The sequence below is a fragment of the Brachyistius frenatus genome, unplaced genomic scaffold (assembly GCF_029030835.1).
Source record: "Brachyistius frenatus isolate BFR_SWC_R1_liver_20210118 unplaced genomic scaffold, ASM2903083v1 Contig_16, whole genome shotgun sequence".
NCBI lineage: Eukaryota > Metazoa > Chordata > Actinopteri > Embiotocidae > Brachyistius > Brachyistius frenatus.
The window spans coordinates 3814642-3875589 of record NW_027210615.1 but is presented as its reverse complement, the minus strand read 5'-3'; the positions used below and the strand labels follow the sequence as shown (position 1 = coordinate 3875589).

At 43.3% G+C, this 60948-nt stretch overlaps 3 protein-coding genes across 5 annotated transcripts in view; 2 read left to right on the top strand and 1 right to left on the bottom strand.

The window, feature by feature from the left end:
* Positions 1 to 1339: 1339 nt before the first annotated feature.
* On the top strand, positions 1340 to 35905 carry LOC138618347 (guanine nucleotide-binding protein G(I)/G(S)/G(T) subunit beta-1). Its single transcript, XM_069694051.1, has 11 exons — positions 1340 to 1758; positions 22315 to 22421; positions 23169 to 23207; positions 23400 to 23506; positions 26844 to 26907; positions 27770 to 27932; positions 29148 to 29214; positions 29653 to 29854; positions 30475 to 30691; positions 33120 to 33235; positions 33617 to 35905. The coding sequence occupies exons 2-10, from the start codon at positions 22365 to 22367 to the stop codon at positions 33224 to 33226; spliced, it is 1023 nt and encodes a 340-aa protein (XP_069550152.1). The 5' UTR covers positions 1340 to 1758; positions 22315 to 22364; the 3' UTR covers positions 33227 to 33235; positions 33617 to 35905.
* A 1281-nt stretch (positions 35906 to 37186) lies between these two features.
* Positions 37187 to 54566, top strand: nadka (NAD kinase a). Of its 3 annotated transcripts, none has more exons than XM_069694089.1 (12): positions 37187 to 37305; positions 39235 to 39414; positions 42929 to 43012; positions 49680 to 49809; positions 50154 to 50262; positions 50361 to 50446; positions 50556 to 50658; positions 50756 to 50898; positions 51327 to 51426; positions 51649 to 51806; positions 53148 to 53230; positions 53727 to 54566. In XM_069694089.1, the coding sequence occupies exons 2-12, from the start codon at positions 39263 to 39265 to the stop codon at positions 53872 to 53874; spliced, it is 1296 nt and encodes a 431-aa protein (XP_069550190.1). In that variant the 5' UTR covers positions 37187 to 37305; positions 39235 to 39262; the 3' UTR covers positions 53875 to 54566. The 3 variants fall into 3 exon arrangements, with proteins under 3 accessions (XP_069550190.1, XP_069550191.1, XP_069550192.1); XM_069694090.1 differs by having other exon boundaries at positions 37187 to 37313; XM_069694091.1 differs by lacking the exons at positions 37187 to 37305; positions 39235 to 39414; positions 42929 to 43012 and adding an exon at positions 47317 to 47673.
* A 2685-nt stretch (positions 54567 to 57251) lies between these two features.
* LOC138618371 (uncharacterized) overlaps positions 57252 to 60948 on the bottom strand; it is a 7645-nt gene continuing 3948 nt past the window's right edge. Inside the window, exons 5-9 of the mRNA XM_069694096.1 lie at positions 60117 to 60293; positions 59132 to 59248; positions 58892 to 58978; positions 57818 to 57965; positions 57252 to 57635 (exon numbers count right to left, since the gene is read on the bottom strand). Of these exons, the coding sequence (XP_069550197.1) occupies positions 57616 to 57635; positions 57818 to 57965; positions 58892 to 58978; positions 59132 to 59248; positions 60117 to 60293 (549 nt within the window). The 3' untranslated portion in view covers positions 57252 to 57615. The remainder of the gene's footprint in view (positions 57636 to 57817; positions 57966 to 58891; positions 58979 to 59131; positions 59249 to 60116; positions 60294 to 60948) is intronic.

The following is a 60948-nucleotide window of genomic DNA, read 5'->3' as shown; positions in this document are numbered from 1 at the left end:
GGTGCTCCTACAAACACTCAGCGCAGGGAGTGAATCCCTCGTGACCTCGGCTTGGCTGGAGCTCAGAGACATCAGGTCATAAACTAAAGTTTGGCAACGTTAATTTCCTCAGAACATAACTTGTGAACAAAATGTTACAGCGGTAAACTTATACTGACCGCATTTTGTGAAGCCAGTGGCAGCGATTGAATACAGCCAAGACGATGGATCAGTACAAATGATTTCATTTAAATGAATGTTACTTAATAATTAAACCACACGATCAAATTTTGACTGTAGAAATATAGATGATATTCAATGGACACAGTAAAGTTGTGTATCGTATGGAGCCACGCGCGCCGTGTCACAGAAGCACATCACATTTCACTGATTTGGATTGCAAATGAAACCGTGTTACGGGATCAAATAGCAGTCGCTGCAGTGACAGGAAAGACTGATTTAACTGGAAGTCGCAAACATTTTCATAACACACACAAAGATCCAGGTTTTCTAAGATACCAAGGGGCACATTTATTTAGGATTTTACAATGTCATGAGATGATATTGATACAACTCTGGCGTCAGAATCATGAATGGTATGATTTGTAATGGCTGGTATGTAAAAAGGTGGTCAGATACTGTGCTGGTAGTGTTGGTGTAGAATTTGGTTTGTGAAAGTTTGTATTTGTGTTACCACAGAGGAAGCTGGACTTTTCAGACATTTGTCCATTAAATTAAGCTTTCTATTTCAGCAATTTATCGATCATTGTAAATGACTTCAACCATTTATTGATTACTTTTAGTTATTTCATCAATGTATTATTTAAAATTATTATTATTTAAAAATGATTCTGTTGTAACCATCAGCCAACTACTGTCACAATTTATCATTTTTTTAGAAACTATTTCAAGTGTTTAATCATCATTTGTCATTTCACCATTTCTTTGAGCTATTTTATACCATTTAACACAAACTTAGTCCCAGATCGTACTGGGGCATGTTTTTTTTTAGTTTTTTTTTTAAATTTTAATATAAAACTGATATTTGACTTTGATGAAATGACTTTCATTGCTCCAGGATCACTTGTTGTACCTCTCGGCCGCTGCAGAAGCAACCTGCGGTGTGAAATCACTGTTCTAACTTAGTACGACTAACAAACACGCTTCTCCTCGAGTCACAGTTCACTAAAACTCTTTAAAGTGAACACATTTATGGGATTAAACGCAGCGTTTCGGCAGGTAAACGGCATCTAGGTGTGCAAGTGTTTACCAAAGATGGCAGTATTTCCTGACTTGTCGGAGTGGTCGCCGACCCTTCGCCGTGCGTTGTGACGCTGCCGTAACGTGGGGTTTCCCAGACCTGAATGCAGGGTTACCGCGCCCATCTCTGCTGTTTGATGGCCGGAGGAAGAAGCGACTGAGATCCTGGCGTGAAGGAAGAAAAAAAAAACAACAAAAAAGAGGGACGACGACGGTGGGAAAGACAAGAAGGGATTTTTTTTTTGGGGGGGGGTCTTGAGTTTGGAATTTGCGTTGAAACGGAGGAAAGCTCAAACGGGACTCTCGACTCGTCTGTCTGGGTTGAACGCCGCCTCGTCTCTGCGCCTCTGTGCCGGTGTGTCTCCCCCCCTCGGCGGGTCAAAAACTGGGTTCGGGGAGTGCCGCTCCTCGGTGGCGAAACGAGCTGAATCTGAGCGCCTGGGCGGAGAGAGGAGAGACGAGGCTTTGCTGTTTACAGTCAATGTGATATAAACAACGGATACCCTCGACTGAAAGCGGGTAAGGATATGCATTGATATTTTGAAATTGCGCTTCAGGAAATGCTCCGGAGATGGTTAGTCTGTCGAGGCGGGACCAGAGGAGTTGGACCGGGCTGACGGGCTCCTCCGTTAGCCGTCGTTAGCTGCTGGTTTACTGCCTTAGACGGTGGTGGGGGTGGGGGTGGTGGTGGTGGTTGGTGGGGGTCACCGACGGGGGAACTGGACGCACTGCGTTAACCCAGGTGCCAATTTACCAGAACAATCTTTTCTTTTTTTCTTTTTTTTAATGTGCTGGCTCCGTCCGGGAGGTTTGGGGTTAATGGCCCGGTGCCGCCGTCAACGACCGGGCTCGTCTGACAGCTCCGCGGGTCAGCCAGCACCTCTCCTCCCGACGTCCGGGTCGCTTTCTCCCTCTCGACAAATTACCTTCTTGCGTTAAACTCGAGCAGCGTTGCTTAAGTTGCCCTTTTTTTTTTTTCTTTTCTTTTTTTCCCCCCAAATAAATGTTTCAATCCGGGTTCAATCAAAACATCTAACCCCGGTGATCAGCGGCGTTATTCGGCCTACATGTTTCCGTACGGATCGCTCGTGATTAAAGATAATTGGTTTCACATTTACTATATTGTTGACTCGTGCGAGGGCCAGCTGTTTAACACCACATCAGAGTGGCATTTTATTAATCCTGCACATTTTATTAATCCTGCACATTTTATTAATCCTGCACAACTAACGACCAACGAGTTTGGATCGACTTCCACTCGTATTGAAAATGTTGTAGCATCATGGGATTGACAACGAAGGGAGTCTAAAAATGGCTACTCCTCCTCCTCCTCCACCACCACCACCACCCCACCACTGCCCCCGTAGCCGGTCCGGACAAGTCGGCCAGCGGCGGCCACAGCCTCCGTCTGCAGCCCGGCGCGGTTGATCTGGGTGTGGAGCTGCAACATGGCAGCCTGAACAACATGCCCGGATCTTCGCTGCTCACGAACCGCGCTGTCGTCGAGAAACGCCTTTATGTAAAACTCGTGCAGGGGGAAGCGTTCATGTTGAAATTATTTACGTAATGCCCCCCCAAAAAATCAAAACCCCCTCAGCTGTGGACACTCATCTGGTGAGCGGTGTTTTAAAATAAAATAAAAAACCCGGGGCAGTTTAATTGAGTGAATGGAAACCAAAGCTTTGTGGAGGTGAGGTCTGGTGAGGTGTCCGGCCCGGCCGACGGTGCCCGCAGCACGGGGCCAGCTCGGCTCGGCTCGGCTCTTCTCCAGAGCGCACGGTGCCTTGAAATACAAGATATTTGCACGTATTACGGAGAGAAACGAAGCTGTGAGATCGACAGGAAAAACGAGTCGCCCCGCTGTCTGTCGTGCCAATAGCCATTTTAGTTTCACGGGAGTTTTAACGAGCGACAGTTTGCGAGCTCACACTCAGTCCGTAATTTGAACTTCTTCTTTTAACGACGCGAAAACGAGATTGTCTAATTGGATTTCGACAATCTCGTTGGTGTTGATCGCGGCTGCGTTGCAGGATAAGTTGTCGTTAGCTCCGGCCGCCGCCGGGCCCCGCCGGGCCGCGCGGCTCCTCGGTGCGTTTCAGGCTCCAGCCCGGACGACGGGGCGCGCGCTGTCCACGGGGACAGTCCCCGTCAGCCCTGTCTCGTCAGCTCTGTCTCGTCAGCTCTTATAGAAGAAGAAGAAATGGCTCGATTTGTGATTCTCGGTAAATATGTCGTCGGATGTTTGAGCAGCGACTTCGACAAGAAGCCGCGCTGAGCGCCGGAGAAACGTTTCTGACCAGCAGGCTTCAGATCCCGCAAATAAACAATCCAGTCCTGCATACAGTCGGGTTGTTTGGTTTTTTTCTTTTTTCTTAGCTGATTAGAGGAATTGTTTGTGTTTCTTAATAGGGCTATTCGTATTTATTGGTTCACAAAGATGAATTCATTTTGCCAGTGTGCCCCCTCCCTCCGCCTCCTGAATGAATGGGTTCCTGTATTCAGGGCCCAAGCAGCTGCAATGAACAAGATGGCGTTCAAAGCCTTTTTCATCACCGCTTTTTCTCAGACAGAGAGAGGCAGCTGCCGAGCATCGGATGAGTTCAGGCTTGGCAAGCTGGATCTCTTTGGTTATCCCGATCGGAAAAAATGTGCAGAATGTATTTGTGTGAAAAAGGTTTTACGGCAGATTATTGCCGCTCACATTTAATCCAATACGTGCACCTCAGATACAGGACGACACGGTGGGGAAGGGGTGTTGTACGCCCTGACAGAGATCCCCGAACACCACGAAACAGGGCAGCTACAAGGAATGTTTGTCTGATTTAAAAGAGACGATCATTTCATTTACAAATATGTATGATAATCATTATGACTGTTTTAAAATATCGGTAACCACGCCTCAGGGAAATGGGTTATATTTGGCTAAATCCTGACAAGAACTCACCATTAAATGTGACTTAACAGATCAAAAAACAGACCACTAAATTAAAAGGAAATCCAGATTTAGCAGTTCCTCTGGTTTTAAGGGTTGTGATTTGTTTTCGCCACTTCTTTTCTTTTTTCTTTTTTTTGTCTTTTTTTTTTTTTTTGTCTTGTCAGAACACTTAATTTAAATTAATGTGACATTTATCCAATTTATTTAGAAAACATTACCTGTAATATGTGCTTTCATGTGTCCACATATCTTCTTGCCAGAGATCATATGAATTTGAGTCTGTGTTTTATGTATATATATATATATATAAAAAATTCTTAATTTCAGCTTTATAGTTTATCAGTTTGATCTAAATTTTGTATCTTTGCAATGACACACAATTTCCTACGTACGCTTACATTCAAATATCAAGCATTAATCCAAACCTCCCAACTCTGATCCTTTTTTTTTTTTTTTTTTTGTCCCCTCCTCACTCGTAACACGGCGCCACCACACCTGAAACCGCCGTGTACCTACTGTCTCCGTGATGTCTCTGTTTCACTGGAGTCTAAGGTTTACTGTGATTTATCAGATTATTGGTTTGTGTATGAAGTGGCCCTGCTCTACAGGATTTTTGGCTTAACTGTTCTCATCTTGTAATCCTCTGTGATAAATGATGGACAGAGGATGTAGAAGTTTTTTTTTTATAATTTTTTTTTTTTTTTTTACCAGTATTGGTTTTGGTTTCAGACCAACATCTATGCACATCTGAGAGCATCCAGATATCGAACTATGCACAAAACATTGCTCCATTTAATGCTCATCAGCTTGTCTGATCTGGATCTGACCCAAAATGACACCCTGAATGTATTGGTCCTGGTGGACAGTAATGACATAATCTGTGGCCATTTTTAAAACGACAAAAAAAATATGTTGACGCGTATGTGATAAAACAAGTCGTATTGGACAAGCTGGTCTAAAAGCCTTTAATGCAGTGGTGTGCCTGAGACTGGGAATCTCGGTCGAGTGAGTGCTAATGACCATGTGTTTAAATCCTGAATAATTATCCTTTTGCACTGGGGGGGGTCTTTGTTTTCAAATAAGGATTGTCATCCTGTTGATGTGTATTATCTTTTTTTTTTTTTAATCTGCAAGTACAGGATATGAATGGGATTAAATTCTTAGTGTGGATTTCACTCTGGGATTATGTGGCTTTGGTCAGTGATAGTGCTGATTTTTCTTCATCTCAGACATGTTCGTGCCTTTCAACTGTACGTTCACTGTATAAGCAGATATATATAGATATATCTACATATAGATAGATATTTATATAGATCTATAGATTTATAGATATATCTATATACATCGAGATATATATATATATCGATATATCTATATATATATAAATGAGATTTTTGATCACATATGTACTCGAAGGCCTTTCGGGTGCGTCTAAACATTTTCTTGGCACACTGGTGTCCATGAAGTTTAGCAAGGCTTGGAGTGCATACTTTTACCTGAGAACAAGTATAAACATCTTTTATGATTTCCCCTGAAAAAAAAGCATGATTTGACTGAAATGATTCACCAGGATGTTCAAAGTTTTGGGGAATTTGAGTGTCTTACGTCCATCCGAAGTCTCCCCTGAGGAGAGGGCTGTAGTTTAGCAGACACACAGAGAAGCCGGTCAGAGCTCAGGAGGATTTTTAGTGACAGCTGAGCTGTCTGTGGCGGCGCAAGATAGTGTAAACAAACTCGTGTTGCCAACTGTAAGTTAAGGACACAAAGTTTTGGACGCGGTTGTGTTGAAGACCTTTGAAGACCTGTGACTTTGCCATCGGGGCGGTCTTGACAGTGCTGGATAGAGCTGGGTCATTCAAACATGTACCAACACTGATGCCATTACTTTGATATGGGTCCTCATTGTTACTTTTTTCAACACTAATGTAATAAAATCCATTTGAACAATAATTATTTCATTACAAATTACGATGCAAATGTCCAATTGTCCTGCGGTTTAGAGGGGAAGTCTGGAAATCAGGTCACTTTCTGCGGCTACAATCCACAGTTGTCCCCTAAACGGTGTGCATGTTATCACTCGATGCCGCAATTTACCGATGTTCCCCAAACACCTCACATGCTACCAGTAGTTGGCAGCTAGCCGGCTGCGCACATACAACTATTTGAAGTTCGGTACCCAACCCTAGGTTTGGGTGTCTGGCGTTTACCCTGATGTGTGCAGCCCAACAGCCAACAGGGCGATTGTAGGATAGCAGATTGAGTGAGTAGGAAAATGAGAGTGAGGAAGTGGAGTAGTAGCTCATTGCATCGTCTCTCTCCGTGTGCATTTTTGTATAGTTTGCATCTTTAAGTAACATTTTACCTCCATAAAATAACAAAGTGGATGTGACTTGTACAACGTATCGACCAATTCTATGGCTAATCCCCCGGCTACACACTTTTGTGACCACAATCTAAAACATCATTATTGCTGATGGAATCGACTCCGACTACTGATCTGAGCATTTAGTTTGGCAAGCGGGAGCTGGGCGAGCAGTAAAAACTATAAATGTATACATACTCGGTGCATATATATATATATATATATATATGGACCCACAGTTTTTGGGGTAAAAATCAATTGTGCAGTCCTTCAAGCAGAGTTCTTAAATTTCACGTAGATATATTTCGCTGATTGCAGTGAATACGAACAAGCCGACTGAAGTGCCACTAAAACGTCTCGGAGCTTTTCAACCAGCTCAGGAGGATGAAGCAGGACTTTTGTTTTAATCCTCAATCATTTACATTCTGAATTTACCCAAGTGCATGGGAACTGAGTAAAAGATGACCAATTCAAATGTATTATTTCAAAACCAAAAGATATGTTGAAAACTTTGGGTGCACGTAAATTACATGCCGGTCCACTTAAATATAAAAGTTAAGCACACCAATGCGACAAATGCAAGAAGTTAGTCTGGCGGCCTATTATGTACCTCAAGTAGTGGCGGCCCCAATATATATCCACCCATTTATCAGAGTTGGCTCCGTCCCCAACCAGTCCAACAGAACAGCACATGTCCATGTCGGCATCTATGGCTGGTAATTTATACAGTGTCCATGTTTCAGATCAAGACTGAAATAAAACAGGCTCCACTGAGTGTGAACGATCAGTTCAAATCTCTCACTTTCAACTGTTTCTGTGAACGTCCTGCTGCTACAGAACAGACGTTACGCACCCTCGTCCCGTTCGGGATGGTCGTATCAACCGCGTGGCTAAATGGGCTTTTTGGTACCAGGTCTTTTGGGAGATTGTACAATCTCTCGATCTCCTCGTCGGCAAACGAACGTCTGCACACCCTCAGTTGGCCGTGGCCGGGTTTTAATCCAATAGTTCAGTGAATAGAAACAATCGTCGCCCCTGCAGTAGCTCGGCATTTTTACAATGGCGGATTTGTGCGGTGTGTTGCCGTGACGACGCGTCGATGCGACGGCGTTGTGATGTTCTGGTGACGATCGTCTACGATCAGTTCGTCTTCGGCAGCGTTTTCACGTCGTTTAGTTTCGGCTCGGCTCGGCTCTGAAAATATTATTGCGTTGTCCGCCACATTTTCAAAATAGTCACACGAATAAGTGTATTACTAATAAAAAAAAACAACAACACGTTGACGTACAGGTGTGACTTCAGGTATACAACCATGCTCGGTGGAGAACAGAGGATTTGTATGATGTGATGAAAGTGACCGGTCGTCTGTAATGTTTCTCACATGCACACAGCTTTGTAATGAAGAACAGTCTCAACATATTGGTCTGAATATTAACCAAGAAACCTGCATATTCCTCAACTTTCAGCTGTTGTAAATATTATGTCCCCTTGAGTTAGTGTTGTTTTGATTGATTTATTTATTTTCTGCCAAAGAACCAAACTGGGACCCACAACTGCCGTGTATAGTGAACCTTAAACTAGATGTGGAGGAACAAGCCTACATTTGAACTTACCACGATGTAAATTGTGCTCTCGTATAAAAAAAAATAAAAATAAAAAACTTCTGTAGTTTTACTTGTGTCCAACTTTAGTTTGTACAAAGGATGCTTGGGGTCAGGGGTCATTGTAATCGCGTTAAAACAAAAAGGACATTATCTCTTTTAAGAGGTTTAATATAAAATATATTCTTAGCTGAAAGCTGCTGGACAATATGTCTGATAAAACATGGGCCTGGCCTTCTTCATTCTTCTTCACCTGCAAGCACTTGGCTCTCTTCAGCCGCAATGTTGACGTCTTCGACTAGGCTATTCTTGTTTCCTAATTTAAATTGACCATTAGTGGTTTGCCTTTGCATTACAGCTTTCATTACTTTACCCTTATGGCTTGTGTGTTGTGGTTGAGCAATCTAAATCCTTTTTCATCTCACTCAGAAAGCTTCCTGCTGAATACAACTGAAGCGGTTTCATCAGGGTGTGTTACACGTCCATTAGCAAATGTGGGGCTAAAGATTGTGTCATTGTGGCTCTTGGTCGCAACAGTTTAGTTTTGAATTTTGTTCACTAACTGTGGAGTTAAAGATGATTCGTTATTAAAAATGTGCTTGCCGTGTAGATTGACCTGTATCCAGTGGCGCTGATAATTAGTCTACGCATACACGCACAGTTACAGATATACGTGTAAACTAATTAATAAAGATTCCAGTATTGAGCTGACAAGCCTGCTCTGGAGGATATTATGTGCTAATGGCATGAACTAATGTTTGGAGTTTCTTGATCTGAATGTCTCTGGTTGATCACACACACACACACACACACAAATCCCAAATTTGCAGCAGTTTGTGAACAGCATTCATTCAGATTTGAAGTACGTACAGGGGGACTAGCATCAATAATAAAGCAATAAGTGGACATGTTTCTTTACATTAAGAAATAACTTTGCATGCAATTTTGAACTTACCTAAGAAGAGTGACATGAATAGAAAGAGATAAATTGTGATATGTATTTCAGACCCTCGGTAGTTTTGTAATCGGTATTATTTGGGCCTTGAATCAGAAGATATGTACCCTCAGTCGTCTTCAACTAATCTGAGCGTCCCGAGGTCGAGCCATGATTAATCTGGTTGATGCAAATAATTGTGCCTCCATGTTTACCTGAAAGCTGCGCAGGTATTAGTGAATACTTTCTGCAGAGAGTTTAATCAATACTGAAACTGTACAATTTGAAAAACTGCCGCAATCGTGGTACATTAATCATTGTGGGAGGTGATTCTGAGGTCACAGCTGGTCAACCACTGGCTTCTCACCAGGTTCACTGGAAACATTCAAATGTACAGTTACAGTGTGACGTGTCAACCGGCTGCTTTTCAGTGCAAACTTTTATTTGGTTATGCAAATTGGACATTTTTTGAATCTAGTATGCAGATATCTTTATTAGGGACACGAGCCTGCATTTCAGCAACATCACCAACAATGGCCACAACTTTCAACTCTTTGACACCAGGAAGTCCAAGTTTCTCTGAACACAACACGCATGACTTTTTGTGCAGATTATATGAGCGCCACCCATCACGTGTCACATTTGTCTGGCCACAGACAGGCATTGTGTTGTTTTTTTTTACCTCGGCTCTAGAATTGAGGACATTAAAGACGCATGCTTTTCAAATATGTTTTATATACTTCCTCTCTCTTTTACCCCATTAAGATCTACAGTTACACTGCTCCAAACTATTAACTAAACAGGCCAATACCGAGTCCTTCCCAACAGCCCTAAACCAGGGCTCAAAGAGGGTTTGACTCGGATGAACTCGATTCCTTGATCCAGGTTGCCATCTTGTAACCTGGCTGGTTTTAATGTGAGACTTTAAATACAACAAATGCTTTATATTAACTGCAGTGTCTTGACAGACTCACCACACCGTGTAAACCAGTGTAAACCAGATAAATATGACGGATGTCGCATGAACTGGTAACACAGGTTAGCCGCCCATCTAGTAGCGCGGCATCATTTTCTTGTCTGCCGTCTGGTTATTGTTTGTCTCTTCCCCTCGCAAAAAAAAAAATCAAACGCTTGCCATTTTGTTTCTGCGTCGAAATAAACGGCATCAGAAATATCAAATGATGTTGAGAAGTTGGACGGTTTCCAACTGGTGCAACTTATGCGTTATCCATATCAACTGGCAACAAGATCTTTAAATATCGATTGACGATGTGACTTTTAGTCCCATTCAAAGCTGTTGATACATTCAGTTTGTGCAGTAACTCACGAAAGGTTTGTGTTCCTTAATCTCTGTTTCGCCAAACACGCTTCCCTGTTTTGCTTTGTTTTGGTTTGTTTGCCTTCTCTGTTTGCCCGAAGCTCTCCTCTGGGTCAACATTACGAGGGAAATTCTACCTTCACATTTCCCAAACAAAATTTGCTTGAGGTTTGACTGTAGGTGCTGTTGTGCATGCTTAGCTTGTCACCACTGGCCAAAAGGTCTTTGCCAGTGTTTTGAATAGTCAAAGTAAGCGGCAGCAGGGCCGCTTAGTGACCCACACACAGGCCTGTCACCACTCACACACTGTAACCCTGCCACAAGCCCTGGCAGCGCTTTGCATGTGCACCTCTAACGCCCCGCTGTGTTTTGAATAGAGACCGTCTTGCTGTCTATTTACATTCTCGCCTCGACATTTGACTGCCACAGGGAAAATGTTACCAAACCTGAATCCCGAGATGACTGGGAAAGACAGGCGGTATTAGCGAGTTCTCTTCCTCTTGAAAACAAGAAAGGCCGCAGTCACTTGAGCAAAAAGAGTGGGGTAGCTGTCATGTGACTCTTCACACACACTTGTTCCTCTCTTGGAAGCTTGGGGAGAAAGCACGGGGGGATGGGTATGATTATTAATGCAATCAAAGGAGTGTATTTTATGTTTTAAATAGTCATGCTTTTGGCTTTGGGGTAGCCTGACCTTCCTTTCCTGTTTTTTTTTTTTTCTTTTCCTTTTTTTAATCTAACTCATCCATTTCCCCGTATGAGAAGATGGTTGTGCAGCTGCAACAAGCACAAAACATACCTTTGTTAATGTATGTGACCTGTTTTTCCATTTTAACATGGTTTCCTTAATTGTTTTCACGTCGTAGCATTTGCTGAAGATTCCTCAGCATTAGCAGCAGCCTGTCAAATGTGTTTATTCCGATTTTGTTTGTATTTTGTCTTCTCTGTCGTGATGGTCAGGACAATATTGCACATCAGCTGCTTATAGTGAATTATATTGTCAACGTTTTTCCTGTTGGAGCTCACTTATTCTACAAAAGCCATTGCTGCTCTTTCTACCAACAACGCAGCCGGTCTAGTAAGAGCACCGCATCATGGAATGTTTCACTAATCAATCAATTAAACTCTACTGTCAGTCCCATTGATGTTATGTCCCCTATCATCAGACGTTACCCACAGGACGCAGCCAGTGAGGGAGCACGCATACAAAACTGTTTGGTTAAAGGGACAGTTCCCCCAGATTAAACGAGCACAATTTAAGAAGCCGTGCTAGAAAATTGAACTGCCACAGGGAAAATGATACCAAAAGATAGTGGATTAATTACATGGATAATTCAAACGAATTTACATATTTAACAACCTGATAGTCGAGTGCCGATTCCAAGGGTTGTACCTTTTATGAAGCCCAATATTGTTCTGTTGGAACAGGATTCTTATCACAACAGTGGCATGTCGGCTGACACTTTGTTTTATGAGCAAGTGAATGAGAGTTCACAACAGGCAACAGCTTCAATTAACCATGTTTCTGTGTGCGTCAGCAAACAAATGTGACAGCAGCTGCATTGGGTTTTTCAAAAACGTGGTCAGCTTGCCTCTAAACAGCTCTAATACTCTGCCCTAGTTTCTGGAGTACTTCTAAAACAATTGAAATTCACGTGTATTGCAGTAAAAACATTCACCGAAGTACTTCTTCAGCACGTTGAATCAACAGGAAGATGTAAAGATGACAGCAAGAAATAATAAGCAGTCAGTCTAGAGTCTTTTGGCACTTCAAAGATTAGATTTCTACCCGTTTGATGCTCTGACCAAAGGTTTTTGTTTTTATAGTTGTATTTGTTAAATGTAATGGTCAAATTCCCAGCTCCTATTGGCTAACGCGTGTTAGACAGCTACGTTGCAATGGTATGTGTATTACTCCAGAACGGTTCGGTATGAAAAGACTTCGGTTCCCTTCACTTTGTAACTTCAACAATTACCGTCAGAGTAATTGTGAGTACGTGCTCGCGGACCGAGAACAGAGATTCTAACGCGAGTTCCTCCCAGAACTTGTCGGTAGTTCACCAGTCGTTGTATGTTAGCCGTAAGATTTTTTTTTTTGCCAAATTTGCCTTTCAGCAGGGATTCTGCATCGACTCGTCACACTTTAGCATTGCGTTGTCCAGAATACTTCAGTCGCAGAAGTAAGGCAGCGGTGCCTTGTGTCATTGAGCGCACGTTGATTTTCCTTCAGCGTTTAGGTTGTGTTACCGTTGTGCAGGAAATGAAGTAGTTTCATCACACACTTACTGCCCCTGGCTCCAAATCCACTGATGTGGAAAGGTTTTTGTGTGCATACAACTCCTATGTATCCCATAAAATGCTTTTTTTTTTTTTCTTTTCTTTTTGTTCTGTGTGTGTGTGTAAAGCCAGCCCTCCACCCCGGCTCATTGACGAGGCTTCAATTGACACGTACGATATCACATACGCTCTCTCTGGCCCGTGTATGTCCAACATGGACGTGAAGGACGCTAATTGCTAAAAAAAAAAAAATGAAATGGTGTCTTTGGCAATTCCAAAAATATTAAGGCAAAAGGTAAAAGTAGTGAATTTGAGAGTTGCTGCACTGTACTGTTGTATCTTCGTTTGGGGTGAATTGTGCACCTAAACCGAAGGCACCATCATGATCAGAACTGTGGCAGCTTCTGTTTATTCGTTTGTAGCCTCAGGATTTTGCTCTACTTTCAATGGAGCAAAATGGGTTATGGAGCCCGAGGCCATTCATTTTCAATTCAGCCATTCTTCTTGAGACTTGTACAGATTTTGAATGTACCTCCTCCTCAGACAATGATTAAAGTATTGATCCACATGTTTGTCAACCTTTGCTCACTGCCTAATTTACATCATTAGAAAGGGTGGCCAGGACATGTCATAGTGCTCCTCTTGACAGCGCATTGACTGGAAAGTCGCTTGCAAATGAAGAGTTTATTGATTTTAGACACATAAACCTAAAAAAACTAAATCTTTTCCCCCTATTTTTCTGCTCAGGGTAGAACTGGTTTTGGTGATTGTTCTGATGGTCGTCACTTAGTTTTTATTACATTTTTGTACTTCCTGTGCTCATATTTCAGAGAGAGGAGCATCTGTGTTCAACCTCATGTTGTGAAGTGAATATTGCAATAAAACGTATTTAAAGCTATTATTTTGGATAGTAGAGAATGTCCAGAAAAGATGTCTAATAAATAAAACATGAATGGCTTAAAAACATGCCACTAGGCTGCTGAAAACAGTTTGTGGTGTTGGGAGCATTTCAAGGAAATTGCCTAAGAGTAACTCCCCAGTCTCGGCATAGTTTACACTGTTGTGTACATATTGTTATAAAAAGTAATAATCACAGTTGTAAAGATGCAACAATTAAAAACGACTATTAATTGATGAATCATTAGGTCAGTTTTTTCCCCCAGCAAATACACCAAACATGATACATTCTTGTTCTGGGTTTTGTACCCTCATGGTTGAAATGCACTTATTGTCTTGTCTTAAGTCGCTTTGGATAAAAGCGTCAGCTAAATGAAATGAAATGAAATGTAATCTAGGTTTGCAACGTTGATAATTTACTCCTTATTTTGAGTATTTTAGGGGTTTTGGACAGTATGTAGGATAAAACAGGAAATCAAAGGACGTCACTTGGTTTCTTTGGTCTATGGTGCCACGCTGACAAATTTTCAGTTTTCATAAAAAGATTGATCAAGGGAATAACCGGCAGATAAATCGATACTAGAAATAATCGTTGAAAAAATGTTTTTTTTGGTTTAAAAAAAAAAAAAAAAGTAACAGTATGTTGTGTACGACTCAGTCTTTCTGTGTTGAATTGTATCACCCGACCCTCCAGGCATGTTCAGCTATACTTTACGTGTACTATGACACATTTCAGCCAAATGATGTCAGACAGGATTAAAATAGCACACGGGCTGTAAAAAAAAAAAAAAGCTGAATTATTCTAAAGTCTCCTCCAAACAAGTGAGCAGCTTTGATATTTTCAAATAGTTTGGTGTACGATGTTAAACAGAACTCTTAACTCCCCAGTATAGAAACATGTCGCAGGTTCATGTTGATGCTAGCCAGGCAGGGAGAGTAAGACTTCACCTTCTCCTCCACAGGCCTGTCGTGGCCTTATATTTGGTAGTCGGAGAGAGGATGTGTGTTGGAGAGTGACAAAGTGAGTGAGAATGGACGGAGCTTTTAAAAAATGTCCAGGAGCGATGTCCTTCTGTCTTCTCGTCCTGCATCATCAGCCCCCTTCTTCCTGCCTTCTTTGCCCTGGTTTGTGTTTCAGCTACATTAACCATGCATCACTTAACCACAGCACTTAGATGGACCCCCCCCCAGCCACCCACCCGCCAGACCTAAAGAGAGAAAAACACACACACATGCGTTGACACCATCTTTTCCCCACTGTTGTACACTACTGTAAATTGTTCAAATGCAACCAGTCAACCAGCAAACAGTCATCAAGTCATATTTTCATAAAGAGCGGTCTCATTATTTCTGACGCCAGATTACAACCACAACGCTTTTATATTGAGTACTTGTCAATGCTGGATATGATCTGCTCTAATTGTTGTACTTTTCCACCTCATCCAGCCTCACAGTCCACGTTTACCCTAAAATAGGGTTAGTGGAAACTTTGTAAATCCAGGTGATGTGTTGGTAAGTTTGTACTTGGACATCTTTCTGTTCCCAGCATGAAGTTCCACTTCATTTTTTTTTATTTTTTTTTTTTTTAAACCAATAAAAGTTTGAAACTGGATTGGGTATTATTTAGACCAACAGATCTAAATCAGGACGGTTTACTGTTAAAAACAGCTCGCTGTCATATTTGAAAATGTTTGACTGATGTGTATTGTTGAAAGTGTGCTAGGTAGGGCTGCTCGGTGGTTAAGAAGTCGTTACTGTTTAGACGGGGTGCTGAGCACGGTAATTGATTTCCTAAGTGAAACAGCATAGGGGACGGAGGATGCTTTTAAATATTGCAGCGTTTTCTTTCACTGGATGAATGGCTAGAAGAAGCAGAGGTGGCTCCTCTCCAGACAGAGTGCTTTTCTGAAAGCCGATGCTGCTGCATCGAGAACCTGAACGCACCGTTCCACTTTTAGCCAGGTGAGCGAGTTTCAGAGCTTCGCTGTCCACCAGTTCACCGTTCTGGCTCTAACGTAGGCAAAACATGTCTCACCCACTAAATATAAATTTGACTTTAACAAAAAAAAAAAAGAAGGATCAAATATTGTTGCTTTTGTGACTTGTTTAAATTTGAATGGGATCTGGTGACCTTGTTTTCAATAGTATAATCGGGAAATTACTCACTTTCAGATTCATGTGTTTTTCACACATGTGCCGTAACGACAACCAGACGCGTCACAGCCGGCGTTCTCAAACCACGCGGGAGTTTTTATCAAAATGAAACCAGGCACATATAGTGGTTTGTGGAGCAGATAGCACTCAGTATGCAGCATGTGTGTTTTAATGCTTTGCAAACACGGGTGTTTTTGCCTGTAGTGTAATACAAAGCCACCACTGAAAAAAAATCAAAAGTTGTGGAAAAATATTGTGCAAGAAATAAATCAGTCCCCTCAACTGTAGGTTCGGTAGTGACCACAGATGGAGCAAAACCACATCATACAACAAACCACTTGTCACTAGACACTGTAAAGTCTGAGCTGGGATTAAAAGCACAGGGCTACTGTTAACATTACATTATATACAGCAAGGCTGTCACGGTAATGAATCCGTGACACTAGCTACTAAACCGAGATTACGCTTCTAAAATGACATAATTACAACACCTATCAACCACAATGATAAAACACGGCGATGAGTAAGTAGTTGACTTTAAAAAAAGAGGTCCTCGTTTACATGATCTCCTCCCAAGTATATAACCTGTGAGCTGAAATGTTAGTTGACTAGAAACCACATGTATAGAGAAAATAGTAAAGGATTGATTTACTAGGTTTCATCTTACAAGTACAAATTTGATTCCCCTGATTATGCGCAAATTCAAAAATGAATATTGTCGTTTTTACACTTGAGTTTGCCCCCATTCACCCAAGAAAATACACTGCGGTGTACAAAATATATTCAACCATGAGCGGTATCAGATTAATTGTGGTTTCATACCTATGGGTTCCCTCTTTCATTTCATGATGTACCCACAGTGGCTCAACAGAGCAACTTGTCTCGTGGCATCTTAAATCAGTGCACTCAGCTTCTTGCATCGAGTCAGTTTTGATTATTTGTTCGACAGCATGGGTTCGGCCTAATCCAAGTCAGACTGACCTAGTTTTGTGGGAAGTGGGGGCCCGTCCTCTGGTGTTGTAGCACCATGCACCGGGCCTCCTGCTGATCCGCCAGCCTCCCCCTCCGTCTCCTCCCTTTATATCCCCTCATTTGTCTGTTAGTATAAGCCCGCCTGTCAGGATGTCCTGTGTAACCTGTTACCGTAATGCATCTGATTGCATAGCCTGGTGCAGAGGCTGGATGGACAATGGCAAGTGGTAGTAGAAGAAACCACAGAGCAAGTATATTTGTAAAGTGTGTGCACTGTCGCCACATCCGCTCAATGTTTTGACAAAGGGAAGAGAGAGACGAGCACAGCGAAGGAAACACCCTTTAAAAGGAAACGCCTGCTTCGAGAAGCTACACACTCACTCGAAGGTGGAAGCAGCATGCTGACGCTGATGATCAGCAGCGACAGCTCCTCCACAGCCAACCAGGGACTGACCTGCAACAAAGCCCGCCCCCATCCAGACCCCGCTGCAGCTAATACTGTTTGTTTCTGGGAGCAGCAAACCAACCACAACCTAAGTGGCACTCTGAAGCACTAGAATATATAATGCTGCAGAGGCCAGTTAGCAGGAACAATCAGACAACGGAGACGGGATGCAGCCCTAAGGAGGGAAAGGGTGGGACGGCAGGAGGGCATGAATTATTAAGACCACTATCTTTATTTACCCCACCTTTAAAACACTTCTTTGTGCTCAATACATGGCTGAGACTGAAAATATCAGAATATCTGATTACGTAGTCGTGCACATTTCCCCCCCGCGTACAACACCACCACTCAAACTCCAATTTTACACCAGATGTACCAGGTCCCTATTGTTTCCTCATTTTTCATTATGTTTGTTCCAGTCATTTTCCTTTAGTCTTCGGCTCTTAAAGTCCTTCGAGGACCAATCTTTGACGGCACAAAAACTGTTTGGTAATACGTACCCTCCTGTGCAAAACTTAAACTTGTGCTCTTGTGAATTTCTAAGATTTGGGATGTGGATCAAGTACAACACGAAAACACTAAAACATGACCTCCAAAGTTCCAGTATTTGAATAAAAAAACAAAACGGTAAACAATAGTGAATTCAGACGTAGCCAAGGCTCCAGTTTTTATTAAGATTCTTGTATTGATGAAAACAATTGACAAGTCAGTCGGGTTTGTTAAAATGACTCAACGTGAAATTGAATCCTTGGCGAGAGTGAAAATATTTCACCCGACTTTGATTCATCTTCGATTGTCACCCCAGATTAGGAACATCATCAAATTCTCCTTCTGCCTCCAGTTGGCACAGATTGAGTTTGATGAATGTTTTTAAAGTTTTCTTTAGGGGTGTGACAGATGGCAGCTGAGGACAGAGCCAGCTCCAGGAAAAAACTGCCTTCATATTTTTAACCTGGTCTGAAAAGAAAAAAGACCAGTTATACAAGTACGGCAGCATCTGAGCAGAAGGAGCGTCGTACTCGACTGGGAAGATCCCAGTCGCTGACCCGGTGACATCACTTTCCATGACCATTAATCAAATGCATACATCATTATACGGGATTTCCTTATGCTGCACTGACTCTTTGTACTGTGTTTCTAGCACTCTGTACTGCATGTGCACTTTAGTACAGCGTATTTGGCCGAGCACCGTGTTAGGAAAGCTGTATTTCAGGAAGGCCAAGAAAACTTGAGTGTAGTTTAGCGTAGGCCGACCCTGTTCAGTGTTAAATGCTGGGAAGCTTACCGAGCCGCGCTCCCCTTTACCAAAGGGGTTAATTAGCAGCTACCCTCCCAATTGTCCTCTGCTTGTTCACTCTCATTAGTTTAATCTGGCTCTGTCCTCCAGCTTGCCTCTCTTGCCTCTATCCTCTTGTGCACCAGAACATCTCGCGGCCTACTCCGCTCCGAATGTCATCAGGGTGAGGCCTCTCACCTGCCCCAAAAATCTACAGCCAAACCCCGCCCGGCCATCCTCTGACTTCTGTCCCTTCACATGTGCTGCCCTGAACGTTGGGGATTCAAAAAAGTGTCATCAGAGGTCCAGTTCGTTTGCCACTGAAGTTAGTCGTACGGGACGTGTTGAATGATGTGATTGGGCGTTTTGGCAGCGAACACATTTTGTTGTACCTTAACGTTGCACATTTATGGTTTCAGAAGGGGACAAAGGGACAATTTGTTAACGGGTAAATCAAATTCTATTTTGAAAAAAATACTTTTAATTTAATACAAATTACCATTTAGTATGGTTGAAATTAGCTTTTTAAATCCGCGGCCACTGTTCCTCAATCCCTTTTATTAGGTAGGTTTTTTGTAGAGACATTGATCTTTTTTTTTTAATCATTATTACCGCGTTTAAAGAAACATCAGCAGAAATGTTCCCTTTTGTGAAGAGGATGTGTTTGGTGTGAAAATGGATGATGCATTTATGATCACTGCCTTATGGGAAGAAGAAATACCAGTGAAATGTGTGTGTGGGGGGGGGTCAAATTACACTTCCTCTCTCCTTGTCACTGTGTTGTGCTCGAGATGTCGGAGCTGATAGGAGTGGCTGGAAAATGTGAAGTCTGCTTCCCTCCTCCTCTTTCTCCTCCTCCTCCCCCACCACCTCTCTAAAAATAGCTGGCAGAAAGAGGAGGCAGTGAAGTCGAGGCTCTATCTGTTGGGCTGCCAGTGCTTTCAACACTCCCACCACCAGCAAAAGGGAAAAGGAGTCCTCTGAATCACACCTCTTATGCTAAATACTAATCACCAGCAAAGAGTACTGTTTTGTTTAATGTTTTTGTCAGCAGCTTTCTAAATTCCAACCGTTTGCAATTGACCTGTTTGGTGTTTTAGAGGGCAGGTTATTCTGGAGCTCAGAGGACATCATGTAAAACATAATTTGGCATTCATTCATGCAAAGCAGTAAGAAAGTAGCACAATTTTAGCAGAGTAATATTTCAGGGTGTTCCTGACCAGCTGCATTGATCACCTGATCTCAGACAGAGCATGTGTTTCGCTTGTTTCAGCCAAAAGTGAAGATAAAAAGCCCCTAAAACAAGAAAGAAGTGAAGACAGCTGCTTTTTCAGGAATGGCGCAGTGTCACCAGGAAAGATTTCATGTCTTTTGGTGTAAATAAGTTTTAGTGTTCTGGCAGTTTTTTGTTGCGAAAAAAACATTACTCCATGTATGTAGTAGAAATGTTAGTTTCCATTTGGTCCACTCAAACAGCAGGCTGCGCACAAACTGCACTTTGCATGGTTAAATTGGGTGATTTCATTTACATCACAACCTGTAGATTACATTTAATAAAGCACAGTAGTGACTATAGAGAAGGACTTTAACCACCCTGATGAATTCACTTATTCTGATCCACTGACAAAACCTGTGAAAAAAATGTGTCCGTCGCATCAAAAAAAATGTTTTTCATTTGTGCAGAAACATTGCAAAATAAGTTACTAGTTTAAAAAGGGCTGTAATGGCTTTACTAGGTGTGACAGACGGACGGACAGACAATATGGATGCTGTTCACATGTTGCAGCAGCGATCAGGCTTGTGTGAACAGCCAGCAATGTTTTGGCCCTGCAGACTCCTCCCACAAAAGTTGCCATGGGAAAGCACCACATCGGGAGCAGATATGTTTTCGGGGGGGGGGGGGGGATCTGTTGCCCTTCACATTGTTTCACAGCACAGTTTGGTGAACATTTCAAAAGCACAACAAAGTTTTTTACAAACGACACTTTGCGACTGATGGTACAACATATACAATCCCTGAATGTCACCAAGTCCACCACGCTGGTGACGGACGGGAATTATGTCATTAAGATTTTAAGAAATGATTAAAACAAGGAAACAACACACGGGATGCTATAAATACTGTATATCGACAATGGAAGCACACTTTTTAGATTGTGGTCAATGGCTTTAGGGTAAAGTTACTTTAGCTGTAATGTTTATAATAATTTGGTCATGAGGGACCGATGTTTCAGCACTGTTGTTGTGGACGTGTTCGTCAATGAGTGGCTCGCATCCTCCACCTGATTTTAAATGTTCAAGTTTTAAAGTTTGGTACAAGTTCAGGCTCCAAATTCAGTTGGCGTTGTGGAAAAAGTGGGTTTCTTTGCCTATTATACTAATCATATTACAGAGAAGACCAGACTTAGCCAGTGATATTACCATGAGACGTTTTTATCACCAAGATTAGGGGGTTAAGGCGCCTTGCTTGGATGCAGACCCAGTTAGCAGCGCTGGCCAATCAGGTGCCAGGTAGCTCCTAAGGTGTCAGACGCTTGAAGGATAAGGTGTTCATTCAGAAGGACACGGCACAGTACCACAAGTACCTCGATCGGAACCAGAGAAAAAGGGAGGTAAGGTGTGCTTAGGGTGCAAACGGTGCTGTAGTTAGTCTGTATTTGACTGATTGCCAGGGAGGTGGTTTTTTTTAATTTTTTTACTGTATTTCCTTTAAGGAAATGGAGTTTTGTGAAACCATGAGATCAAAAATGGTCTTTCGGTTTGGTTTGAGGAGAGAGCATAGAAGGAAGTCAAATCTTACACTTACTTGACTGGATGTGTTCACTGAAATTATAATTCATTTCAAAGAAAAGCTCTGTTGGAAAGTTTTACTTGCTGTGATGGAAACTCGCGCGTAAAGTAGTAACGAGTGTACCATTTGGAAATGTCTTTTTCCACAACGTCTCCAATCCTCTCAGTCAGAGATCATATTAGTTTCAATAGTATCTTTTATTTAGTTTTTGGTAGAATTAGTCTTCTTTCCATGGATAGTGAAAGTGTCGGTGTTAAGAGCGTCAACCAGAGGATTGGGGTCAGCGGGATAGCCACTGCTTTTAGGATCATCAGCAGGTTTTGTCTTAACCGGATTTGGCTGGAGGAGCTGAATCAACTGTGTCCCAGGATTACAGGGATGACATTGGAGGAGAGTTTAGAGTCCAGAGGCCGGAGCATTGACAGCTTCGTCAAACGCTGCCCGTCATCCGAGCACCTTGGGGCTCCAGCAGTGCAGTGAAACCCTCGCCGGTCTGTTGGCGGGCCTCTCTGCTGCCTTGATATCTGGACTCTTAACCCTTTGCCTCGCTGTGACAGGCAGTAGGCGGTACGTTTCAGTCGTTGTGACGCTGTACATCAGCGTGGACTTCGAAAAAGATTTTTTTGCAAATGCATTTTTGCCTTGACCGTGGAAAAACGGTTATCAGCCGCTCATTGTGGTCAGATGTTTGCCCAAGGGTTAGCCGTTGTTTGGAATAGAAATGAGAACAAATTCAACATCATCCTCAAAGTTGTTATCTTAAGCTTAAAGTAGCTGCCTAGTGCTTGTTGCTAGGTAACAGTTTCAAGCTGGCACGGACAAGTCTTGAGCTGTCCAGAAAGTGATTCCCTGCGACTTTGTCTGGGCCTCACAAAATGGATTTAAAAGACACTTTCTGATCCTCAGCTGGGTTTTTTGTTGTTGAAGTAATCATGTCCATAAATTCATGACAGAAGACAAAGCATCTTTACACTAGGACCAAGACCGTACATGTAATTTAACAATGTCAACAGTTTAAATTACTCGGTTTGCATTTTGTGTGTTGGTACCAACTTGAAATATGCAGCATGTGCATGTCTGTATGTTGAGCCTCTCATTCTTCGTCTCCTCCAGATCAGCAAGAGTCTCGGCGGCGGAGCGAAGCACACCATTAGCAGAGGAAAATGAGTGAACTGGATCAGCTACGCCAGGAGGCTGAGCAGCTCAAGAACCAGATCAGAGTAAGTCCTTTATTGTCCTCAAGTTTGCCTGTTTTTATGGGGTTTTTCGGTTTGGTTACAAACACAGACTGACAATTTGTCCATTGAGTTGTGTCCTCCCGAGACTTCTAGATGGAAGCAGAATAAAGAGGCTTCCTGTTAATGTTCACATTTGAAAGATGTAGCATAAATGAAGCCATGTTTTCAGTTAGCTTGCTGCATAAAAAAAAAAAAAAAAAAAAACATCTTTACAAATTGAATAGCCAGTGACTGTATGATAATACATACATAGGCTCAAAGGATCAGATTCACTGAAACCAATGCCTGCAACACTGCCTCTCAGCCACCACGCAGCCGTGGGATGACAGCAGTCCGTCATGACCCTCTACTCCATTTCACACATGATTGCAGTGACATGAAGTAAAAACTGTCTGTTTAATCCTCCACCGGCTGCTCATTAGCATCATTTTAGTGATTCCATTGAGCAAAGTTTACATCTTGTCAGTTGTTGTTTTTTAATTGTATTGCAACAGAGTTGCATAATGACATTTATTATTATTATTAAAATGGGTACTATTAATACAGTGCTGTTAAGCTGATGTCACACATCTGTATAATCATTTTCACTGAGTTTATTTGATAATGAATTTGTCCCAGACATACAGACTGCGATTGGAGTGAAACTGTCTTTTTTGAAATATGATGAAAAGTCTCCTGGTTTTTAACGTAAAGAACGACGTAGAGATTGACTGGGTTGTTGTGTTTCAGGATGCCAGGAAAGCGTGTGCGGATGCTACCCTGTCTCAGGTAAAATACACTAAAAATCAGCTTTAATGTTTGTGATGCGGTTGCTTATTTATAGAGTGCTTTTTCCTTTTCTTTTTTTTTTTTTTCTTTTCTTTTTTTTACTGGGCGAAGCTACACGAGGCTTGAGTGCTAACAGCAGAAAGCTTTAGAGCGCTCTCAACGTGACCTTTCCTCTCTCTGAATCCTGTTTAGATCACAGCTAACATTGACCCTGTTGGCCGAATTCAGATGCGCACTAGACGGACACTGAGGGGGCATCTGGCTAAAATCTATGCCATGCACTGGGGCACTGACTCGAGGTAATTTCATTCAACTCCATTCTGTCCATTAACTGAATATTTCATCCCGTCAGCCTAAATGCAGGAAATGGATATAAAAGCTTGCTCGACTGTCTTTGTGCTTCGCACTTCCTCCTGAGGGTCCCTCGTCAAATCACGACACTCCACAATAGCTCGACTCCACTCGGGATCCACAACCGGTTCTTTTTTCTTTACAGCTGTCCAAAGACATCTATCATATTAACATAAACTCTGTGTTCAGCTCAACAGCAGGCTATTTGTGCACATGCACTGTAGGTAATGCATTTACCACTGCGACTGCTCAGCGGACACGCATCAGTCCCTGCGTCCGCTGTGTTGTGTGTCTGCGTGCTGTGTTTGTGTGCGTTGGGGGTGGGGTATGTGGGTAGGGAAAATACTCAAAATGGAGTCAGCCTTTGTTAAAGCGAGAGTTGAGGCTGATAGACGAGATGAAGCAATCCTCCTCATTTCACACAAGGCCTTCTCCCGAGAGTTGAACCCACCTCCCACCTCAGCAGCTAACAAGTTAATCGCTGCGGCGCTGCTGTGCGAGTCCACAGAGACACCGCTGCAAACTGCTCCGTCACCTCGTCCTCCGCCAGTCCTGTCCCCAAGAAGAAGTCTGCGTTCACCCTGTCAGCTCTTACTGTTGTTACATCTGTTAATGTTTCACCTTCCAGAGGAAGTCACGGTGTTTATTAGACTCCCTGCTGGGATCGAGCCACCCAGAAAGAAGGTCGGTCGCCTAAAGATGTTTTGACCCAGAGTCGAGGCCGGGTCTGCTATTTTTAGCTCCATGGAGACGCTACTTGAATTAAGACGGCGGTGGATTTCCAACAATTTGGCAAAGAAACCCTTTTAGTTTTTTCGACTTCCCAGTCAATAAAGTTTGAGTTACATTTTGTGGATGTAGCACGATGTGGAACAAAAACTTATAAAGGCTGTAAGACAAAAATATGTTTATATTATTATGAAATAATAAAATAAAATAATCTTTTTTGTGGTCAGAAGCTCAGATGTACCGTTTCATGATCATATCTCAAACAAAAGTGTCGAGTGGGCCCTTTTCATAATTATAATGGAAGTACATGGATGGGCAGCTTATACGTCAGCACCTTACTAATAAAACAAGCAGGTTTAAATTTTATAATTCAAATCATTACTGTACGAGTGCTGATTTATCAAAGAAAGAGTGCATTTCTTCCTTTTTTGTTTATTTCGGTGCAAGTGAGAGGTCCAAATATTTTCTTCTGGTCGAAAAATATTTTTTTCTGGGATTTAATTTTTTTTTTTTTATACCAAACAATAGTACTTTTTGTTGGCCTCAAAAGAAAGCTTGAATATAGAACAAAATAACCCCGATCCACATGAAATCAGTGAGTCATAACTCCTGTCCCACATGAAAAGATTTCTTCATAACCACCAGTTGACCTGACAGTTAAGTTTCTTTTTTGTAGTTGGAAAAAAAAGACTTTCCTTTTTACATTTCTGCAGTTTGGAGTTAAGAGAACTTCTCAAATCAATGCTGAATTCAGTTTTTGGTCATTTTTGTTGCACACTAAAAACGCTGTATTTGATTGACAAAGTTTGCTCGCAGTCAACCCGAAATATCTGTGGAAAGATGTAAAGTATTTGTCAGAATGTTTTTTTTTTGGTTTTTTTAAATGATAGTTTCTAAAAACCTAGTTTATCACACATGCAAATTAGCAGAAGTTCATCACAAGAATAGTAAACATTCAATGTGGCCAAATCGAACGTTCTCCTCCTTCTTTTGATGCGGTTCACTTTTGATGCGGTTCAGCTTAAAATAAAAATCGGCACCGCTCCCTGGCCTTCACTGAGCCACTCGACAGCCTCGGTGTTACTCAAACCGAAGTGATGGTTAGGGAGCAACACGGTTTGTAAATTCAGAACAGTTTTAAAAAGGATTAGTGCATGATGGTTAAAAAAAAAAACCGAAAATCAATAAATAGAATGGTTGGATTTGTTCACCTTGTAAATCGTCGGGTATCTCCTCCCAACCCTGCTGATGTCAGAGCTCAGTTCTGGCTGGAGAGTGAGCACCTGGAAGTGTTGCATCATTGTCTCCCAGCTGGCACGCCCACAGTTCACCGGAAGTTGATGTGGAGTCTGATCTGAACTTAGTACATTTGGCTGCTTCTGACATTATCCCACACCACGAGTTTTTTTTAAAATGTATTTCTTACTTGAGTTGAATGTGTTTGTTTTAAGGCCAGGGAGCTGATGACTCATTTTCTCTTAGAATTCCCAGCACAAACCTCTCTGTCCCTCACTTATTATCTGCCAGAGTGCTCACATGTGAGCGTCTTCCCGCCAGCCTGGTAGTTAATATGTTCAGTCCCAGCAGCCCTCGGTGTGTTCACTCCTTTTCCTGTTCCTGAGTGCACTGGGACTGTCGCTGTGGTTACTTTTGTTGGATTCACCCAGATAGCAGAGCAAAGCCGCAGAGGTACCTGGGAGCTGTCTCATGATGCAGGCTCCGTACATTGTGTTTTTGAACCACACCAAATGCGGAAATAAATAAATAGTCCTGAGAACTCGAGAGTAGAATCGCACAGAAATAATCTGTACACCGGCTATTGTCCAGTTTAGGATCACCTCCATCTATTCTGTGGAATATCGTAATGATGATATAACTTTAAAATAATGTTGTGAAACAAATATATCTTTAATACAAGTAGTGAATTAAGAGCTTTTAAATTCAATAGCACGCATGATTTACCTGCTCAGATTTCATCCGTTCATTTTATTAGTAAACCCAAGTTGACGTGGTTAAAGGAAGGTTGAAGAAGAGTGTGCACAACTAAACTTATCATATCTTTATTGAACATTGCAACTCTCGGTTTCCATGATGGTCCTACAAGTCGCCCCACCTCTCTACCCATACACACACGTAGACAGCTAATTGGATCGCTTTATATCTTGTTATATTAAATCAAAAAAATACATTATCCTGCTTGTTATTTTCACACTCACAATTACAAATCCAAAATCAATAAAACAAAGTACATGACTACTGCAAACCACACAATGTAAAGTTCTAATTGTAAGTGTTGGACAGTTGCACGTTTTCTTTGTGTTGTACTCCAGGATTTAACATTAGGAACTGAGCACCAATTTATTACAATATATTATCATAACATTCATCACAGAATTAAATGGAAGATGCAACCTGTTCTGTTTGGAAAGCGGCTCAGTAACCGCGTCCATGTCATCGCTCTGCTGGTTCAAACGGACCGAGTCATTTTCCTTTTGGTTTGAAGGGTCATTTTAAAATGTTGCACAGTTTGAGTCGTCCTGTCTTTCTCTTCATCAGGCTTTTGGTCAGCGCCTCCCAGGACGGCAAACTCATTATTTGGGACAGCTACACCACGAACAAGGTAAAAACACCATATTCAGAGAACTGAACCGGTCTCCGTGGACTGTACACGTGGTGCTTTCTTTTACTTTTGGAAAGAAAGTTGCATGCGGTTTGGTTTAATGTGAATCTGTTTCGAGTTCAGACAAGCTGTTCTGTTCTGTTGTGATTGGCTCAGTGAACAGTAACGTTCCAACGTAGAGCAGTGAAACAATTAATGCAAATTTTTAACATCGAAACAGGTTCAAATGAAGAAATAAGAGGTGATCAAATATCACGTCGTTGGTCAACTTGCCCGACGGGACTTTTGACTTCTGAAGTTGATGTGCCAACGATGCCGTACGTCTTTAAGTCAGATCTAACCAGGCTTTAATCTCACAGCCAGTCTTAAACCCAGAAAGGCAGCGAGCACGTCTGATATCTCTTTTTACTGGAGCAAACCACAGATTGAAAAAGTAATTGAAGCGACATGGCGATATGAGACCCGACTGATGCCACAGTAACAAGTAGCAACGTGAAACGATGCGGACGGTTGACTTTCAGCAGGTTTCCAAATGACTTGGTTTGTAAATAGTTCTCAGATGAAGCGTCGTCTTTACCTGTCCATCAAAGATGAAGTCATCAGTAGTGATTTCTCCCACATTTCTGGCAGCTGGATTCATTCAGTGACAAACTGCTCAGTTCATTATAGTACAATTCACAAGTGTTTTGAGGGTGCCAAGTAATGCTATTTATAGTGTGTATTGTGCCCTTGAAAGGTTAAGTTAATGTTGCAGACAGACTTTGTCACATGCCCTCCCCCTCCCCCCCTCCCCTCCCCCCGTTCCCCTCCTCCATCTGTCGCTGCATACTATCTAATATTAAATCTTCCTCCCCTCTTCCAGGTCCATGCCATCCCATTGCGCTCCTCCTGGGTGATGACGTGCGCCTATGCCCCCTCTGGGAACTACGTTGCCTGCGGCGGTCTGGACAACATCTGCTCCATCTACAACCTGAAGACCCGTGAAGGAAACGTGCGCGTCAGCCGCGAGCTGGCCGGACACACAGGTAGACGTCCATCAGCTTTTTACCCAGCAGTCTGACATCAGTAGAAAGTTCACTTCAACAATGAGTTTCATATTAGCAGTGGCCAACTACAAAACATCTTGAATTATAGTTAGGTTTTAGGTATTATAAGCTAGAAAGGATCAGCAGTCCTTCTACTAGTCCTGCAGCTGGAACACTGAATTGTCCAGATGTGTCTGTTGTTTGCATTTGACAGTCCCTGATATGGACTCGTCATACTGTGCTTAGCAGCGACACGACATTTAACTTGAAGCAAGTTCTCAAAGAATGTTTGGATTTCAATAAATTGATGTTAAATGTACTGCAAGACACATCTTGAACACATCAGCAGACAGAAACGATTAGTAGACACCAGCCAGCATGTTCACGTTCCCCCAACCGCCCCGTAGTCCTAAATATTAAAGGACAAGAGAGGTCCGAACGGTCACGTCTTGAGAGAACGCGCCATTTGCTGCAGTTTTTGGAGACTTTTTTTTTTTACACTTCACATTCAGGTTTGAATCTGTCTCTGCCTCTGGGTGGAGAAGAAATCCTATTGATCACAACTAATTCAGAAAATGAGGTATAGAGTATAGATCAGGCAGCAAGAAAGGGACACAGGAGTGTATTTTACATGTATATTTTGTCCTCCTACAGAAAACCAGTCAAACTAACACAATTCTGTTATTTGCTAACATGCAGCGTGTTGCTTTTTCCAGGTGAGCTCCGTGGAGGAGTGTAAGCCGAATTATTTTCACATCAAAAAGATGGCAGTCACATGGCGTGTCTGTCTCCATTAAAAACAGGAGGTGGTCGAGCTGTATTCCGGCTCGAACTAATGAAAGTGTTGAGCTCTTAGGCAAGGAGCATTCATCTGATCAGTGTCACATGATGCAGGAAGTGTGTCAGCATTTTAGTTCCAGTTCCCTCACTATAGGGAGGGGTATGTTCACTCAGCCGGCTAGTACAGGATGAATTCTGGAAGCAAGTCATGAACCAGGGGATGTCCTACACTATTCTTTCATGGTTGTGAATTTGTCAAATCATTTCCCTCAACTCCAGCGCGCATATTATTCCGTGACTCTGTACAGAAGAATACATCTTACTGCAAATCATCAGGACAGAGAGAAATGAGATGAAACCTGAGCCTCTTGTTACTCTGAGAAAGAAAGTCCATCATTAAGGAGATATTCAATCAGTGCGTTTCACTCCTTTCAGGTTACCTGTCCTGCTGTCGCTTCCTGGATGACAACCAGATTGTCACCAGCTCTGGAGACACCTCCTGGTGAGTTGGGATATTACATCCTGTACAATCCAACACACCTCAATCAGAAAATGAATGCCTCAAATTACTGTAACCTGGTTTAATCTAAACATCCCGAAGCCTCACGTGTAGAATTAGTTGCAGGTGTTTATGTTTGTGTTTTAGGTTTTTATGGTTGCCCACAAAATGAATGGAAACACAACGGCCACGTCAGTTTCTCACATTGCTATTTACATTCCCAGTCAGCACCGTCTTACTCTTTAATTCCAAACAAACTATAAGCTTCAAATTTCAAGTCTTTCTCAATCAGACTGCCGTCATACTGATATACATACCAAGCATGAGGTCAAAGGTCACCAATCACCTTCCATCTCAAATGACACTTTAGTACATTAAAGTGCTTCAGATTTGTCTATATTGTTGCCGCTGTGATGTAACGTCCTCTCGTCTTCCTTGCAGTGCTCTGTGGGACATCGAGACTGGTCAGCAGACAACTACATTCGCTGGGCACACCGGTGATGTCATGAGTCTCTCCCTGGCGCCCGACACCCGGCTGTTTGTGTCTGGAGCCTGTGATGCCTCAGCCAAGCTCTGGGACATCAGAGAAGGAATGTGCCGACAGACCTTCACTGGCCACGAATCAGACATCAACGCCATCTGCGTACGAAAAAACACACGCGCACACACACACACACTGACTTATATACAAATCACATAAGCGAGTCAGGTCCTGAGTTGTTTAATTGATATCCAAGCCAAGTCTGTCAGAGCAGGTCTCAGGTCACGGAGGTCTCTACAGGGTAGTCTCGTGTGAAGTCTGGTTTTATAAGCTAATTGAAAGCCAAGATGCAAATTCTTTTCTCTCTGGATGGCGACCGAACATTCAAATCCAGTAACGCTGCATTTGACTGTTTTTCTTTTAAAGCTTTTTTTTTAATTTATTGTGTCCCTTTTGGAGCGGAGCCCAAATCATTTCTGAAATGTTAATACTTTTCTTTTAAAGAAACACCTGGAGTTCAAAGGGAGTATTAGATAACCGTTACAGAAATAATATTCCACAGACTTTTCTCTCACAGAGATGAAAACAAAAGAAAAAGGATGTGGTGTCACATATCTCCCCTTTTAAGAGAACAATGACACAGAACAGGTTGAGCTCGTTAATGTTGGACAGCTTCAGGACTCCGTGAAGGCATCCATGAAATGTGCTGAAATCACTCTGACGTAAAAGGAAGTATGCACACGAGTACGAAACTTCAAAATCCCCTCTGACCCTCGTTGCAGTTCTTCCCTAACGGCAACGCCTTCGCCACGGGCTCAGACGACGCCACCTGCCGGCTGTTTGACCTGCGTGCCGACCAGGAGCTGATGGTTTACTCGCACGATAACATCATCTGCGGTATCACCTCCGTCGCATTCTCCAAGAGCGGCCGCCTACTGCTGGCCGGCTACGATGATTTCAACTGCAACGTCTGGGACACTTTGAAGGCCGACCGTGCGGGTAAGCTACGGAATGAACGTTACACTGACAAACAGCAGAACTATATTCTGAAAGACTCCAGCACATGGTGGGGGATTGGTTAGTTCTCCGGCAAAAACCCACTTCTGGCTGGTGATCTCAGAAGATTGAGGTAGAAGAAGGTAGATATTTTATTTAATGCAAGAAACAAACAACACACGATGATTAGTTTGAGATGGTGCTGTCAAAAGTCCACATCAGAATTATAGTTGCGATACGACTGAACTAATACTTCAACTTGTTCAGGGAAGGATGGTCCAAAATCCTGGAGAGGTTTATCACAAATGCGCTGCCATTGAAAGTGCCAATGGTTTATTTATTGAATGTAGTAATAATACTCTTCAGAGAGTTATTAATAGCACATATTTTACATTAATATAAAAATATCAAGCAAGGCGGCAGCAGAACGGTTCGGACTGAGAAAACCGTCAGGTCATTCTTCTGTGACCGGATCACTCTGAAAACTCAACGTTTTGGTTGCCGCTTCAGAAAAGTAACTAATTTGATCTGCAAAGTTTTTATTGATAAAGAAAGTCCGGTTGCGATTCCCCGCCCAAATGTTATCAGGTTGCCGGGTGAACTCTGTGCTCCTGATGGACGTGGTTCTAATCCCACGTGAGCGGGTTCTCTGTCAAACAGTGAACTTTTATGGCCTCGCACTGGAAATGTGTCCCGTTGAGTGGATTGCGATTACCGTAAGTGTAAGAAGCGGGTGGGTGGGTTTGTTTACTCCAGCGCACTCATCTCGTCTTGTGCCGTGTCAGCGGAAGTGATTTTCTTCTCCTGGACTTTGTCGTGACGTGACCATTGATTCAGATCTTGTGCACCTTTAGGTTGAAGGCGTCACAGCTGGTCAGTCAACTTCCTGTCAACATTTCTAAACTGATCCGTGTAGAGTTTAGTGTGTGGCGCTGCTCGTGGAAACGCAAAGATACCCGGATCTTTTCGAGACACTGAGTACTATAGAGAAGAACAGAGCTGCGGCCGTACGGGAAGTCCCGCCGGGCCGCTTCATGCTTGTTGGAATAACCGGCGTGACTTGCTGGACGAGTGTTTGCCACCAGGCAGCTCAGGAAACATTTGGAGGACGGTGAAGTGGTGTGATCGTGTAAAAGATATCTTTTTCGCCATCAAACTGAACTGAACGTTAGATTTGGTGCAAGTCAAAACACACATCGGCAGCAGTGCAGCGTTCCTGAACTGCTGCTGAGCCAGCAGGTCAGAGTTCACATCTGAATCCAGTCCACATTATTTTACTGCACTTTAAAATCCCCGTGGACCACAATCCTTCTGAAACCGGACAGAACGGAAGTGGGGTTTGTTTTTTTTAACAGAAGAATGGGACAAAAATAATGTGTCAATCAAATATGTCTTTGGCAGATATGATAACTGCTGTTATTGGTGCCGGAGGTTTTTCTACTCTGCGGTCTTTTCTTCTTTTCTTTACTTTTAGCTTCTTTTCTTTTTTTTTTAATTAGTAGATAGTTTCGGTGAATTGACAGATTTGTTTTCACTTCGAACTTATTTCTCCTGTCAATCACTGCAAATATTTATGTTACCACAGTAGATGGCCTTTTCTGTTTCAAAGACGAATTTAGGAATCATGTTTGAGCACTGTTGATCCAGGTTTGGAGAAATTCGTACTTTAATAGGCTTAAATTTAAGATGGAAACCTTCCTTTTATATTTGTCACAAATGCCACGTGACAAGTTTATTTACACAGGAAGTGACTCCTTCATTTGAGATCGTGTTCGCTGTATCCTCCATGATGTGACATCACAGCACTCGCTGGGATTCCCGTCGTGCTTCAAACAAAACCCTAAAAATGATCTTTGACCGCCGAAGCCCGAATGCAGTGAAATAAACAGCTGATTGTTGAAGGGTTTCTGCACGTGTTATTGTATAAGCAGTTTGGGCTGTAGTTACTTTGTAGTACTTTGTAGTACTTTGACAGAAGTGCCTGCAGATGGGTTGTTCACATTATGCGTGCAAAACCAGGAGAAGATTCTAATTTATTTATTCATTTTAATCGGAGAATAAAAAGCATCAGTTTCCATGTGGGAGAGCAGCGAGCGTCACCTGCTCCAGCGGTGAAGAGCCCCCGTGGAGGCGTGAATACTTTACAGTTATTGACTGCATGATGGGACAAGGATCAGAGGAGGCTCACAACTGAGCAGACAATTTCCAATCGCCTGACACACGCATGCACTGATTTGACCCGCCGGCGGGTGGAAGATCGAGAAGCTCTTTAGCGCTCGGTCGGCTCTGAGCGTCTGGAGTCTCCGCTGCTGAAACCCGTCTCACCGTTTACAGACACGTCATTGATGTACAAACGTGTCTTCGTGTCCAAATGTACATCCGCAGACTGAGCAGGTGTGTTGCGGCGTCTGAGCCTCTGCTGTCTCCGCAGGTGTCCTGGCCGGTCACGATAACCGGGTGAGCTGCTTGGGTGTCACTGACGACGGCATGGCAGTGGCAACAGGGTCCTGGGACAGCTTCCTCAAGATCTGGAACTAGAGTCTGAAGGTAAACCAAGACGTTCAGGGATGGTTTGGTGTCCTCGTCGGCTCCACCGAGCCTATAAACAGTTTGGATTTACTGCCATCTGGAGGTTGGGAGTGAGAGTGCAACATGCAACACCAAACGTCAGACATGATGTCACGTTACTACCGAGAGCCTCTGTTGAATTTTACGGTTTCAAATGAAATGTTTCAAGCAGATTTTTTTTTTTTTTTCCCCTGTCTGATAAAATTGCAATTTTATTCTCATATTTTATAATTAAATTGAATTCTACACGTCTCAAATGAAACTGACAAACTCTGATGTGCACATATGATCAACGCCTGATTTCATCATTTTTCCATTTCTGGAGTACTAATAGTCAAATCCTGTGTTTTTATTTCCCAGATGGCATCCGGACCCCAAAGTTGAGTGGAAGACCATTCCTACATCACAATGTTCAATTTTATTGCATATCCAATCTTTTCGAGAAAAAAAAAAACACCATGATACTGACTCCAAACACCACAAAAAAAAACTATCAAGGGCAAAAATTCTCTCTCTCTCTGTCTCTCTCTCTCTTTCTCTCTCTCTCCCTCCTTCTCATTTAAAAGAGCACAATTGTCTGTCAATCATTCAGCTCCAAAATAAAATAAAATGTAAAAAAAATAGCTCGAGGAATTTAGTGGTTTCAAAGTGGAACGGAGGGGAAAGTTGTGCATTCCTCACACAACCGTGGTCTGGTATTGTAGTAAGTGAAAATACAAAAACCCCGCCGCCACCAAGCAAACGTGTCCTGCGTCCTCATTATGCACAGGTCTGAGTGAAGGTTATTACATGAGTGATCGAACTCTTGATAGCTTTTTGGCCATGTTTCTTTTTGCTTCTTTGTTGTTTTCATTATTATATTTTGTTGAAGAGAGGTAGATCAGTGAACTGTCAGTTCATGTTTAAAATGAGGATCAAAGCTTTGTTTTCTTTCCTAGTCTTTACACATTTTAGAGAATGTTCTTAAGTCGACAAATAAGCGAACCTTGAGATGGCGTCATTTTAAATCCAGCTTTATCCCACTGGAGAACAAAACGAGAGAATTGAGCTTCAACAGGGAGTCCTCAAGCCACTTCTGGCCCTTCTGTATATTTAGCCCCATGATACTTTTACTGTTTCTTTTTTCCAGTGTAGTCCACAAATCTTTGTTTGCACAAAAATTAAACTTCGCATATATAGAATAATGTCTAAAGAAAAAAAGTTAACTAACCAAGCACATGCTGTTTATGATAATGAATGCTCGTTTTTAAAACGAAAAACAACAAAAAAACAACAACCATTTAACCATTCTTACACCTTTTTGTCTGGCAACAGTGTAGAATAATTAAATGAAGATTAACCCATCGGATCATAATCCACCCCGCCCCACTTTTTTATTCTTTTTAATTTTTATTTTTTTCTCCCCCCCCCTCCTTAACTTTAGTTTTGTTTTCCCTGGTTTCTGTTGCCCGTGGTTGGGACCGGTGATGTGATTTGGTTGGGTAGGGAGTACCTCCACTTTAGCCCGGTTGCAATCCGGACGTTTCTCTTTTAACAGAGGTGCCCATTCCGTGCTTGGAAATGCAGTTACTACTCTGTGAATGACATGTTGTATAAATCAATGTTTGAAAATAATGATATTGAAACTTTTTAAGTTAAAAACGAAAAAAAAAAAAGATTTTGGTTGTCTGCCATGGGTGGGTTATCTCTTAGAATCGCATGCTGTAGAATTGCTTAAAAGGTGCATATGGAATTAAGTCCTTTTGATGTTTTTCTTTAAGAAAATAACCTGTTGAATATATCAATACGATGGTATTTATATTTTTCTTTTCTTTTCTTTTTTTTTTTGTTTATTTTGTTTTTGGCTACTCCGTGCATACATGATTCAACTAAAATGTCAAAGCTATGCACTTGAGAAGCAAACCCTGCAACATAAACGGTTACTTGGTCCACACTTGGGAGGGATTCCACAAATTTAAGACGTAACATAAATGTTTAAATTGTACACACATGCATATGTACATTCATTCACCTAAACATACACAATCTCAAATGGAACAAATAATTTTTCATTCCTTCTGTAGCAAACAAAAATTCCATTTACAAAGAAAAACATTTTATAACAGGTTTTTTTCTGTCCTTTAATAAAAAATGAAAAAAAAAAATCTTGCAGCATCTGAATGGCAGAATTTTCTGTTGTTCCCTTCTCCTTGTAAACAGAGACGCTCTTTCTTTAGCAGTAGTGACATTTTTTTTCCATTCTGTTTTTTCTCTGCGACATTCTGTACAAAAAAAATGTGCTGTAATTGTGCGTTAGGCCTGGAGTTGGCAAAAAATAAAACAAAATAAAAAATATTAAAAATTAATTAAATTCCCTTTCCTTTTCTCTCTTTCTCCATCAAATAACTGTAGAGCTCTGCACCCCCACTGCTCCCTTTTCACCTTTTGTATTTAATTTTAAAGTCAGTCAGTGTACAACCGAAAGCTGGATGCAAGATAGAAACTATATTAAAATGTACTGTTATTTAAGATGTAATAAAAAGCAGTTTGAGATGACCTACTGTGTTGAGTGTGATTCACTTAGAGCGATTCCCACTGAAGCTAGAATGTTGCAGACTGTTTGGTTTCCTTGTAATTATGTTCAAGTCAAATAAACAATTTCTTATCCACTGTTGAATCCGCCCGCCTCCTCTGTGCCGTCGTTTCCACACAGTTCATCTTGTTTTTACACTTTGCTCACCGGCATTATAGTACCTCATAGTACTGTTTTAATGTGAAAATAAAATCACAGACCGGGTACCGCCAACGTACCCGCTCACGCTTCCTGAACACATCTGTAGAGATATCTTTTGACATGTTGGATACGTCCTCAGCTCCGTAACTAGGAGCCTAGTCAGTCCCTTGTCGTCATATTCCCTGTCTGGACAGAGACTGGAGACACCTGGCTGTCCCTACAGGTGCTGGTCTCTGCTCCACACAAGGAGACACTCCTAGGTCTTTACTGCCCTCTGCTGGGCACAAGCGTAAACTACAAGAAGGGAGTTCCAATATGAAGATTCATTTTTTTTTTTTTTTAGATTCAATCTATATTGTTAGGTTAGAAAAAGGAACAGAAGCTTGGACGTGTGAAGATAACACTTTTATTGTATCAGTAATACTGCATGTTAGATGACTCCATCAGAAACTCTTGCATAACTAATAATAATAAAATCATTTACTCACATAGCTAAGTATTTCTGAGAATCTGAGATGAAAAGTATGTATGAGAAAATTGAATTTAAAAAAAAAAGTATCCTGTATCTACTATCTGCACAGATTTGAGTTCATCAGAAAGCCCCTATTTGAAACATTGACTGATGAATTGATGGATTAACTGCTGTCTGACCCTGATCACCGAGCAGGTTCCTTTAAGGAAAACTTATCATTTTGCGATGGTCATATCTGTCATGACTGACGGGTTAAGGGGCTGAAACAACCCGAGCAACTGTAGAGCTTATATGACATTCACTGTCCACACCTGTTCAAAGGGTCACTTCACATGACAGGGAAATAGATACGAGTTGATGTTATTAATCACGATAACTACAGTAAACAATTGAATATTATAAAATATAAATTGCACAATATGTCCACACAAAGGTTATTTGATCGTTTTTAATATTTGGGTAAAATATATCTGCTGACACTATGGCCATAAAACAATACAGCGGTTAATAAATGAATACGTGCAGCAGCTGTATGTTTATGACTTCGGATAAGTTGGAATACATGTCACGAATTTAATCCTGTGGAATATAATTTCCTCAATCCTGCATAATCACTTGGTGACGCGTTCACCTGATGTCATGCGGAAGTTACATCCTTTGTTTACTGAAGTCGGCTAAGATGACGTAATCGAAGAGCGAGCCTGTGATTGGTCGGCCAGGACCAGGAAGTGGTGAGCTGCTGTTGATAGCGGGCTCCGAAAGTAAAGATGTTGTAACGTCGTCGGACGAAACAACGGCGAGGCCGTGACCCGAAACGGCAGTCTGCGCGTCTGTGTTGCTCCCTCTAACGTTTCTGGTGGAAAGGTAAAAAGGTAGAAAGGTTAGAAAGGTTAGAAAGGTTATAAATGTTATAAAGGTGTCCCGGATCCGATGATATTTATCTTTGTGTTGAACACGAGTGACCAGTAGTGAAGCTAACTAGCTTAACGCGATCATCGTTAACGAACCACGAAACAGTCTGGAGCCGCTCAGCGTCTGTCTGTCTGTCTGTCTGTCTGTCAGTCAGTCTGTCTGTCTGTCTGTTAGTCTGTCTGTCTGTCTGTCTGTTAGTCTGTCTGTCTGTTAGTCTGTCTGTCTGTCTGTTAGTCTGTCTGTCTGTTAGTCTGTCTGTCTGTCTGTCTGTTAGTCTGTCTGTCTGTCAGTCTGTCTGTCTGTCTGTCTGTCAGTCTGTCTGTCTGTTAGTCTGTCTGTCTGTCTGTCTGTCTGTCTGTCTGTCTGTCTGTTAGTCTGTCTGTCTGTCTGTCTGTTAGTCTGTCTGTCTGTTAGTCTGTCTGTCTGTCTGTCTGTCTGTCTGTCTGTCTGTCTGTCTGTTAGTCTGTCTGTCTGTCTGTCTGTCTGTCTGTCTGTCTGTCTGTCTGTCTGTCTGTCTGTCTGTCTGTCTGTCTGTCTGTCTGTCTGTCTGTCTGTCTGTCTGTCTGTCTGTTAGTCTGTCTGTCTGTTAGTCTGTCTGTCTGTCTGTCTGTCTGTCTGTCTGTCTGTCTGTCTGTCTGTCTGTCTGTCTGTTAGTCTGTCTGTCTGTCAGTCTGTCTGTCTGTCTGTCTGTCAGTCTGTCTGTCTGTCTGTCTGTCTGTCTGTCTGTCTGTCTGTCTGTCAGTCTGTCTGTTAGTCTGTCAGTCTGTCTGTCTGTTAGTCTGTCTGTCTGTTAGTCTGTCAGTCTGTCTGTCTGTCTGTTAGTCTGTCTGTCAGTCTGTCTGTCTGTCTGTCAGTCTGTCTGTTAGTCTGTCTGTCTGTCAGTCTGTCTGTCTGTCTGTCTGTTAGTCTGTCTGTCTGTCTGTCTGTCTGTCTGTCTGTCTGTCTGTCTGTCTGTCTGTCTGTTAGTCTGTCTGTTTGTTTGTCTGTCTGTTAGTCTGTCTGTCTGTCTGTCTGTCTGTCTGTCAGTCTGTCTGTCAGTCAGTCTGTCTGTTAGTCTGTCTGTCTGTCTGTCTGTCTGTCTGTCTGTCTGTCAGTCTGTCTGTCTGTTATTTAGTCTGTCTGTCTGTTAGTCTGTCTGTTAGTCTGTCTGTTAGTCTGTCTGTTTGTTAGTCTGTCTGTTTTTTAGTTAGTCTGTCTGTTTGTTAGTCTGTCTGTTATTTAGTCTGTCTGTCAGTCTGTCTGTCTGTCTGTCTGTCTGTTAGTCTGTCTGTCTGTTATTTAGTCTGTCTGTTAGTTAGTCTGTCTGTTAGTCTGTCTGTTTGTTAGTCTGTCTGTTTTTTAGTTAGTCTGTCTGTTTGTTAGTCTGTCTGTTATTTAGTCTGTCTGTCTGTCTGTCAGTCTGTCTGTCTGTTAGTCTGTCTGTCTGTTAGTCTGTCTGTCTGTTAGTCTGTCTGTCTGTCAGTCTGTTAGTCTGTCTGTTAGTCTGTCTGTCTGTTAGTCTGTCTGTCAGTCAGTCTGTTTGTCTGTCTGTTACTCTGTCTGTTTGTTAGTCTGTCTGTCTGTTAGTCTGTCTGTCTGTTAGTCTGTCTGTCTGTTAGTCTGTCTGTCTGTCTGTCTGTCTGTTAGTTAGTCTGTCTGTTAGTCTGTCTGTCTGTTAGTCTGTCTGTTTTTTAGTTAGTCTGTCTGTTTGTTAGTCTGTCTGTTAGTCGGACTGACCAGAACTTACCCACATGTTTGTAATATAGAAGTCATGTTGTGTGACGCGTTTGCTTTCTTATTTTTTAAGAATGAGTTAAATTGCAGTTTTTTCCAATGAAGTCTGGTGGAGTGTTTCCTCCATGTTTGACTCCAGCTCTTGGACTGATTGTTGTGTCTGGTCAGTTTACTTGCAGCCCGGCTGTCCCCTGAGATGGACGGTGGACAGGAGGTGCGAATGGATGCCGCCCCGTACTGCTGCTCCACCTGTGACTCGGGGGAGGTCTCTGGCCGCAGCCTGGCCCGACGCAAAGGGAAGACCCGCAGCCTGAGCACCTCCTCAGCCGGCAGCTCCTCTGATTACAGGTAGATGTGGAACAGGTGAAGTCAGATTTCTAAAGGGGACGACAGGCTTGTTGTTGTGTTTGACGGTAAAGGTCAGAAGAATTGGATTCCTACCTAACTCCATGCTGTGATTTCTGAAACGATGCATTGACCACCTTTTATTCTCACCAGAGTATCAAATAGGAGCTTGTACATGATTGTGGAAGCAATAACCTCCAAGTTACATTACCTGATCCAAATAAGCATCCATAAGTTGCACGTGTTCTTGTGACCGCTGGCGTGTGTGTTTGCGATGTCAAAATGAAACTGAAATATGAGTGGACAGCAGGCGTCGAATTTTGTTTAAAATTTTTAGGGGAAGAGAAACAAGCCAATTTGGAGTAAGCGGCTTAAACTGAAATATTCCCAAAGGTTACATGTTCCTCTGTTCACCACAGGAACCGTCTCTGAACTTTTTCATGCGCCTTCATATACAGAAGCAGCTGTCAGCCGGTTGTCACGGTGACGGTTCCTCATCAACACCTTGGAGATGTTTACTTACTTGTAACATTTTGTGTGGACGAACCGCAAAGCAAACATGCCTGAATTTGCTCTGTTTACATTCCACTGTTCTTGTTTGTCCAGTTTTTTCTTTTCAGTTTCATGAAGAAAAAAAATGTACTCATGGATTACAGCAACAAACAAATCATTCAATGATTAATTGATCAGCTGTTTGGTCTTTACAGTGTCGGAAAACTCAAAAAACGTTGACCAGTGTTTCCTAAAGCCCAACGTGTAGCTGGAAGTGTCTTGTTTCGTCCCGACCAACAGTCCACAACCAAAAGGTTTTTTGTTTATTATCATGGAGGACTAAAATAAACAAAAAAATATTCACATTTTAGAAGCTGGAATGGGAGAATTATGACTTTTTTCATAAAAATTTAAATGAACCAAAACAATGAATCAATTATCAAAACATTTGGTGATTCATTTTCTGTCCGTCATTGAATCAATTACTTCGACTAATCACTGGAGCTTTATTAAATTATTGTTTTATTGGCAAATAGTACTTGACACACTGAGATGCGAGCAGTGACGCCAACATCTGCTCAACGGTTCAATCTGAGAGAAAGTATTTTAATGACGGAGAAGATTCTCAGCAACAATAAAACATTGTTGACAGATGACCACAGGATCTTAAAAACAGCTTCTGTCACGTGGGACATTTTTTTTTTAAACTTGTGGCATCAGCTGCTTTGCACCACCTCAGACATTTAAGAAGTGTGTGTGTGTGTGTGTGTGTGTGTGTGTGTGTGTGTGTGTGTGTGTGTGTGTGTGTGTGTGCGTGTGTGTGTGTGTGTGTGTTAAAGCCTTACATGTTTGTTCACTGTGGACGTTGCAAGGGTTTCGTGTCTGTGTTTTAGCAACCGTGATGAGGTTTGTTAGAAAGAGAAGTTCTAAAGAGCATGTTTGTCCAAAATGTAGAAACACACTCCCACAAATAGATTGTGATTGAATGTTTCCTCATTTGGCAACAACACGTCTCAGTTTAAGTGACATTTGAGGGAATAGTGTGATTCATTTTAGTCTGCAAACAATAAGAGTGGGAAAGTGATTCCCTGGAGCTCCTTCATGATGATAGGACAGCTGCAAAAAAAAAAAACATGACGGGAGCGGGCTTCACCGGTTGAAAGGTACCAGGTGAAGATCCAGTGTTGGATTAAAATATTGGCTTTTTTGGGGTGGCAGTGATTGTTTTTTGTCTAATCAGACATTTAAATCAGTTGTGGATCTTTTCACCATCTTTTCATTTTGTTGCAGTGGCAGCCTCTTATTTCTTCTGGCCCATCTCCAATTGGTAAATGTTCCGATTTCCATTTTTTGTTTGATTATGAAGCAGATCTGTATGAATACGGGCGAAGGAGTCAGAACGGTCCGTCCGTGGAGAACTGTGCACAACCTGTATTCAGTAAATGTGTTGTTTAAACTTCTGTAGGTTTGTGACGTCACACACACGCTCTCATGTCACATGTCCGCCTCCAGGAGTGTCCACTGTCCAACCTTTTATATGGCGGAAAACACTAATCAGTTATTCTGTCATGGAACTAACGAGCTACAAGTCCGAAGACAACTTGTGGTCGGCCTGAGCCGGTGTTACTCGGAGAAGAGTCAGCCAATCAGATGAGAGGGTCACTGATGTCACTTCACCTTAAAGACACAGACACACAACAGTCTGTTGCAGAGAGATGTAAAACTGTTTCTTTGGGTTTTAGTACTTAAAGCCGCAAATTCTTGTGGAGATTAAGACTGCAAATACTGGACACTGGAAATGTGTGAAATGTGGGACATTTCAAAACAAATTCTCCACAAGAGGAAAAAGAAACAAGCTGACAGATCTGCAGTGCAGAACTATCTTACAGTGTAAATTATTATTTCTATTTCTTTTTATTATTATCATTATAACTGATAGAAAAAACTGTTGCCTGCTGTTTCTGGCTTGCTGACAAATGCCAGGACAAAAAAAAAAGAAGCAGAGTTGGTGATTCACATTCACATATTAAATACAAAAGTGTTGATTAATGCATCTTTCAGAATCTTTAAACAGCAGATAGTGAATTGACAGAATCAGACTGCTGAGAGGATTTGTTGGCTGCAGCTTGAAGGCTGCATATGTTCTATCAGAGCTCGTGAGCTTGACCTTTCACCCCATAAATAGTTCCATTGTTTTAACAGAGCTCATACAGACAGTGTGTTGTTGGGTTTCTTTCAGACAGCAGCTTCGTCTGAGGTCGTGAACTCCATGGTTGGTTGAAAATATCTGATGTGTTAATGGTAATCATTGTTAAAACTGTTGGCCGCCATTTCAGTGCTCACTGATAAAGTGTTTGTACTGCAGCTGAGGCTGATAAAAGGGTTTGTTTTTCACCTTTTACAATCCCTAATGACCTTTTCCAAGAATTGTGAGCACTGAAATGGCGGCCAACAGTACAAGGACCGAATGCATTTTTCTGCTGTAAAGGTCGCAGAGAACCTTCAGCACGTTCTGATTTCATACAACACAGGAGGCCGACCAGGGGTTTGTCAATGCAAACCACAAAATGGCCCCACATAATCCAATATGAGCTGGTGATGCATTCAATCGTGGAAATCCTTTAATTCAGGCTGTTTCTAAATGTCTTAAACACGTTTCACTTCTCTTTTTTTTTTTTTTCTTTTTTTTTTTCTTCTGTAAAAACCGAAAGGAAAAGTGGAATTTATTTGATGAAAGTTTGAAGATGCATTTAGAAAATTGGGAATTTTTCAGACCTGCAACAGGAGGATGTGCAGCATTGGCCCAGCTTCCAAGGGGACTGTAAAGTCTGACACCTTAAATGCAGTGCAAGAGGTTGCATGGTTAAATACAACATTTTTTTTGTAATTGCAGCAGGAACAAAATGAAACATACACTTTTTTTTGGTTATAGTGTATTTAAAAATAACCCTCTTTATTTGCATACCTGCCAGGCAGAGTCCTTTGTGTTCCTTTAAACTTGAATGTCTGTTGTCCTCTCTTTCAGGAGGAATCAGTCTCTTCATGGACCGAGCCCGGTGACCACCTTCGGCCCCAAGGCATGCATGCTCCAGAATCCACACGCAGTCATGTAAGTTCTTTTTACATCAGTAAAATGTTTCTATATTTTTTTTTTTTTTTTTTTTTTTTTGGGGAGTTTAATCTCTGCGTCATCAAGAAGAAAAACAACAACATGAGAGCCACCTGCTGCTGTCGGATCTTGTTGGGCCTGTAATGGGCTTTGTAGCAGAGGAGGGAGTGTTACTATTGTCCTGACTTAGGATTGAGGTTTGGAACAACCTGTGACCAAGAAACATTTCCATAACACAGCATGTCTGAATATGTCACCTGTTCTCTGACTTCACAATAATATGTTATCATCTGGGTTTTTGTCTCTTATGCACAAAGAACATAAAATCTGTTCAATGCAGCACAGCTGACTGCCAACAGACCAGTTTCTTCCTGTAGCTCCCACTGGTCAACCAACAAAACAAACAGTTTCAAGTTCCCCTCAACTCCAAAATCGGTTTGACTTCAATGTGTCGTTCAATTTTCTGGACAGAACGAAGTCAGAGTGTGAAGCTGGTTTTACTTTTGTAAAAAGTCGGTAAAATCCTGCAACATGCAGCAAATATAACAATAGACTACCACATACAAAGATCATTATCATTCAGGTTTTAAGCTTCTTGAACATGCAGAGGAATCCGTGACAGAACAGCATGCGCTAACTGACTGCAAGACCTCAATCATTTAATCAGGCAGACAAAGCAAACCTTCTTACATCAGTCTATAAACATCTGTCACGTATCTGAAGAGAGTAACTCGGTGAAACCTGTTCTGTCCTTCATGTTTGTTATGAAAGCAGCCACTAGTGGTGTACTTCTCCTAAATCGACCTGTTCATGAGAACGTTTTAACCTCAAGAATCCAGTCCTCCACCTCACTGTCCTAATATCCTCTTATGTAACCTCCCACTGCGAACGCACTGTGGCAGTTCCTATTTCTTCTGCCTCTGCTGGTTTCATCGCTTGTAGTTGAACTGAAACCGAAATGGCGTTTTATGACCGCACCAACGCATCTTCGTTCGTTGCTGTGTTGACAGTTTCCATGAATTCGTCACCTCGGTGCTGCTGTATTTCCAAACGTCGGGCTCGGTGGGTGTTAATCAGGCATCGGCTGAAGACTCGGTGCTAATAATGAAGATGCTCACACATCGCTGCGTCTGCTGCCACCGCTCTGCAGCTGTCAGACGCACTTTGCATTTCATGTGCTGACAAATAGTCACCGGTTCATATCTGATTTAAAAACACAAGTGAACAACGTGTAGCAGCTGAACTGTCTGTCAGGACTTGGAACATTTTTGATGCTTTGTGCCGCAGACACTGCTGCAGGTATCAAATGATACAGATGTGCAGCCGGATACTGACTTCAGGGCTCTTCGCTTTCAGTCTGGTTTTCATCAAGTCCAGCAGACGCTCACAGAGCGGGTCTGACAGGGCGTCATAAGAAGATCAGACGTGTGTGTGCTGCTGTTTGTGTTTTGGAGGCTGCAGCCTGTTGGACTGCAAAGACTCACTAATATATTGACTTCAATGTTAACCTTTACAAATATGTATTTATCCCCTACGTTTGGGCTTCTGTTCATCTGATGAGGCTGGAAACAGTCTGACATTAACAGCTGAACTCGGGTGGGTGTTTTTTTGTTTTTTTTAACCTCTTGGTCATTGTTTGGTTGAAGTCCAGAAGAAAATGAGAAAACATTACTGATCTGACTTCTGACTGCTCTGTGTTGTTTGGCAGAGAAAAATCACAACTATGTGACTTTTTAACTACGTTTAGGCTTTTGCTCTTTGCTCAGTGTGGCACGTCTCCGACTCTCTGCGAGCACGCAAGCTGGGTATTAAACAACCACACGCAACAGGAAAGAGCCCCAATTCATTCAAATTGGACTTTCTGGGCGTATTTGGATCAATACTTTAGTTTCAGTGGAGCAACTAATAACTTGTTTAATCTGACAGTTGTTTTTGAGATTAATCATTTGTTCTTTGAGTGTCGGAAATAATTGAATTGGAAACAAAGGCCAATCACTGTTTCTGAACGTCTTAATCTCCAGATAAGGAAGGGGAAAGTAGTTTCAACTGCAGGTCCACCTGCCAGCTTCTTTCTGAGCTCTGATATGCAAATCTGCATTGGCAGCATTTGGTGACAGCGGGGAGGAAAAACCCTCCAACAGAACCAGACTCAGGTGGGCAGCCGTCTGCTTTGACCGGTTACTACCAGCTTCACTTCCTTCCTCAGGTCACTCAGCTGTTCATGAATTAATCAGTCACATAAGACTTTTCCCGGTAAGAAGCAATCTCTGCTTTGTAAAGATCCCAACAGTTATTTTGTGGGACCGTAAGAGACGCGTCGGCTCATTTCATACACGTTTAAGCTTCTGGATGTAAAACTATGCACCAAGCAACATAACGTACGTAGTTTCCGTGCGTAACGCAGCAACACGACTTCCCACAGATCCACGTTCCCTTCATCAGACACATTCATGAAGTTGAGACTACAAAGGCGCGTACGTGTTTAATTGTTTGCGGAGCCTTTGTACCTCACTGCGTTAAAACGAGTTCGTTCATGTTGGCGCTGAACGACGTTTCTCAATCAAAGCTCAGCCGAGCCGTCGACCTCTCGACTCCCTCGGTCACGCAAGTGTCTCCCGGCGCTTCGCTGCAGGCCGCCGGGTTCGAGGGATTAGCTTCCCTCAAAGCGGCTAGAAAGGTTTAAAGTAAAACCCGGCTATCTTTATCCCAAAAACAAGGTTAGGCTGTTGTATTTTTAGGGTGACTCAGTCCCTCATATTCAGTTTTTAAGCTTTTTTTTTTTAAATTTTTGCACATCTTGACGTCGTGGGCTTTAGTGGAAGGAGTCGGTAGAAAAGGTGATTCGGCACCGAGTCTCGGTTTAAACCTTCCAACCTGGAAACAGTCCAGTGGGTCTCAGCGGAGGGTGTGCCGGTCACGCTGCCCCGTGCGCATGGACACGGCCTTGGTTTTGTTGTTTTTGTATTACTTTTGTGTAACTGTTGCAAGGTATTTATCGTGGGACGACAGAGAGAATGAAACGCGCCCATCGAATGAAACACAGCGATGCGTCATGGAGCTGTTGATGCCGGTCCTGTCGGGTCACTTTGCTCCATTACTTCATCTTCTTCTTAAGCAAGAGCTGTTGTCAAATCAGAGGAACCCGACCGGATACCAGCATCACATGTAGCAATTTTACATCCACTCATACAAATGTCTGGGGCCGATACCTAAACCAATACTGCCGCCTAAAAAAAACCTCCAATGTCAATAAAGCGGCTGTTTTATCGACATTCAGATTCAAGCTTTCCAACTTGTTGAATATTATCAGTCTTGTTAAAAATGTCTTTTTTTTACACTGAGAGGCAGCTCGTGAATGAGTTTTAAAACAAGTCAGTAACACTCGTGGCATTTATCGTCACCATGGTTTAGTAATACTCTTTTTTTTCTTCTTCTTCTTCTTCTTAAGCAATGAGGGATAAAACTGTAGAGCAATCACGTATATCTGGAGCTCTGTCTGCAATTACAAATTCAGACCCGTCTTTCACCGGCCGAATCGTCTGACGGAGCGCGTGTGCAGCGACCCGACAGTTTGTTGCCTTCGTGTGGCCGGTGTGTGCGACAGGATTCAGGGAAAGGTTGAAATGAGACAGACTGATCAGTAAAAATGATATTGAGGCCGGATCAATGTAATGACTCGTTTGCGGGTGTGATTCCGTTGCTGGAAGAGAAGAAAGATAACTTCTGAGGTGTTATTTGTTGACGTTACTGCCGTGTGTGATATATTCGTCACCCTGGATGCTCCTGTGGTACCGTGGAGGATCTTACTGTGTATCTTATGCTACTTTATGTCTTTAGATGAAGAGCGTTCATACGTTTGTTCTCGGAAGCATTTTACAAATGTACTTGAACAGAACTGGTCGTGTTGAAGTCACTTGCTGTAACGGGACCTCAGCAGGCTCAAGTACACGCTGCTGCTCAGCCATCATTTGTCCGACACAGCCCCGTTTATATTGAGTGTTTCCACTGAAATCTATTTCCTCGCCGTGTTAACTATTACACACCCGTCGGAAAATCCCTCTCATGACGGTGAACGTGCTCCTTTTAGGAGCAGTGTTGTTTCTGGGCGAATCACACCTGTGCTACAAGGAAAGCCCTCACCCTGGTGTGGGCGGGGTCAGCCCGGCAGAGGGGGGGGGAGGGAGGGAGGGGAGGGGAGGAGGGAGGGAAGGAGGCGGGGTCAGCCCAGCAGATGGGCGGGGGATGACATGAAGTCAAACCTTAAGATGAGTTGGAGGCAGGAGAAGGCAGCAGTGAAGGTTTAGTGTGGAGTGTAGCTGGTGAATCCAGCTGGAGGGGGTTGTGAGCTGATCCCGGGCCGCCGGACGCATGAACAGACTCTGGTCCTCGCTCAGCCTCTCGCAGCCGCCGGCTGACTCGCAGCTCCACCGCAAGAAGTGAAGTGACTGTTCTGCTGAAGCCGCTCGACGGGGTGTCGCGTTGGAGGAAGTTGTTGTCGCCGCGAGGCAGAATGAGTGGTTTTGTCAGAGCGGGCCACCGGGACAGAGAGCCGCTCTCCCGTTGAAACAGCATCCCACTTACATGTGTACGACCATGAAGTTCAGCCAGTACGCACTGCAGGACACTTCTGGGAGCCGCGGCGAGAACAGAGTGTGGAAATGGTGAGAGCGCTCTCCGGCATCGTCTCTTTCGCCGCACGTTTGACAGGTGAAATGTGAAGCGGAAGTGTCCATCACTGCCAGCCAGATGTTCACAGGGCTTCGCTGCAGTCAACTAACGGTGATATTGAACCCATGCAACATCACAGCTGTGTTTCAGCAGTTCAGGCTGAGCACAGAGGAGGGTTTTTTTTTTTTCCCCCTCTTATTTGGATTTGATTTGATTTTTAAAGATATTGGAAGACGTAAGACGAAGGTTGTTTTGTTCTGACTGCAGGGTTGGAGGAGTGATGCGTGTTTTGGGAGGCTGCTGCGATCTGAAGGTTTATTCGTACCGTATCGGAGGCTGGCTGCTGTCACGCCGTGACCCCGGTGGGAGGACAGAGCTGGGTTGTTGGATGAAAGTGGGAGGTCGGGGTGTGGACGCTTTGAGGTGGTCGGAGCCGAACCGATCGTGAATACAACAGCTGGTCGCTGTTTCAGATGCTAATCAAGCAGCGCTTTGTTTTCCTGGAGGTTTGTCAGAAACACTTTCAGCTTTAGACGTTCGTGCGGGTCAGCTCATTCTGGAAATGCTTCATCTTTTTCAAATATAATGCAGGCAGCTGTTACTGTATTTAAAGAAACGGGAACTGGATGTGTCATAATGATGCTGCGTTGTTATGTTGTTTGTTAGGACTCTGTGTGTGTGTGTGTGTGTGTGTGTGTGTGTGTGTGTGTGTGTGTGTGTGTGTGTGTGTGTGGAACAGTGAGACTAACGTCAGAGGGATGTTACGAGTACATTTTACATGTTGATCGTACAACTTCATTCTTGTTGTAAAACGGGCCGGATTTCTTACCGATGAAACGTGTGAATGTGACACATCAGGAGGTTTTCTAACATCGCAGCAACCATCAACGCCGTATTTTTTTATTTTTTTTTTATTATTTTCCTCCCTTATATGAAAGCGGAGACATCTTTGCAATAGTTGGACATTAAAAATGCGGCCGCCGTCCTAAATTCTTGCGTAAGAACTACAGAAAAGAATTGTTGTGGAGAGTCATCCGGTTTGACACGGAGCTGGAACGAACTGCAGTCAGCAGACGCTGGTATTGATAAACTATCACTGAATTGAAGACTTTGGTCATTTCCGGTTTGAACGGTTGCTCTTCTGTTGGTTTGTTTCAGCCCGCGGCACCTTCTGATTTTCACGCTTCGTTTCATTCATTTTCATAACGCGTCTCTTTTTCTTGAGAACGCGTTCTTGCGGCTCCTCGCCGACCGCCGGAGGGTAAAAGGCTTTTAAAAAGATGTTTTGCCTTTCAGAGGTGCGCCACGTCGCATCGGTCACAATAATGTCGGTGCAATTTTTTTAATTTTTTTATAATATAAACAAAAATAATTCGGTTGTTGACATGATGACGTGACAGTACGACGTACGCCGATGGTTGAAAGTGGCTCCGCAGTGGAAGTCGTGTGGAAGTGCTTTCATTACAACAAACTACAGACACCTTCGTTTTTACTGAATACTGTTTTCTTTATAAAACTATAAAAACGTATATTGTTTTAGTTGTCTGCTGTGGAAATGAATAATAACGTCTTTTTCAGTTTTTTCTCAAATCCTCAAGAATAATTCTGTCTCAGAAACACCATTAAATAACATTATAGGGTTTTTAGGGCTCTTTTCTTTATTGTCTCCTAAAAGACTGTTGTCACTTGTTCTTTTTCACAGTTTAGTGTTTTGTAAACATGTTGACAGCCTCGCGGTCCGGGCTCAAGTTGAGGTAAAGGATCAGCAGACGACACGTGAGGGTCAGAAGTTTGTGTAACAGAGCTGGACGTTTAAGCTGATGTCTCTTAATTGGATAAACACGGAGAAGTCCCGGTTATGACGAGCAGCACAGATCCGAGGCTCACGGCTCCTGGCTGATGTCAGGTTCTTGTGATTCACCTATTTATTTATTTATCGATTTTTTTTTTTTTTTTGTTGGTGGTGGTGAAATAAAGTGTGAACATTTTGTGTGTTCAGGCACATTCAGGATCCGGCCAGCCAGAGACTGACCTGGAACAAGCCGCCAAAAAGTGTCCTTGTGATCAAGAAGATCCGAGATGCCAGCCTGCTTCAGCCTTTCAAAGAGCTCTGCATGTTCCTCACCGAGGTAGCGTCCCCACACTGAATGCCTCTATTAACCTCCACAGGAATCCTAGTGTCGGCTGGTGGGAAGCTGGTGAGGGATCATCATGAGTGTTTTTAATGCGCGTAGCCGTCTTACTGTCACATAAAATGCATCAAATAAGAAATCTATTGGTCACGGAAAGAGCCCGTGAGCTTTGATTTACATTTAGTACCATCTGCTCAGGACAATGTTAACTTCTTAGGCTCCAACAACCAGTCAGACTCAGCTGAGCTCTTTTCCTTTTTGTCGTATTTATCGTCAGGACTGATTTAAAAAGTTACTCTTCGGTGGCTGCTGTCAAGCTTCTGTCTCGGTTGTCCTTGTAGGTCAAAAACATGATTGTTTACGTGGAAAACAAAGTCCTGGAGGACCCCGAGATTTCAGGCGATGAAAACTTTGGGGCCATTACCAAGAAATTCTGCACTTTCAGAGAAGGTATAAAAAAAAACTTTCATGCAACTTAATAAACATTATATTGAAGAAATCGTAAGAGATTTAAATGTTTTTTTTGTGGGTTTTTTTCAATTTCTCAGATCTCGATGACATCTCCAATCGTGTCGACTTCATCATCTGTCTCGGGGGAGACGGGACGTTGCTGTATGCGTCTTCGCTCTTCCAGGTAATCAGCGAGTCGTTGTCTTTCAAAACAAACTTTGGGTGTGTGTTGTTGTTGTTTTTTTCTTTATATTAATATATGTAATATATTAATAACATCTGTTCATTTGCAGGAGAGCGTCCCGCCCGTCATGGCCTTCCACCTGGGCTCCCTGGGCTTCCTGACTCCTTTCAAGTTCGACACCTACCAGTCTCAGGTCACCCAAATTATCGAAGGTACTGAAGGTTGTCCGACCTCTGCGGCGTTTTCTCCGCCGTGCACAAACATTCCTGCTCTGTTCGCAAAGCTGAGGCCGCTTCGCGTTGTTTGCAGGTAACGCCGCCATCGTCCTGCGAAGTCGCTTAAAAGTGCGCGTGCTCAAAGAGAACTGGGAGAAGAAGGCCCGACTGGACGACCAGGGCATCATCCTGACCAACGGGGACGTGGACGGCGGCCGCAAATCCGTCCAGCATCAGGTAAATCGGCCCACCTCCTGAGACCCGGCAGCCGATGCTGAAGTCTCTGCGTGAAAGCGGGACGACTTTCACCCCGACTCGCTGACGGGCCGGCCCGGCCCTCGCAGGTTGCTGGCTTCGCTCCTCCAAAGCGGTTGTAGGAGGTCGCCGCGGGGTGAAGCTCCGCTTCCTGCCTCCGCCGCTCCGTAAATAGATCACGACGACTCGCCCGTGCAGTTTCGTCACCGTGACTCGGCTTGAATCCTGCGGGCTTTAAGCTGGTTGTTAAAAAGAACAACGGGAGTGCGAGCTGTCGTCGGCGTGACGAACGGACGTTGTTGGTTTTTTTTTTTTTTTTTTTTTTTAACCGGCACAAATCCCAGTGGGAGCTTACGGAAAACTAGAAGTCACGGAAGTCATCGGGTGTCTTTTCCCTCGGTGTGTTTCAGGTCCTGAACGAGGTGGTGGTGGACCGAGGACCCTCGTCCTATCTCTCCAACGTGGACCTCTTCCTGGACGGACACCTCATCACTACAGTGCAGGGAGACGGTGAGCGCTCTTTGAAATACGTAAAACGGGCCAACGAGGCCGGAGTCGGAGAGCCCACGCTGCACCGGCACAACATTTCATCCGTAGAAGCCGTCGAAGCCTCGGACGGGCGTCGTCCCGTCCCGTGTGGGCGTCGTCCCGTCCCGTGTGGGCGTCGTCCCGTCCCGTGTGGGCGTGTCTTTTGTGAAACGTGCGTCTCTGTGTCCCCCCCTCCCCCCTCAGGTGTGATCGTCTCCACACCGACGGGCAGCACGGCGTACGCGGTGGCAGCAGGAGCCTCCATGATCCATCCCAACGTCCCGGCCATCATGATCACGCCCATCTGCCCTCACTCGCTCTCCTTCAGACCCATCGTGGTGCCCGCCGGCGTCGAGCTCAAGGTACTCGTGTTGGAGGAAGCGGTTTGGGGGTTTCCGCCGGCAGCAGAACTCGGGCGGCTGCTTGTAATTTCACGACCACGTTTCTCGATTTTCTTCACGGTTTATTCCTTCATGAAGCTGCTCTGATACTTTCGACCGTCACAGGATGTCTCGTCATACCGGGCCACGTTTTGAGACATTTTTGTTTGAACCCATTGGCTTCGTTTGCACATCAGTAAAATCTCCTCGGCATCAACAAGTTATTCAACGCGGAGACTCTACGGCGGCCATTCAGCTAAAATCACCTCAGTTTGAACTTTAGTACGTCGGTCCTACACTCACCTGCTTCAGTTCACTCTTTGGCGACGCTGCGGTAACTTCAGGCTTCTCCGCGTGCAGCTGACCAGTTGGTGCCCACCTGTACCACGCGAGACGTTCAGGGAACATTTGTAAGTTATGGCGTCGAAGGAAGCGCTTCCATGTGTGGGGTGTTTAACCCTCGCGTTGTCCTCGAGTCAAAATGACCCGCAGCTGTGTTCAACCGAGTTCTATTTTATTTTCATATTTTTGGGGATCATTGGTGACGAGGAGGCTGTGAGGGTTTCTTTAGAGAACGATGACCAATGATCCCAAAAAATATAGAAATATAGAAATAAAATAGAACCTGGTTGAACACAGCTGCGGGTCATTTTGACCCGAGGACAACAGGAGGGTTAATGTATTATTGGTCGAGCATTTACTGATTGGTCGATTGTGGTGTTGACCACATGCGACATTCCATCTCGCAAGAACTTTGATGCTCGGCATTAAACGAACATCAGTGAATTATAGCGTCTTGCGAAAGCTTCCATTTGAGGCACTTAGTGCCCGCAACAGTATGCATGTGAGGCGTTTAGGATACATCAGTAAATTGTAGCTCCGAGTGATTGCGCTCTCATGGTGCGGTTAGGAAACGTCGGTAAATTGTAGCGTCAAGCAGTAAGTCAGCAGGTGATGCGTTTCGGACTCATCCCGTTAATCGCAGCTACAGAAAACAACCCGAGTTACACTTTGCCCCACGAAACTGTCATTTTGTTTTCTTAGATTCCATTTTGCAGCGTGTCAGGACTGGAAGTCTTTGAACGATAACCAGATTTGCAGCTGCGCTCTTTAACTGAAATGATACTGTGTGCGTTTGTCTAAAAATAAGAGACGTACGATATTACGGGATGATGAAACCGACGGGTTGACGTTTGTAATGTAAAGAAAGAGGAAATCTCATTTTATTAAATGAAACACTGGAGATAGAAGATATGCTTCTAACTGGGAAACCGAGATGGTCGTCTCTCTGTGACGTCTCGACATTTTGTCCTCGTCTCTCAGATAATGTTGTCACGCGACGCCAGAAACACGGCATGGGTGTCGTTTGATGGACGAAAGAGACAAGAGATCTGTCATGGAGACAGGTTGGTCCACTTACACACACACACACACACACACACACACACACACACACACACACACACACACACACACACACACACACACACACACACACACACACACACACACACACACACACAGAGCTGAAAAAGAGTAAATGCAGCTAAACAAAGGTCGCAGACTGAGTCACGGAGGAGTTCATGTCCCTCAACCCTTCCAGGCTTTGTTATGTAACCTTATCAACCTGCCTAATAGGCTTCAAGCCAAGAAGTTTCCGCTGAGCCGGATCCACCTTCCTCTTTAATTACTCATCTGAACATGATCACCTTCCCGGTTCTTGAAATGAGCTGCAATTATTCTTCAACACACACCCAGTGTTTCTCCACAAGGAAGTCCTGTTACCTCATCCGATGTCCACACCTCCTCCTTTCTTCTAAATATTGCAAATACCTGAACTTTTCTTTCCGTATTCCGCGGCCATGAAGTAAACCCTTTTTCTCTCCTCTGTCGCTGTTCCAGTATCACCATCACTACTTCCTGCTTCCCCGTTCCCTCCATCTGTTTCCGGGACCCGGTCAACGACTGGTTCGAGAGCCTGGCCCAGTGTTTGCACTGGAACGTGAGGAAGAAGCAGAACTACCTCAGCTCGGAGGACGAAGAGTTCTGAAGCCGTTCGGACGATCTCCAAGGTCTTCTCAAAGGTCTCCGGGACTCCGGTCCTGGTTTTATATCTCGACCGTGCTCTGTGCCGTTTTGTGTCGTAAGCGTAGAAGGTCTTGCCAAACTCCATTCCAAAAAAAAACAACAACAAAAAAGACCCGTTTTAATAACACGGTTTCCTTCACATGGATTAAAATGATTCCATAGAATATTGTGCTCAGGAAGTCCAAACAGCACTTTAGCTGCAGTTTTCTATGTTGTATTTTCTTGATAAGAATATATGGAAATTTAGTTTATAAAATAATACAAAATCAGCCTTTTTGAAATAAATAATCATTCATATATTTGGTTAAAATCTCAAATCATCATTTCAAAATGTTATTTCTATAGTGACCGTTTAATTTTCAAAAATGTATTTCACAAACTGGACGGAGACGTATTAAACAGATGCTCCTATTATACAGCCGACACTCGCTGCTGTTGTTAGCTGCCTGTTGGCTTCCAGCAGTCCTTGAATCTGCTGAAAATCTGGAGGGACGTGATTGGCTGAAAGGTCTGAAGTGAAGACTGGTGATGTCCACCACAAACTGGTGTTGAAATAGTGTCATTAAGAAACATGCTAATATGCTCTAAAAAAAAAAAACATTGTTTGAAAAAGTTGGTGCTGAAATCAAAAGTTCTACAATGAAAAAAAAAATTAAGAAACGAACTAAGAAAATAACTGATTTTAAAAAAACAACCTTTTTTTTTAATATTGATCATTTATAAAGTTATTTCACAACTTGATTAAATAATGATAAAAAAATAATTTAAAAAAAATGTAAATTGAAGTTGACCTCCCTCAGTGTGTATGTTAGAAGTACACAGCGTTCATGAAACGTCTGTAAAGTTCCTTAAAAGAGATTCTGGTTTGTTTTTTTCACTTCTATTTTTAAGTGTGTAGAAATGGTGTGTTTTTTTTGGATGGAGTTTGGCTCCGGCACCCGAGTGCTGCGAAAACTGTCCTCGTCGAGAAAAACAAATTCTGTTTCTGGAAAACGTGTTTTGTCGGGGAATTGAAAGGAAACCCGACGCTTTGGTTGATCTTCAACCAAAATCCACGCGTACGCGCATAAAGGTCAGCTGATGGTTATCTCGCCCGTCGTGACGCGTCTACGACTCCACACGCAACAGAAGCTCCCGTCGGGAGAGATCGACGCCCATTTGCACTTTTTGAAAAGCTAAATTAAAACCCAAATTCAGGAAAAGCCGGAGTATCGCCATCAGCGAACGACTAAGTGTTTTACGCCCGATTTCCGGCGCGTCTCCTCGGCAACGGCGTCTCGACTGTACAGGCTGTGCCTTAAACGCTGTTATCATTAATGTAAAGGAAACATTATCTTTGTCATTTTGTTTGAATCACACACTTGCGCAGCTGTGTGCTTTGCGACTCGGTCTCCGCCGGCTGCAGCTCGCGACTCTTTGGTCGAATCATGTTGCGTAACATCTGCGTCCAGCTCCGCTGAGAGATGACGTCGTTCCTGTCCGGACGTCTGCAGCGTCTTTATAATGTCGAGTTTTTCAAATGTCCTTTAAGCCATAGCTGAACTTTTTTTAAATATCGTTTATAGACCAACGTCTGCGGCTGGTTTTATGGTGTGTGTGTGTGTGTGTGTGTGTGTGTGTGTGTGTGTGCGTGTGTGTGTGTGCGTGTTGAGGAGTTACTACAGACTGTGTGTGTCCAGATATACGAGGTGAATTGTTTCAACAACCGGTGTGAACAGTGGCGTCACCCGCTGTAACTCTCAACACGGCCGACCACCGAGCTCCGTCAGGCAATCATTCCTTTAACCCTTCGAGTGTGTACATACATGTTGGTGATTGAAGAAGATGTATTTTGTAAAGTCCACGTGTTTATTAACCGGTTTACAATGTGTTATTAATGAACATAAATCTGTTTGGTACTTTTTTTTTACGCGAATGAGCTCTTCGGTTAATAATTGTTTTGGCTGACGAAGGAAACTCTGGTCTCGACTCCATTTTGAACAGAAGTACGGACGTAGTCTTATTATTAAAAACATTCCAAGACGACGCGAATCGTCTGTTTGTTTTTTTTTTTAGGAACGACGACGACGCCGCCGAGTTCGTTTCAAACGAAGGCGCGAACGGTTCGAACTCGGTAAACCCCCGCTTCTACATTCAAAACAGGCTTTTGACTTCTCTTCTGTGAAGCATCGTCAACTCTCAAAGTGCTTTTCACTTTTCTAACGGGTCAACCTGAACTCTAACTTTTCTATCAGCTGTTGTTTAATGTGTTTTTCCCCAAAGACTTTAATAAACTGAAAGTTCAACCAGGAAGTGTGTCTGCTGTTGGATCAATGAAACCTGTCCTTGAGCTCACCTGGATGCAACTCTGGTTCTATGAGGAGTTACATCCAATTAATGTCTTTGCTGCTCATCCTATTAGAGCCCATCTGATACATCACGCGGTCCGTCGCGGACAGATCGGCATATATGAGATCTAAATATGAAAACAAAACATCATGCGCAATGAGAACAATTTCTATTTTATGCCAAGCATCTTTTTTTGCTCGGCATAAAATCGACACCTTTTTTTTTGAATTAGTAGTTATTTTCAAATGTTTACGTTACCAGTGAAGCTCACTGTTAAAATGTCATTTTGAACAATAAATATCATCATGATACTTTAGAAGATCCTGGATTACATATCTTTGTCACAAGTGTTTGATAACCCCGCTTCAGTCGATAAGGTACGTGGACGTCAGAATTTTTTTTCACTTCCTCTTTTTGGTATCGGCCCTCCACCGACAGTCTGGCTCTACTTTTTATGGAGCATTCATCCAAAAAGAAATCTTGTTTTTTAATATTTTATTAAGAACCTGAGATGAAAAACAAACACTCAAGTGTATTAAAGTGCAGCAAAACATAAAAAGAAATCTATCAATACAAATATTCCAGTGTTAGTAGTAGCGGTAGTCCAGAAACGAAAATGACAAAATGTAATTAAGAGATTTTAAAAGTTACTTAACTCTGATTATAATTTACAGGCAGGAAACATAAAAGTAATGTAGGAGCTAAAAGTTGCTCTGGAAATGGAGGATGTTGACCACTTAAAAAAAAAAAGAAATTACAAGCACCTTGACGATATTACAATTCATATCAGAGTACAAACACTAATTAAAAACGCTTCTGAATTCAGTCTACGAAGGCGTCGGATGTACTTTTATCCAGAAATGTTTGAATGCGCTCTCAGACTGCAACCTGGTACCAACGACTCCACACGCACGTCAACACAGTCACAACACATTTGGAGCTGGTCGGACTCGGACCTCCGTCGGGTTTAGATCTGGACAAGCGCGACCGCTCCGGAGGTCAAAGTTCAGGCGGGAGCGGCGCGGAAAGCACTCGTCGTGAACCTAAAGCACAATCGAGGCGACGCACTTTAACAGCGGGAGTGAACGCGGAGCCCGAGGACGGCTCCGATATCACGACCCCGACGGGCGTCCACATCTAGATCGACGTTAATAACGAGAGTCGTTTCCACCCTGTAAACGGGCACACAGATGAAGATGAAGTATACGTGGACAGTAAGCAGCACACGAGGCTAAATGAATGTTTTAAAAATTAAAAATTTAAAAAAAAAAAACCACGGGAGGCGATCCTTTAGTTCGTGGCGAACGCAGGTCCGAGCGTCGGTGCCGGAGCTTCTTCGCGGTCGGTCCTCGGTCCGAGACCGCGTGACGGCCGATCATTTACTGGAGGCGAACACTGCAGGAAAAACAACAACGACGACAACAACAACAACAACAAAAAACTAGTTTAACTGCAGCATTTTTTTTTTTTTTTTGTCCGAAGCTGTCGAGGAGACACGAACCCGCCGAAGGTCAGTGGACCTCGGAGACGCGGCTTCGGACGCCGCCGAGCTCGTTCGCGTGGGACGGGGAACTCACTTCTCTCCCTCAGGCCTTGTCCGAAGCTCTGCACCAGTCTGATGAGGCCCCACAATAAAACCACCTTGATGAGCAGGGAGATCAGAGCTCCGGTGACGGCCGCTGCCTCCAGAGTGTACGAGTGGTCCTTGAACCACTTTTCTACGACCTGAAACCAAAGCAGACCGCGTTCATTTCTGAAAGTTCGTGGAAGAAGAAAAAAAAACCAACAGAAAAAAGATATATTGTTCTTTGTTGACACCTGCAGTCACCTGATTACATGTAGCAGATGTAACTTATCGGGACGCTTATTTGCTTATTTCGTAACGTTTAATACGCGGTCCTGTCGTACTCCGGGTTTTGATCTCGTCCTGTTGTCAACAACAAAGTCAACGGCAGCCCGGTTCTACCGACAACGGTTGTGTTTGCGTCTAAAGTTAAGTAAACACGTTTGAATCGTGTTCCTCGGCGTCATACAGCTTTGTTGTTGTCCAAACGCCGCTGCGCTCGCCGCCGACAACACAAACGCTGCGGCGGGACCGAATCCAACAACCTGCCGCTGTGACGGCGGATGAACGTCGTCCCCAAACAAAGGCTCCGCCTTCACGGGTGATTCGCGTTCGTTAACGACGACAGGTTTCAGGAAGTCACTCAAAACTTTTTGTTGTTTTTGTTTTCGTTTCAAGTTATGCAGCTACACAGCTGCGTGACCTGTTTTTAACAAGTTGTCTTGTTTATCTGCTGGATCACACGGAGTTCAGTGTTTGCTTTGAGGAAAGACTTTGCCATGGAACTAATGTCTTTGGCAAACTGATGATTGATTGATTGATTGATTGATTGATAGGTACTTTATTAATCCCCGAGGGGAAATCTTTTCCACTACAGCAGCATTTATAGATACAGGACAGCAATAAAATCACAGTGGAAACTAGTAAATATAAAAATGCACAGTATATACAGTATATATATATATATGTTTTATATTTAAACACAGACAACAGTGTTATTGTTGTGATGGATTTAACCAGAGGTGAGTGATTGTAGTCTTATTTCAGATGCTCACATGGACTCAGAGAAACGTCGTCGTCAGCCTACCGTGTACATCAGATAAACAAAGAAGGCCACTTCAGGGAGGTTCTGCGCCATGAAGACCCAAACTAAGACCTTGACCTCCTTTAAAACCTGAAACACAACAAGCGGTTGCGACAGCTGACTTTGAGAGTTTGAGCTCAACACCGAAGTGCACCCTGCGTCATGTTGCGCCGGGTTCACGGCGTCGGCGTGAACAGACGACGGAGGGGGGGGGGGGGGGGGGGAGAGGGGGGGAGCGCTCACCGCCACGGCGCCCACGGCGGCGGTCAGACAGGCCCAGACCACCCCGACGGCCAGGATGACGGTGTTGGCAGCAGACATGGCCGAGTCCGTCGTCGTGATCAGGATGCAGAGGCACAGCTGAAAAGTTCACACCGACGACTCAGCGTTAACGGAGCCCCCCCGACGACGACGACGACGACGCCGACAAGCAAACTTACTTTAAAACTTAGAAAAGCGCACGCGAGGCTTTCAGTAGGTCGGACATTTTGTAGCGGCAAGTGTTCGATGAACCACCGGTTCTCAACTGGCGGGCCGCGGCCAAAAATTGGGTCGCAGAGCCATTTCAGAAGGTCGTGGACAAGTGAGCGTATAGCAGCTGTTGTCATGACATGTTGACATGATATAACCTTCATCATCACTTCACTGGTTTTGCTCTCATTAGAGTTTCTGTCAACGAATTTGGGATTCAAGAAGTCTGACTTTTAATTCTGTGTTTCAAACAGTTTCACATCGATTATGTAGATAATGGATGGACGGTTTTTTTGTTTTTTTACAAATGCAGGTCTTGTGTATTACTGCACTGTTTTCTGCATGAAATGAAGAAAAAAAATAAATTTAGTGGATCAAAAAAAAAAAATCAAAAAAATTGGGGTTGTGACTTTATGACTACGAAAAAAAAAGATACGAGGTGAAACGGGGTGAGAAAGACTACGATAAATACCTGAGGATAAACGAGCAGCCAACAACAGAAGCATCATTCAACCTGACATCTGACACAACCAGAAAAACCGGATCTCTTTCTGTTCTCGTCACCACACAAGCTTCATTCTCTCCATCATCACAACAAATGCCTCCGCGCAACCAGTTCAGTCATTCGCAGAGAGACAGTTGTTGGTAAAAAAAAAAAACAATACAAAACCAAGGAATTCCTGCCGTCCGCACCGAGGAGGCCGCCCGCCCGCCCGCCCGCCCGCCTCGTTTGCGTTTTGCAGGAATAAACACGTACCTGCGCCTGCAGGTCAAAGGTCACCATGGAGAAGCAGAGGTTGAGCAGGAAGTACTGCTCTTGCAGGCTGTCCAAGGCCCCGCCCACACGGAACGCCATCATGTTGGGCCTCCGGATGAGCAGCGAGGTGCAGCACACGTGCACGACGCCCACGCACACGATGCACACGAACCGGACCTGCAACACGGAACGGGTCCGGAGGGTCAACACTAGCCATAAGCCGACGTACTGGAGAGGAAATAGTGAAAGTTTCAGCGAGGTGACGGCGCTGAATGAGAAGTCGAGTGACCACTGGAGTCATGAACATTCACCCTGAGGGTCGCAAGTATTCATTCGCTGTCAGGACACTTTACTAAAAAAAACAAAAACAACAACAACAAAAAAACTGTCAACGTCATAGAAGTCATTATGATTCATCCTCTGAAGTGTCTGTAAAAAAAATAAAAAAATGAACCAAGTTATCTGGTAGATGTTGAGATGTTTCACTGAACGAAAAGTCCAGCAGTCACCAAAGTCACGAGGACTCATAATTAACTGCAAAGTGAACATCTGTCCGGCGCTTATCATCCAGATGTTTGGCCCCCAGCCCCGCTGCTCCAAATGACGAGCGTGCAGCGTCTCGGGTCGGAGGTCGTACGGGACACGTCTGCAAACACACCGGACGTCTGCAAATCTTTTAGCAAACGGGAGAAACTCGTAAACGGCATCCAGTCCAACACTTGAAGATCAAGGTGGAGTTCAACAGATCTCCGGTGTGTTTACGGCCGGCTGATACAAACGACAACAGCGACATCTAGTGGTGGAACCGGGACTCCTTCAAACGGGAAGAAAA

Bases quoted from the DNA above. Each gene is read 5' to 3' on its own strand.
- LOC138618347 (XM_069694051.1), top strand. From the start codon at position 22,365: ATGAGTGAACTGGATCAGCTACGCCAGGAGGCTGAGCAGCTCAAGAAC. The intron at 26,908-27,769 runs GTAAAAACACCA...CCCCTCTTCCAG, and splicing joins ACAGCTACACCACGAACAAG to GTCCATGCCATCCCATTGCG. The intron at 27,933-29,147 runs GTAGACGTCCAT...CACTCCTTTCAG, and splicing joins CGAGCTGGCCGGACACACAG to GTTACCTGTCCTGCTGTCGC.
- nadka (XM_069694089.1), top strand. From the start codon at position 39,263: ATGGACGGTGGACAGGAGGTGCGAATGGATGCCGCCCCGTACTGCTGC. The intron at 50,659-50,755 runs GTACTGAAGGTT...CGTTGTTTGCAG, and splicing joins GGTCACCCAAATTATCGAAG to GTAACGCCGCCATCGTCCTG. The intron at 51,807-53,147 runs GTACTCGTGTTG...CTCGTCTCTCAG, and splicing joins CCGCCGGCGTCGAGCTCAAG to ATAATGTTGTCACGCGACGC.